At 43.6% G+C, this 72,089-nt stretch overlaps 1 protein-coding gene and 1 pseudogene across 2 annotated transcripts; one reads left to right on the forward strand and one right to left on the reverse strand.

Annotated features, from left to right (window-relative positions):
• Positions 1–20,829: 20,829 nt before the first annotated feature.
• LOC136513872 (bidirectional sugar transporter SWEET3a-like) lies at positions 20,830–23,718 on the reverse strand. 2 transcript variants are annotated; one of them, XR_010773463.1, is made up of 7 exons: positions 23,639–23,718; positions 23,514–23,550; positions 23,198–23,420; positions 22,645–22,806; positions 22,215–22,334; positions 21,796–22,107; positions 20,830–21,687 (listed from the first exon to the last, which is right to left on the reverse strand). XR_010773463.1 is itself a non-coding variant. In XM_066507849.1 (6 exons), the coding sequence occupies exons 1-6, from the start codon at positions 23,673–23,675 to the stop codon at positions 21,943–21,945; spliced, it is 744 nt and encodes a 247-aa protein (XP_066363946.1). In that variant the 5' UTR covers positions 23,676–23,718; the 3' UTR covers positions 21,735–21,942. The 2 variants fall into 2 exon arrangements, 1 of the variants encoding a protein (XP_066363946.1); XM_066507849.1 differs by lacking the exon at positions 20,830–21,687 and having other exon boundaries at positions 21,735–22,107.
• Positions 23,719–29,848: 6,130 nt separating this feature from the next.
• Positions 29,849–37,136, forward strand: LOC136510629 (uncharacterized; annotated as a pseudogene).
• The last annotated feature ends 34,953 nt before the right edge of the window (positions 37,137–72,089 follow it).

Consider the following 72,089-nt stretch of genomic DNA (forward strand, 5'->3'; position numbering starts at 1 on the left):
AAAGTATTAATACATATATATATATTCATTTAAAAATAAATAAAAAATTGATATATACGTACTCTGAGGACATCTTTAGGAGTTCTTCTTATGTGTGCAGTAATAAATTCACAAACATAGTATCCACACAATTTATTACCTGGTTGCTGCCGCAAACACCACTGTACGAGAAGAAGATTATTCTCATCATCTCACACATAAATTGAAGTATGATATAGTAATTAAACACGTGGGGAAGTATATATAGTACAACTTACTGATATTTCAACTACATTAAGTGGTGCCTGGCAATCCTTGTGGTGTTGCCGAATAAACTCTTTCCAAACCCTGTGCGACCAATAATGTACGATCGTTAATAAATTATGGCAAAGTCTATTCAATAATAGTTGTGCACGAGAGATCGAAATTACCCCTGGATAATGTCTATCATATCTTGGTATAATGCCCGCTCTTTTCTCAATGAGTCCAAGATTACTAACCGACTTGAGTTTAACTCAATGACAATAAGTATCCAGTGAAACCTGTATTGGTTTATACACACACGTACATGCATATAAGTTGTATTGATATTACATAAAATATGTAGACTACATTATTATTAACACTTACTCAAAGTTGTACGGGAAAAGTATTGTTGTCTTATCGTGCTGCTTCACGAAGAACCTCATGATATTCGTCTGTGCTTCAGATACCCAGTGCTCATTGACAATAATATCGGTTTTGAATACGATATAAGGATCAATGAAGCCAACACTGGTGTCTTGTATTCTTTGGAGCTCTGACATCTGGAATCTATATATAAATATAAGTTACATGTGAGGATAATTATATACACGTACGCATGAAAGTGAGTTTATTAAATAAAAGTAAGAATCACTTACAAACAAAAAGAGCTAATGATTGATTTGTCCAGAGCATCCAAGTGGTATAGTTGATGCAATTCTACGAAACTAATATGTAAGATGTCATCGTCACGGAAGTAATGATGGTCTCTAAATCTGACAAAGATCCACTCCTCACCCCTGCCACACGCCTGCATGTATCACTTGTGGAGCAAGTACATTTGCGTACCCAATTCATTCAAAGCCGCAGGGTTGTACAAACTTTTGCCAAATTTATAAGTCTTCCAGGTATCAACTTCTAGGTTCTAGATTGGAGCTTTGCCCATCAATTGATCCAAGGTTAAACTAGTTAGTTCAAAAAAAGCATTAAGGTCTTGAACCGACACTTCTCCTGAGTTATCTAGTCTATAGACTTCTATGTTGGAACCATATTCATTAGCAACAACAAGATTTGGCATTGGTTGCTTCTGTTGTTCGAGCTATGGAACATCCTTCCCTGATGCTCTTTTCCTTTTCTTATGTGCATCATGTGACTTCACGATGGAGCGGTCATAGTCTGATAGTGGCGGAGGCTTATGAACTTCAAGCATCTTTTCTTGTGAGCTTCGATCTTCTGCCTCAGCAGATCTCGTGGTATGTAAAAGTACGGCTTCTCCTTAAGCTTCGCTTGTCCCTGCTTTTGGATATCTATAAAAAATCTTTCACTTTTTTGTCTTCTTTAATTTCTATTTGCTCATCAGTCTTTTCAGGAAGTATTTCTTGAGAAATAACTCTTTTTTTTGGGGTCTTCTTTGCCACCGGGACCTTAGACGTCTCTATAGTATGTCGCTGTGGAGGGGGTGGGGGCGGTGTTGGAGACCGGCGTGGAGGCGATGAGGCCGGTGTTGGAGTCCATCGTGGAGGCATTAGAGATCGTTGTGGAGGCGGTGGGGCCGGTGTAGGAGTTGGAGATCGTTGTGGAGGTGATGGGGCTAGTGTAGGAGTTGGAGATCGCCATGGGGATGAAGTCGTCTCGCCCCCTGCGACGCTGTGATGAGATGGGGAATGAATGATTGGGCTAGGCTGGGGGGAGACCCTGCTACAAAAACAAGTTGTGGGTCAATTATTTTTGAAGCCAATATAAAATTAATGGAAAATAATATTTCATTCACTTTCATTCGTACCTAGGGTGAGGTAGGGGAAGCGGTGGCGCCCCAGGAATGAAGATGAAGCGTTTGCGTCATTGAATAAATGTCTCCTATGCTTCTCCTAGTGTCTTCTCCCCATCACCGCCTTCAATGTCAAGAGGAACATTGTTGTAACCTTTGAGCACTCTATCGACCGAGACGCTAGCATATCTAGGTTGAATAACTGACCCATGGATTCTTGGTGTCTTCATTCGGTCTATTGGAGATACAACCCCGACAGCCACCATGATTGATGCATTATTACCATCTAGAATGTGCAGCTCACATGTTGTTAGAGGCTTGGTAATGTCATCAACGGGGAAGCTCAACCCAGTGTCACCTTGAATAACTGGTAGCTCCGTGGAAGCACAACTACTTTTCATCTAACCAACGGGGCTAATGGTGACTCCCGGCGTTGATTGTGATTGCATTTGACTCATTGCTAGCTGCACTTGCCTCTTGATCTCCTCCTGCATTCTTGCCTCAAGAGATTTTTCTCGTTCACGTGATTCAAGCAATGCTTGTCGTGACTCATTAACAAATTACTCCAATACACGGATTTGGTCTGCCTCCTCATCCTTCTTTCTCTGGCGGCTTCTGTAGGTATCCTTGTCTGCTGGGAATGCTTGTAGCCACAGAACCGCCCCATAGCCTCTTGTTCGACCACCGTGTTTGGGATTCTCTAGGGCATATATCAATTCATCCTTCTCTCTGTTGGGATTGAAAACACCACTATCAGCTTCTTCTCTAGCACGAGCTAGTCTTTGTGTTGCTCTCTCAATTTTTTGGCCAAAAATTAGCTTGCCAGTGTCTGGGTCTAGGCTTCCCCCATGAGCATAGAACCAATTCTTCACGCGTTGAGGCCAGTTCTTCTCTATTGTTTCAGGTATGATTCCCTTGACAGTAATCTCTGTTTCTAGGTTCTGCCACTTGGGAATAGCACTCCTATAACCACCTGATCCCATGCGATGATGGTATTGCTTCTATCGGGCATTCTGCTGATTCCTCATCACACGTTTCTCACTCTCTTGAGATGTCTTGTATTGTACGAAGTCATCCCAATGGGACTCCAACTTGACAAACGCCTTACCATTGAAATCCGGTGTTTCATTCTTCAAGATAAACTTTTTATACAATGTCTTCTTCCAACTCTAGAACAATGTTGCCATCTTCTTCATTGTCCAATCCCTCACTAGCTCCTTCAAAGCATCATCTGCTTGTAATGTGAAATGCTGAGTGATATCTCTCTAAGCTAGGTTCTTGTCACGATCAGATACAAAACTAACATTAGGAGCGGATATCTTCTGCTTCCATTCACGAGCACTAACTGGGATCCTATCCCTTATAATGAACCCACATTGATTGACATATGTCTGAGCATGTGGTCCCAATGGTTTGCCGGTGTCGGTGTCGAATTCTGATATTATGAAACGGCCCTCTAATGACTTTTTTGGCCCTCGGACTTTCCTACTCTTGTCGGTGGTTGATGTAGATCTAGAGACCGGCTACATGAGTAGAAACACAACGATTAACAACAAATATACATACGCATGCATCTATAAGAGATGATAGATAATTGAATATACCTCGCCAGTATTTTCTTGCGTGACAATTTGTTGATCTTCAACCACCGGGATATTCAGGATATCCTCATAATCAGCAAAGTACTGACTTGTGCCATCTACATCCATATTGGTGCCGACGTTGATAATATCCACCATTATGTCATCATTCAAGTTATCATCCGGAGCAGCCATTTGTATCTTCAAGACATAGATAGAATTACTATGGCACATAACATAAGTACATGTGATAACACATATAGAATTACTAAATCCAATTAAATATAATAGCACATAATATTTCATAAGGATAAACAATAATAAGATATAGGCTTTGGAATCGAATCAAAAAACACTTTTGATCCAAAAACATGGAAATAAGTACATGTATATATACACATAGAATGATACAATTTTCTCTCTCTCTTTCAACACATAGAAATAAGTGCATATGTATATATCTCTAGATATGCATGTGATAACACATAGAATGTCTCTCTACATACAATTCTCTCTCTCTCAACACATGAAAATAATTAAGTACATGTATATATATACATAGAAATAATTAAGTACATATATATGTATACATATAGAATCTCTCTCTAGATACATGTGATATAGATAGAATTACTAATAAAATATGCATGTGTCAATTACTAAAACAAAATTAAATCTAACATATATATAGAGAGATAGAATATAATTACTAAATCCAATTAAATAAAATAACACACATATATCTAGATAGAATTAATTACTAAATCTAATTAAACCTAACATATATACATAGATAGAATTACTAAATCAAAATTAAATCTAACACATATATAGAGAGAGATAGAATAATAATTACTAAATATATAAAAAAACTATAATAAAAAACTATCTAAATAAAGTACTAATTAAATTTTAATACATTTAAATCTAATTAACATATATCAAAAACTATCTAAAAAACTAACTAAAAAACTATGAATAAACTACTAATTAAATTTTAATATATTTTAATCTAACATATATATCAAAAACTATCTAAAAACTATCTAAAAAACTATCTAAAAAATATGGCCGAGCTATAGCTAGCAGGCTAGGGGCGGATGGCGGGCGTGCTAGCCGGCCACGGGGCCGAGCTGAGCTGCGCGAGGACGACGTACGGCGGAGACGAGCTCGACGGCCGCTGGGCGGGGCTCGACGATGAGGCCGGGCGGGGGTAGACGACGACGGTGGCGCGGCAGAGCTCGACGCGGCCGGGCGCGACAAAGACGAGATCGACGTTGTAGATCGAAAAGTAGAAGATGAACAGAGGAACCATTCGATATATATAGGCCAGGACCCTTTAGTCCCGGCTGGTAAGCTGAACCAGGACTAAAGGTCCAACCCTTTAGTCCCGGCTCGGCTTACCAGCCAGGACTAAAGGATCTTTAGTCCCGATTGGTATTACCAGCCGGGACTAAAGGTATTTTTGGGCGGGCAATTTCGCCCACCCTTTAGTCCCGGTTCCTGGCCTGGGCCGGGACTGAAGGCCTGAAAATTTTGGTAGCCCGCCAGAGTAATTGAAAAGGCCTAGGATTTTGATTTTGTTCTCCTTGTTTAATACTAATTAATTCTATAGCAACTTCAATACTTTGCAATATTTATTTTAAAAAATACTATTGATTAACTAATTATTTATTGTAAATAGGAAAATTTTGTAACCTAAAGTTTTTAATTTCTTTTATGAATATAGAATATAAATGTTACTAATACTAAGTATTTTGTTAATGCAAAAATATATTTGTAAGTTAAAGTTAATAAAACTAATATTATTCGATAGGAAATTTATTATCACATTATTGTAACGTCAATGTTTCAATTTTTTCTCAATTTTTTGACCAAAATGACAGAAAATTTTTGTTGAACCTATAAAAATAAAGAAAATATAGTATTTTTGTTCTACAACTTTTTCAAATGAAAAAATGGCCTATATAAGGATTATAGATCTTGATGAGTTGAACAAACTTAATATTCAAAACTTTTCAATTTGACACAATCTAGGGTTTCAAAAACTAGTTTATAGGCGTTGAAATTTAAAAATCACAAATTTGAACCGTCTAAACTTTTTCAAATGGAAAGTTGACCAAAACAACAATTGTATATCTTGATGAGCTGAACAAACTTGGTATTCAAAACTTTTCAATTTGAGACAATCTATGGTTCTGAAAAATAGTTTGTAGGCGCAGAAATTTAAAAATCATAAATTTGAACCATCCAAACTATCTCAAATGGAAAGTTGACCACAACAACAATTGTAGATCTTGATGAGTTTAACAAACTTCGTATTCAAAACTTTTCAATTTGAAGTCATTTAGAGTCCATAATACTAGAGTCAAAATGTTGTTTTTTCATTTGATCAAATTTGACTTGGTCAAACTTGCTCAAATGAGACACTAAATGACCTCAGATGAAATATCTCTGAATACCAAGTTTGATCATCTTAGCAAGATCTACAATTGTTACATAGCTCATTTTCTCATTTGAGAAAGTTTTATCAAACACTAGTCATAAATTCTTGAATCTCACATAGACTTTCTAAAACTATGTCACACACTTATGAAATTTAAACTACATTTTGTTCAAACTTTCTCAAATGAAAAATTGACTATATAAAAATTGTATATCTTGATGAGTTGAATAAACTTGATATTCAAAACTTTTCAATTTGAAACAATCTAGGGTTCCGAAAACTAGTTTGTAGGCGTCAAAATTTAAAAATCACAAATTTGAACCATCGAAACTATCTCAAATGGAAAGTTGACCAAAACAACAATTGTAGATCTTGAAGAGTTTAACAAACTTGGTATTCAAAACTTTTCAATTTGAAGTCATTTAGAGTCCATAATACTAGAGTCAAAGTGTTGTTTTTTTCATTTGACCAAATTTGACTTGGTCAAACTTGCTCAAATGAGACACTAAATGACCTCAGATGAAAAATCTCTGAATACCAAGTTTGATCATCTTAGCAATATCTACAATTGTTACATAGCTCATTTTCCCATTTGAGAAAGTTTTATCAAACACTAGTCATAAATTCTTGAATCTCATATAGATTTTCTAAAACTATGTCACACACTTGTGAAAATTTGAACTACATTTTATTCAAACTTTCTCAAATGAAAAAATGGCCTATATAATGATTGTAGATCTTGATGAGCTGAACAAACTTGGTATTCAAAACTTTTCAATTTGAGACAATCTAGGGTTCCAAAAACTAGTTTGTAGGCGTTAAAATTTAAAAATCATAAATTTGAATCATCCAAACTATCTCAAATGGAAAGTTGACCAAAACAACAATTGTAGATCTTGATGATTTTAACAAACTTGGTATTCAAAATGTTTCAATTTGAAGTCATTTAGAGTTCATAATACTAGAGTCAAAGTGTTGTTTTTCATTTGACCAAATTTGACTTGGTCAAACTTGCTCAAATGAGACACTAAATGACCTCAGATGAAAAAACTCTGAATACCAAGTTTGATCATCTCAGCAAGATCTACAATTGTTACATAGCTCATTTTCCCATTTGAGAAAGGTTTATCAAACACTAGTCATAAATTCTTGAATCTCATATAGACTTTCTAAAACTATGTCACGCACTTGTGAAATTTGAAACATATATTAAACATATTACAATGTAAAGTCATAACATATTATATAATATCCATCTCTAAAACATAATATATTAAACATGCATCGTTGTATCATACGGGCACAACAGTGAATTTCTTCTTGACGTATGACCCTTGGTTATGATCTTGTCGTAACCATGGAGTGTCTTCATCATTTAACATGATGCTTGGATCTTTCTTCACTATGAAGGGTGGAATTCGGATATTTCTTTCATAATCTTCTGACATGTCTGACTTGTCTTCAATTCCCACTATATTTATTTTCCTGGAAAGAACTATGTAGCGTTTTGACTCATTGATCATTGAGTTGATGTCTTCGTTTTTTCCTCTCTTTGATTTTGTAGACATGTCTTTCACATAAAACATCTGACTCACATCGGTAGCAAGGACGAATGGTTCGTCTTTGTACCCAATATTGTTGAGGTCCACTGTTGTCATTCCATACTCTTTGTCGACTGTTACCCTCCTCCGATCAGCTTCACCCATTGGCACCGGAACAAAGGGACTTTAAAATTAGGTGCGTAGTCTAGTTCTCATATATCTTCTATGCGGCCATAATATGTTTGTATATTCCCATTTGGATCTGTGCCATCTATGCAAACACCACTATTTTGATTGGTGCTCCTTTTATCTTGGGCAACTGTGTAAAATGTATTCCCATTTATCTCGTACCCTTGGTACGTGAGGATATGCCACGATGGTTGCCTAGCCAATAAATACAGTTGCTCATTAATATTGTCATCGCCTTAACATTCTTTTCGCAACCAACCACTAAAACTTTCCATGTGCTGACGCCTAATCCAAGCTTCAGTCTTCCCTGGAAACTTGGATCGTAAGAACTCCTTATGTATCTCGATGTACGGATGCACCAATAATGAGTTATGAAGAACTGTGTAGTGTGCTTTATTAAAATAATCGTCTTCCATGCCAATATATGTTTTCTTTCCTAAAGTTCCTTTACCACTGAGTCTCCCCTCGTGTCATGATTCGGAAATGCCAATCGGGGCAAGGTCAGGAATAAAGTCAACATAGAACTCAATGACCTCCTCTGTTCCATAGCCCTGGGCGATGCTTCCTTCAGGCTTAGAACAGACTTTCACATATTTCTTCAAGACTTCCATAAACCTCTCAAAGGGGAACATGTTATGTAAGAACATAGGTTCAAGAATACTAATCTCCTTCACCAAATGAACTAGGAGGTGTGTCATGATATTAAAGAAGGATGGAGGGAACACCAACTCAAAGTTGACAAGACATTGAACCACATCATTCTATAGAGTAGCTAGTTCCACTGGATTGATTGCCTTCTGAGAAATTGCATTGAGGAATGCACATAGCTTCACGGTGGCTAGACATACATGTGGAGGTAGAATTCTTCTTAAAGCAACTGGAAGCAATTGCGTCATAAGCACGTGGCAGTCGTGGGACTTTAAGTTTAGGAATTTCTTCTCTGGCACATTTATTATACCCTTTATATTGGAGGAGAATCCCGATGGGACCTTGATGCTGCTTAGACATTCAAACATGATGTCCCTCTCTTCTTTGCTAAGCGTGTAGCTAGCAGGACTTAAGTAATGACGTCCATCATCTATCTTCTCTAGATGAAGGTTGTCTCGTTCTTTCATGCCCTGCAAGTCCTAGCGTGCTTCAAGTGAATCCTTTGGCTTCTCGTACACACCCATGAATCCTAACAGGTTCACACAAAGATTCTTTGTCAGGTGCATCACGTCGATTACGTTGCGGACCTCTAGGACTTGCCAATAGGGTAGCTCCCAAAAGATGGACTTCTTCTTCTACATGCGTGCGTGTCCCTTAGCATCTTTGGGAATAGATTCGCTGCCTTGTCCCTTTCCAAATACTACTTTCACATCCTTGACCATTGCGAGTACATCTTCCCCGGTTCGGTTATGAGGCTTCTTCCGGTGGTCTGGCTTACCTTTAAAATGCTTACCTTTCTTTCTTACTTGGTGATTCAAAGGAAGGAATCGACGATGGCCAAGGTACATGACCTTTCGACATCTTTTCAAATATATACTGTCAAGGTCATCAAAACAATGTGTGCATGCATTATATCCTTTGTTTGTCTGACCTGAAAGATTACTTAAAGCAGGTCAATCATTGATTGTTACAAACAACATTGCTCGTAGGTCAAAGTGTTCTTGTCTGTACTCATCCTAGACACATACACCTAGTTTGTTCCATAAAACTAGAAGTTCTTCAACTAATGGCTTCAGATAGACATCAATGTCGTTGCCAGGTTGCCTCGGACCTTGGATGAGGATCGGCATCATAATGAACTTCCGCTTCATGCATAACCATGGAGAAAGGTTGTAGATACATAGAGTAACTGGCCAAGTGCTATGACTAGTGCTCTGCTCCCCAAAAGGATTCATACCATCTGTACTTAAGGTGAACCTTAAGTTTCTAGCCTCATTTGCAAACTCTAGAAATTCCCTGTCTATCGCTCTCCACTAGGACCCATCAGCTAGGTATCTCAGCATATTGTCTATCTTACGGTCTTCTTTATGCCACCGTAACAACTTTGCATGGTCTTTATTTTTGAACAAACGTTTTAAGCGTGGTATTATAGGAGCATACCACATAACCTTAGCAGGGATTTTCTTTCTAGGACGTTGTTCACCCTCAATGTCACTAGGATCATCACGCATGATCTTATACCGTGCTGCTTTACATACTAGGCATTCATCCAAATTCTCGTATTCATTGCCATGGTAGAGGATGCAATCATTAGGACATGCATGTATCTTCTGGATTTTTAATCCCAAAGGGCAGACAACCTTTTTTGCTTCGTACGTAGTGGTGGGCAATTCATTTGGCTTCGGAAGCATCTTCTTTATGAGGTTCAATAAATTCCCAAATGCCTTGTCGGATACACCATTCTTTGCCTTCCACTGTAGCAATTCCAGTGTTGTACACAACTTTTTTTGCCCCTCTTTGGCCGTTGGGTATAGCAACTTCCTATGATCCTCAAGCATGCGCTCGAACTTAACTTTCTCTTTTTCACTTTCACATTCTTGTTGTGCATCACGAATGGCATCGCCAAGAGCATCACCGAGATCATCTTCTGCTGCTACCTCTTCTTCATCTCCCCCCATTGTAGTATCATCAAAGGCACCATACTGAGCAATAATGTCATCAATGTCTAAATCTTCTCCTTCACCTTCTTTCATCATGACCCCACTTTCTCCATGTTTAGTCCAACATATATAGTTTGACATGAAATCTAACTTAAGCAAATGTGAATGAAGACTCATTGAGCTTGAATATTCCTTTAAATTCTTACATATGGCACATGGACAGCACATGAAACCATCCCGCTTATTTGCCTCGGCCACACCTAAGAAATAGTGCACGCCCTCAATAAAATCTTGGGAGCAGTGATCAGTATTGTACATTCAATGGCGTGACATAATCTGCATTACACGACAAATTATGAAAACCTTGAACATAATTAAGTATTTTATTACACAACATAGATGACACACACACGGTTGATTAATTAACTAAGCCTGGCTATAACGTAAGCAATCCCAACTATCACTAAACAAACTAAAACTACAATGCACTTCAGTAACATAATTATTTCGTGACCGTACGTAACTAAAACAGATAAATCATTCGTCTGTTGAATATCAATAAGCTTCTCCTGCTGGCTCACTGCCTCATCATCAGCAGCCGCTACCTCAAGCGCACCCGAATTCTGCACGTATGTAGCATAATCTTCCTCCCAGTACCAACCATCGCATCCATTGCCCTCCCACTGAAATTAAAGCCAAAAAATATTTAGTCAAAAATATTCAAGAAAAGCAGGTCAATTAGCCATAATAATCAAATGCGTAAGAAACTCACATCGCGATCCGGGCACTTCTAGAAAACACGACCCTTGTTGGGTCCCTGTCTCTTGACTCGGTACTCCATCACAATCTTCTGCTTACACTTGCCACAGATAATGAGAGGGAGTTCTGGCCTCAGTCATTTCGCAACCAAACGAGAGGCCGAGGATCCGGTACCAGTTGTCATCTACTTTCTATACTTATTTTTGCAAACTAGTGTAAATTTCACATTTTCTAAAATAATATATTTAAACAAAACTAAAATTATTTATTTATCTAACTAAACCATGAAATATGTACTATGTATAATAGTAAAATACCAAACTATCAAGTGATTTTACTATTGTAAATCATCATGTGATTTTGAGCTAAAAATGACATAGAAATCACATAGCTCAAAAACATGTTTCAATAAATAACCATCCATACTAGTTGACCTTGCTTACGTGATCATCTTGGTGAGCATTTCTCCATCGGACGACACCGTACTTGGCTAAGGAAGAGCTCCGATTCTACGAGGAAGGGAACACGGTCTTCCACGACCGTTGTCGCTCTCCCTCGTAGAATCAAAGCTCCTCCTTGACGTCCGTTACCGCTCGGTAGAGAACATACTCGCCGAGATGAACACGGTCCACAAGTTCAACTAGTATGGATTTTCTATAATTTTCTAACTATTTTTTAAGTTTTTCATTTCATGCAAAATTTAATTCTAAAAAATAAAAGGCATAATTTCTAAGTATTTCATTTCATGGAAAAAATAATTCTAAGTGACCTGCTCGATATCGGCGAGCTCGCGGGCGTTTAAGTTGCCGAGGATAGTAACATTTGTAGATGACATTTGTAGGTCTAAAGTTATCAAATATCCATCAAATTATAGCTCAAAAACATATTTCAATAAATAACCATCCGTACTAGTTGACCTTGCTTACGTGATCATCTCGGCGAGCATTTCTCCACCGGACGGCACCATACTTGGCCAAGGAAGAGCTCCGATTCTACGAGGAAGGGAACACGGTCTTCCACGACCGTTGCCGCTCTCCCTTGTAAAATCAAAGCTCCTCCTTGACGTCTGTTACCGCTCGACAGAGAACATGCTCGCCGAGCTGAACACGGTGATATGCACCCGCTAGGGTTGAATCCCGATCTTTTGATGAGAGAAGGTGGATAACTCGATTTGGGGATGGAGATGACATTCACAGCCCGACTACAACCATCCAAGGATGCTGCGCCTTAGCAACCGATACACCACCTCCAACGGCCGTCGCGATCTTGTGGAGCACGATCAACCAAACCACTAGGGTAATTCCTGCAAGCAATCGAGGAACAAGCAAGAACAAGTAGAACAAGCAACTCAATTGCAAGTATGGAGGTGAAAAAACCAATCTGAAATCACAAAGTTGGAGTTCTGAATCGAGTAGAACGGATGGTCTAGTCGACACACGCGTCTACAAGGAAGTAGCAATGGCTAAACTTGATCTAAACAAAACCCAATCTGTTTGTGGTGGCTCTAATCCTTATTAATACCTAGGGGAACGACCAGGGGGGTGTTGGGGTCGTTCTCCAACCCTAGGATGCATCCCTAATGGACCCAACTTGATACATGGACCATCGGCCCAAAATAGGGTGATGCAGCACCAAAGGCAGAAAAGGTCCCGGTGTTGAAATGATGACTGTAGAAGCATCAGATAAGATATAGCCATGAGTCCAGATCCATTGGAAAATAGACTTGATAAGCTTTCCAAAAAGTGCTAGAACGTCCCAATCGGAGTCCATATGAAGTTGTGGTGACTGTCGCAATTTGGGACTATTTTGCAGTCCGAATTCAACTTCCAAAACATGTTGGACTTGGACTCTTTCTGTCCTTGGAACCAAAGTGACGTGGTGGCCTAGCGGAGGACGTTAGGAATACTTGGATTTGGTCCCCAATTAACTTCATTAACCTTCCATGCTTTCCATATGCAATCAAACCTTCCCTTAATCCATGTAAGTAATTCTAAAAATGAGAATGAACACACATCATGGTGCAGCATCAATTCATCAAATGCATCAATGATAAGCCTCATATAGAATGGTTGCACTTTTGGTATAGAAGTGGTTGGCATGGTCATATTTGAGCCAATGATGTCCTCATCATTCTCCCCTTCTTGACAGCAAACCGTCCTCGGTTTGACCTTTGTTGGAGTATGTGTTGTACGTAAAAGTGAACCGTGCTCCCCTTGATATTTATCCTGTTGCATATGGGAAAAACTAGGAAAACTTTGCAAGACATCATTAGTGTTAGTGTAGCCCTCAATTTGATCATGGTATTGTGGCCCAAAAGGATATTTCAGATTAGAGCAAATATAAACTTTATGCACCAAATATTCTCCTTTGCTGTCATATTTGCCAATTGCATGAAGCGAACAATGATTAAAACTCAGCAAACCAGAATCAAATTTAAGTTTCTCTTTTAGACAATTTAGATTACATAGAATATCAAATTCAATATAACCCAAAGTATTTAAAGAGGACAGCAAATTCAGTTCATCTTGTGCACATGTAATAGGATGAAAAAGCTTATCTTCAGCACATTTGTATGGTTCCAAACCAAAAGTATCACACTTATTCGCTACTTGTGGCATAGAAGTAAAAGAATCATCAGCACACAAGTCCTCTTTGTCACAAGGAACCGCGAGTAATTCATTTTATGACAAAGGAAAATCAGTAGTGGGTTCCACTATTTGTTGCTCTTCATTAGCATGTAGAGTGGACAAATTTTGGACATTATGGGTCACATCATTCTGGCAAGTATTCACAGATAATAGAATCTCTTTTTTAGCATTGAGAGCCAAACAAAACAATTGACCAATATGGCAATATGATTTGCTAATTAACAAGGTTCGAATTTTAGAATTGAGCCCTCTCATGAATCTACTCATAACATCTTCCATGCATTCATCCAATCCACCAAACATGATACAAATCTTAAAATTATGGTAGTATTGTTTCACAGTCTTACTACCCTGCTTCAAGTTGTCTAATTTTGCAAGCAAATAATCAACATAATATGCAGGAACGAATGCATCTCTAAAAAGAAATTTGAAGTCTTTCCAAGATTCTGGAACTTTGTTGTGCCTACAAATGTGTTTCCATTCTAGCAAAGCATATTCAATCAAAATATTAGAGGCAATACGAATCTTTTGTTTCTCGGACAGGTCATGCTCATCAAATTCATTGTCTACTTTTAACTCCCAATCAATGTAAGCTTGAGGATCAAACTTACCATCATATAACGGCAAGTGTTGAATGACATCCTGAATATGAGGGTCTAGTTTCAACAGCTCAAAAATCTCCATATCACCTGCCATGATTAGTAGAAAACAAGAAACACAAAAATAATATGTATCCTCCTATCAACTACTAGGATGTGTCGGTTGTAATTCTCTCAAACTCAACTTGTTAAAACAAGCCCTTACAAGTTCTTACCAAGCCAAACAGGAGGTGACGGCAACCAACAAGTCTGCAACCGTGGAGCGAAGTGTATCGGTGCCGCAGCAACAAAACAAACTATCAAGCTGTAGTCAAAATATGTGGAGCTATAGGTGGGCTAAAGCAAGGAAGTACTAGCACCACGTTAGTCACAAAAGCAAGCTGAATAATCATTCAATGGCGGTACTGTGCTAGTTCTAGGCTAAACCATGCTAGAGACGTGAGCCTAGGCACAAAGGTAGTCACTGAAAAAGAGCAACTAGCACAGCATGAAGAAAACAACAGACTCAGCCCCTTCTTTCTTCTCCTTCTCTTGTCTTTTTTTTTCTTTTTTTCTTCTTTTTTTTTTTTTTTGCAGAGGCCTAAATGCTTTATTTGGTACTATGACAACCCAAACAATAAGGCTATTATACACAGCCCCTTCGAATTCAGATTTAACAACTCTTGTTAATACCGCAGATGCTAAAATCTCTAAGATGATTGTGGAGTGCTCAGATTGAATTTTGCTGCAAGGTCAGATCTATTGGAAAGAAGACAACTTCAAGTTTCCAGATTGTATTTAAACTCCCAAATCCGGCATCATATGGATCCGTGGTGGCAGAAACATAGCAACAATGTATATGGTGATGGTGAGTGCTCATCTGCTAGTGATTTTGATGAAGATACACTTGCATTGCTTGCGGCTGACTATGCAGGTAGTGAGGAACACATAGAAGAACACATTAATGCAGGTGACGCAGAGCACTATGAGAGCTTGATTGTACAGCGAGTGCTTAGTGCACAAATGGAGAAGGCGGAGCAAAATCAGCGACACACTTTATTCCAAACAAAGTGTGTCATCAAGGAGCGTTCGTGCCGCATGATCATTGATGGAGGTAGCTGCAACAACTTGGCAAGTAGCGACATGGTACAGAAGCTCGCCCTCACCACCAAACCACACCCCTATCCCTACTACATCCAATGGCTGAACAACAGTGGTAAGGCAAAGGTAACGAGACTTGCGCGAATCAATTTTGCCATCGGATCATACAAAGATATTGTTGAATGTGATGTTGTGCCTATGCAAGCTTGCAATATTCTGCTAGGTAGACCATGGCAATTTGATAGAGATTCGATGCATCATGGTAGATCAAATCAATATTCGTTTCTATACCATGATCGAAAAATTGTGTTGCTTCCTATGTCTCCTGAAGCTATTATGCAATCTGATGTTACTAAGGCTGCAAAAGCAAAGAGCGAGAGCAATAAAAATGACAAATCTGTTGTTGATGACAAAGATGAGATAAAATTGAAAGGACGTTGTATGCTTGCTACAAAATCTGATATTAATGAGTTCAATGCATCCACCTCTGTTGCTTATGCTTTGGTATGCAAGGATGCTTTGATTTCATTTGAGGATATGCAACGTTCTTTGCCCCCTGCTGTTGCTAACATTTTGCAGGAGTATTCTGATGTGTTCCCCATTGAGATACCAGCGGGGCTGCCACCAATACGCGGGATTGAGCACCAAATTGATCTTATCCCTGGAGCATCTTTGCCAAACCGTGCGCCATACAGGACCAATCCGGAAGAAACGAAGGAAATTCAGCGACAAGTGCAAGAACTACTAGACAAAGGTTATGTGCGTGAGTCTCTTAGTCCTTGTGCTGTTCCAGTGATTTTAGTGCCTAAGAAAGATGGAACATGGCGCATGTGTGTTGATTGTAGGGCTATTAATAATATCACCATTCGATATCGACACCCTATTCCACGATTAGATGATATGCTTGATGAATTGAGTGGTGCTGTTGTGTTTTCAAAGGTTGATTTGCGTAGTGGGTACCACCAGATTCATATGAAATTGGGAGATGAATGGAAAACTGCTTTCAAAACTAAGTTCGGTCTATATGAGTGGTTAGTCATGCCTTTTGGGTTAACTAATGCACCTAGTACTTTCATGAGATTAATGAACGAGGTTTTGCGAGCTTTCATTGGGAAATTTGTTGTCGTCTACTTTGATGATATACTGATTTATAGCAAATCCATAGATGAACACCTTGATCACTTATGTGTTGTTTTCAATGCTCTACGTGATGCACGTTTGTTTGGTAACCTTGAGAAGTGCACTTTCTGCACCGATCGAGTATCGTTTCTTGGCTATGTTGTCACTCCACAAGGAATTGAGGTTGATAAGGCCAAGGTGGAAGCTATACAAGGATGGCCTATACCCACGACGGTCACACAAGTGCGGAGTTTCCTAGGACTTGCTTATTTCTATCGCCGTTTTGTGAAATACTTCAGCACCATTGCTGCACCATTCAATGAGCTTACAAAGAAGGGAGTGCCCTTTTCTTGGGGAAAAGCACAAGAGCATGCCTTCCATGTGCTGAAAGATAAGTTAACACATGCACCTCTACTCCAACTCCCTGATTTTAATAAGACTTTCGAGCTTGAATGTGATGCGAGTGGAATTGGATTGGGTGGTGTTTTGTTACAAGAAGGCAAACCTGTTGCATACTTTAGTGAGAAATTGAGCGGGCCTATTCTTAATTATTCTACATATGATAAGGAATTATATGCTCTAGTGCGGACATTAGAAACATGGCAGCATTATTTGTGGCCCAAGGAATTTGTTATACATTCTGATCATGAATCTTTGAAGCATATTTGTAGTCAAGGAAAACTGAATCGTAGACATGCAAAATGGGTTAAATTTATTAAATCTTTTCCTTATGTTATCAAACACAAGAAAGGGAAGGATAATATCATTGCAGATGCATTGTCTAGGAGATATACTTTGCTGAATCAACTTGATTACAAGATCTTTGGGTTAGAAACAATTAAAGACCGATATGCTCATGATGCTGATTTTAAAGAAGTGCTGCTGCATTGTAAAGATGGGAAAACGTGGAACAAATTCATCGTCAATGATGGGTTTGTCTTTAGAGCTAACAAGCTATGCATTCCAGCTAGCTCCGTTCGCTTGTTGTTGCTGCAGGAAGCGCATGGAGGTGGCTTGATGGGGCATTTTGGAGCGAAGAAGATGGAGGACATTCTTGCTGGTCATTTCTTTTGGCCAAAGATGCGACGAGATGTGGAGAGATTTATTGCTCGCTGCACAACATGTCAAAAGGCTAAGTCCCGGTTGAATCCACACGGTTTGTATATGCCTCTTCCTGTTCCTAGTGCTCCTTGGGAGGATATTTCTATGGATTTTGTGTTGGGATTGCCACGGACTAGGAAAGGGCGAGATAGTGTTTTTGTGGTTGTGGATCGATTCTCTAAAATGTCACATTTCATACCATGTCATAAAACTGATGATGCTACAAATATTGCTGATTTGTTCTTTTGAGAAGTTGTTCGCTTGCATGGTGTGCCAAATACAATTGTTTCTGATCGTGATGCTAAATTTCTTAGCCATTTTTGGAGAACTTTATGGGCCAAATTGGGGACTAAGCTTTTATTTTCCACCACTTGTCACCCCCAAACTGATGGTCAAACTGAAGTTGTGAATAGAACTTTGTCTACTATGTTAAGGACTGTTTTAAAGAAGAATATTAAGATATGGGAAGAATGTTTGCCTCATATTGAGTTTTCTTATAATCGTTCGCTGCATTCTACTACGAAGATGTGTCCCTTTGAGATTGTTTATGGCTTGTTACCACGTGCTCCTATTGATTTAATGCCATTGCCAAGTTCTGAAAAGTTGAATTTTGATGCTAAGCAACGTGCTGAATTGATGCTAAAACTACATGAAACCACTAAAGAAAACATAGAGCGCATGAATGCTAAGTACAAATTTGCTGGAGATAAAGGTAGAAGGGAATTGATTCTTGAACCTAGAGATTTGGTTTGGTTGCATTTGCGAAAGGATAGGTTTTCTGAATTAAGAAAATCTAAATTGATGCCTAGAGCGGATGGTCCTTTAAAAGTGATGCAACGAATAAATGAGAATGAACACACATCATGGTGCAGCATCAATTCATCAAATGCATCAATGATAAGCCTCATATAGAATGGTTGCACCTTTGGTAGTCTCTCACCGATAAACCTTACTCTGATTACCAACTGATATGCACCCGCTAGGGTTGAATCCCGATCTTTCGATGAGAGAAGGTGGATCTCATGGTGGCCTAGCGGAGGACGTTAGGAATACTTGAATTTGGTCCCCAATCAACTTCATTAACCTTCCATGCTTTCCATATGCAATCAAACCTTCCCTTGATCCATGTAAGTAATTCTAAAAATGAGAATGAACACACATTATGGTGCAGCATCAATTCATCAAATGCATCAATGATAAGCCTCATATAGAATGGTTGCACCTTTGGTATAGAAGTGGTTGGCATGGTAATATTTGAGCCAATGATGTCCTCATCACACGGTCCGCAAGTTTAACTAGTATGGGTTTTCTACAATTTTCTAACTATTTTCTAAGTTTTTCATTTCATGGAAAAATTAATTCTAAGATCACGTAAGCCGCCGGGGACGAGGATGGCGCGTGCTCCAGCGAGGACGAGCAAGGTGTGATTTTGATGAACTAATTTAACTTTTGTTTATCCAAACATATATGCAAATCATCATGTGATTTTGAGCTAAAAATGACATATAAAATCATAATAAAGTCCAACATATAAAGTTACACATGCATCTACATCGTAAAATGAGATAAGCTACTGATAAAACATAAGAGGATTAAGTTTGTTACCTCCAAAATCGAAGAGCAACACCAATGAAGGGGGAGAGAGCAAGAACAACAGCAAGCTGAAAAACAGAGGCAGTGAGTTTGAATGAAATGGCTCGGGCTCGGGGAGGAAGAAATGAGCTGGTCTATAGGCTGTGATAATTAGTCCCGGTTAGGGGGCCAAACCAGGACTAAAAATTAATCTTTATTCTCGGGGCATCACCCAAACCGGGACTAAAAGCTTTAGTCCCGGCTGGTATTACCCACCAGGACTAATTTAGTCCCGGTGGGTAATACCAGTCGGGACTAAAGATCCCTGCCCCGCAGACGACCGTTGGGCAGGAACCTTTAGTCCCGGGGGCAAAAAATGCCGAGGCTAATGCTAAATTGGAACATCGTTCTAAAGTCTGTTCTCTAGTAGTGACTCCACTTCAGGGCTTCATCCAAACAACCCATAAATGTTTTGTTACATATTGTATATCTGTCTAAGTTTGTAGCTAGAATGATTCAAAATATTTTTGAAAATTATGAAACACTGGTGCAATTTGTGACTCGGCCGAGAGTGATGCTACGCACCAACAATAATTGGTTTAAACTACAGAAAATAGGAAATCATTTGAAGTCTAGAAAAATAGTACAAAAACTACAAACATATTACATCATTTTACCAACTAGAGTGCTGTTACAATCGAAGTCTATAAACACATTACAATATAACCACCTCACAAACATTCTTCTAGCACTCGAGTGGGGTCTTATAGAGGTGCAAGAGCATGCTGGAGGATGTGGAGAGAGCCAGCCGAGGTGCATAAGGGTTTGGATCCCGTGATGAGCAAGTAGCTGCTGCTGTCTTAACGCAGACCAACAACCGTTGGAGGCGTGATGAGCAACTTCGAGCCACTGGCTTAACGCAGTCCGACAACCAACCGGTGCCCCGACAAGCATGTTTGTAAAACCAACCGATGCGCTAAAGGTTGGGCTCTCCATCTTCACAAAACATTCTTCTAGTACCTCTTGTGTCTATCATTGTGACTATACATAATGAAATATACATGTGTAGGACTCTCTCCCATAAAAGAGCCCATATGTATGGATACTTTAAGTGGCAAAAATATTATGATGATGAGGAATCTTGCATACTAAATCGGCCGGCAGGTTGGACCTCATCTTTGGCCATGGAGGCATCGGGACACCGCTTTTATAACCAGAAGCAACGGTGGTAGGTGGGATCAACAGTGGAGAAGCAATGTTGTGATAGTTAGGTGGATCCAACGGCCAAAAGGACTAATACTGAAAGGCCAGAACAAAAACTAGGAGTTGGCAGCGGTAGTGATATATCACTGCTAGGTGGTGGTCTCAGTCGGCAGTGATAGGCGCCATCACTGCCGGGTGATTAGCTTACCATCAATTTTCAGAATCCTCGCCTTACCCGTAACCACTGCCGGCTCAAGCACACCTGACAGTGATGCTCCAGCAGTGATTACGTGTTTTGGCATAGCGTATTTTTCTTCTATATCAATAGAAACAGACATTGTCAATGTCGGTTCATTAAAAAAAAGAGTAGCCCTGAAACATAAGAAGACTAGGAAGTCCATAGGAGCATACACATGGATGGTAATGTTCTCGCCGTCCACACCAAAGAATTCAGAGAGGTAGGTAGGAGACAACGTGGCGCACCACGAGACGCCGCCACAAGAGCAACTAGGGCCGACGACAAGGCGGCCTCTGCTGTCTCTACCTCCACATGTTGGATGACACAGATTTCACCCCAGGAAGGCGCTCCTCCCGCTCTAGTGGCGGTGACTGTGGCGTAGGCACAGGTGTCGGGGAGCGAGCCAACAATGCCGGACAGTCTGTAAGGCAGAGCGACCAATGGAGGGAGAGGGCCCCAAGACGATGTCATTGGAGCCTAACGAGAGCTGGCAGTGGCTTGGAGGTGCGGGAGGAGTATGCGTAGCAATCCTGTAACGCTGGCGGCCCCACGCCAAGCCACGACCAGCGCCCGCACCAGGCCAACAATAGCGCACTCATCATTCCAGCGAAGGCATCTAGAAGGGTTGCAACACACCGCAGCCAAGCAAGGACCCCCACAGTCACTGGGCCACTGGGGGCAACCACGACTGAGGCTATGGCTGGGCAGCTCGACCGGAGCAGCTCGACGTCGAGAGTCGGCAATGAAGGAGACACGACGACGACGCGGGGCGCGCCAAGGCGCCGGGCGAGCGTCTGCGGCCATTGCCTTTTCTTTCCCCCGCCGCCGCGTCGAAGGAGGGAGAGAGATAGCCCTCGTCGAACTCGCACATGCCTTCGTCCGAGGAGTCGATTGCATAGATCGAGCACGCGTCGAACAGAACATGTCCGAGTGCATGCGACGACGACGCGCGACCGGAGCCCGCCACAAACGACGCGGAGAAGGGGTTCAGTGCGGATCCGGGCGACGGAGAGATGCCCGGGGCCGACAGTCAGCTGATGAATAAAACATCCTTTCCGTTTAGAATGGAGCACAATGAGGGTACTGATTACAGGTGCTATGTATGCCCCTTTATTTCTTCGAGGAATTGAAACTAGTTTTACCTTTTACAAACACAGCACTTGTTCTGCGAAGATTCGCAAAAAGAAATGACACTGAAGAAGTTCAGAAATAGATAACTGCATGTCCAAATAGCAGGACTGTATCTGCTGGCATTGGAGACAGTTTCTTAAGAAAAGCAGGCCTTGAAGCTAAGGCTTACAGCCATTTGTATCTTGACGGCTAGTTGCTATGTCCAGGTCATTTACCAGCTCAATATCATTGACTGTCTTCGGTGGTTTATTATTGCATCTGCTGTAAATGCAGTACACAACTAACTGAAGAATTCCAGTTAAACACCCGGCGCCATTTGGTGCCTTCAGAACAAAACAAGTTGATCAGTAATTCAGCTTGATGACAGTGGTGCAAATCAAAGGCAGAAGAACCTAGCTAACATGACAATATATGCAGATTGCATACTAACCGTAAGATAGGGATCCCTTCCTAGGATTCCATACAGCGTCCAAGTAAAACTGGTTAATAAGGAAAACAATGACAGGTAGAAAGGCATGAACTCCACACTCTTTGTCCTGATAACTTGTTTCTGCAATTATGGGAGGACAAAAGAAAACCAGGGTGAGCTAAGAAAATACCTCCATCAGTGCACCATTAGAAGACTTTATCTTTCAGAGTTTTAGCCTTCATATCTAAACTCATTTCATTTCTGTAGTATTTTGGTTTGTCAGTAGTATACGTTGTATTACATTAGAAAGTAACCTAGTTTTCTAATAATTTGAACATAGTATTAAATACAGTGGTTGGTCTATATTAGGTCACTGTTGTAAGTTTTTGTCATGCATGATTCCAGTTAAATATCTGTAATCCATAATCCTGTGGTAACTGATAGTACTCACCACGGCTACAAGCGGACCGCAGTACATCGACATGGAAGTCACTATACCAATGCTACCAACAAATATCTTGCGCTTATGGTGTGTGTGGAATATGAAGCTTGACAAAGATACAATCACGCAGAGCATTGCCACAACCAGAGATACCATTAGCACGACAAACTTCTGCAAGGTAATGTTAGTATCACCGATGAGCTTGTGAACATATATATAAATTCTAAACTTTTAAACTTGAGTGATCACATTCACATGTACGAAGAACTGATACTATTCATATGACTATCTAGGTTAAACTGAAGCATTAGCATCATGCATTCCATATGAAACATCTAGAATAAGGGGGTGTTTGGATCAGGGAGCTAATAATTAGCCCATGTTTTTGGATACCAATTAAAAAGCCTAAACGTGGGCTAATTTTGGGCTAATAAGAGTCCCTGAGAGCTAATTGGTGGTTAGAGTCCATTAGCCCTTCCATAAGTAGCTCATGTTTAATCTATTTTCACAGGGTGGGCTAATTTTTAGCCATGGGATCCAAATAGGCTCTAAGTATATGTACCTTTTTGTCTCTTGGTGCAAACCATATGTATACGATGACGAATGAAGTTTCAAAGAGTACTCCAACAGCGCAGGTACCAAAGAGTGATAGGTTCTCCCACCCATCACTCACAATTGGAAAGCCGTACCAGCCCCAAGTGAAGGCACTGAAAAGAGCTAGGATATATGGGACGCATGAGAATTCTCCAACACTGGCCTCTTTTACCACTCTCTTAAACGTCAGCCTGGAAAAAGTTTACAGAAATTAGTTAGCCACACATACGCTTCATGCTGTGTTTGGGATCATATTAGCTCAGGATATGCATGTAGTCATTTACACTGGAACCGCATAGAGGAGCACACAGACTACAGATCCTGCAAGAAAGAGACGATAAGCGAGGTGGTATAGGCGAAGTTGTTGAACAATGAATCAGCAGGGTCATAGTTTGCAGACAGAAAATACCTATAATTCCAACTATGAAGCGAATGCTAGTAACCATTGTTGCTCTGATGGCTTTACGAGTCTCTCTTGACGCAGGAGGATAGGACCTAAATTGTGGCTGGTTCATTCGCCTATTTATAGCACACAGCAACAAATGTTAAGCTGGAGAGACAACGGTATGCTCAAGCCACTATGTATGCTAGAAAGAATATTAGTACATGCGGAGTGCCTTTACCATTACTAGCTACGAAAAGCTGTGTTTTGTGCAAAAGTAGAGTAATGCAGACAAGGTCTTTCATCTGTTGTCTGGTATCTATCTAATCTAATATAATATAAGTTCCGTGTATGAGCCTTCGAGAATAATCATGAAAGAACGAGATCCTTACAGACAGATAATGGACACTTGGATAGCATACGTAGCTGTGCGGGGTAGGTTGCATACAGGGATATAAATAATACAGATAGTTTCTGACGTCTGATCGATCGAATAGAGTCATATTAATTTAGATATATTTTTGGATATCCAAACATTTTCATAAATATCAAATCAAGATTCTGATAGTTTTTAATTTTCACATCATCAGATAATAATAATATAATATAATTAAGAAGGCTAGTGTTCGTCGGATATTGGATATCTAGTCGGATAATCACTACTATAGAATGTTAGTTCATAACCCTCTTTTACTGTCGGTTTTCGTCAGCATTTGTGAAAGTGGGCAATGGTAACCAAGGTTATCACCGTAGTTTGGTATATGATCCGGCGGTGATGAAGTGGACATCACTGTCGATTTGGCATACAGTCTAGCGGTGATGAAGAAATCATCACCATTGGTGTGTTGTTTGAGCCGGCAGTGATGAAGTGATCATTACCGCCAATGAGGCGTGCAATCTGGAGGTAATGAAGAAGAGCTCATCATTGCCGGTGTGTCATTTGATCCGGCGGCAATGTTGTCTCTATCACCGCCGGTTTGGCATATGATCTGGCAGCGATGAAGTAGACATCACCGTCGGTTTGTGTTAGATCCGGCGGTGATGAAAGAAATCGTCAACATTGGTGTGTTGTTTGATCCAGTGATGATGAAGTGGTCATTACCGCCGATGCGGTGTGAGACCTGGCAGTGATGAAGAAGAGCTCATCTTCGCCGGTGTGTCATTTGATTCAGTGGTGATGAAGAGCTAATCGTTTTATAGCCGGTGTGGCATTTGATCCGGCGGTGATGTCTTCATCCATCGCCAGTTTTACCATATCAACAAAAAGTTTTGTCTAGAGCAGGAGGTCATAATGAATTTTCAGAATACTAATTTAATTATAGTATAATAATTAGTAGCATTAGTATTATGATCACATCATGCCCACAACCTACACAATGCATTTAAATATACATTCGGTTCTAGTCAAGAGTCCATACATCAAATCCGACCACATTGTTCTCTCAAGAACATGAGATATATAAGTTTGAGAATACAAGAGTTCAAGCTAACACACACCTCCATGAGGACCTTAGTGAAAAAAGACGCAAGAATGGGGAAGAAATAAAGGGTGGAAGGCACGTGTGCAAAGAAGTGGAGGGAGTAATTAAGACGAGGATTGAAAAGTGTTTTTTGTTCTCGGTGCTTTTCACCACCGGATCATTGTAGCAGGTGGAGGACAGTGGCCGAACAAACCAGCGGTGAAAATAGCTATCATTGCGGTGGTAACAGTGGTGGTTTTCATCGTTGCATCGTTCACAAGCTGGCAGTCCCATTAGCTCAAAGGCCAGTTGGCCACTGCGCGTGTCCACGACTTTCAAATTAATGGTGAAACTTGTTTCCTCCGTTGGTTTGTAAGTGTTGTGTAGTGGGCGAAAAGCCAGGGGTAAAAATTGTTTTTGCCTCCTGCCGGCCTTTGAACCAGCGGTGAAACATTATCACCGCAGCTCCGTAGACTCAAAACAAAAGATAAATTTCAGCCCATAAACAGTAAGTGACTAATAATTGGCCATATTTTATAAAATTCATATAGAACTATGAATTATGAACAAAGTTCAAATTCAACTACTATTTTTAAAAATTTAAAGTAAACTAAATAAATACAAATGGTTAGTGAATGCAAATATTCTTTAATTTAGAAAAAATAAATTTGAGAATAGTTTGAGCAATTTGATCAGAAATAAATTTATGCTTTAAATATGAGGTAATTTGTGCTTTTTTGTATTTTATACATGTAGATATTATATTGTCTTTATTCAGTTTCCAAGAAATATTCTTGAGCAACGTTATCTAGACGTAACTTGTCCCGTATTCGAAGCACATTAATCCTTATTTATAACAAAAACAAATCTGCATTTGTATCTGTATCTAGCTTTGATGAATCTTAAAAAATATGAAAATAAATATGATATCAGCAATATTTATCCGTACATGTGAATTGCGATCTTCATTGCCTCCTTAGGTGCATATGTAAATCCTATCACATTTTTGTCAACGTCATTCTTCCTGTTGCGTGAATAATTAATTTGCTACTGCATGGCACTATACATAGCGCGGCACACACAGTAGCATGAGCTACTCTCCCTCTTAATCTGCATCAAGACAGAGATCTGCTTGTGCAAAAGGTTTCATGTTTGACCGTGCATGGCCCGTTGTTGTGGTACCCCCACTGACCCTGCATATATGTCGTTTTCGTTTCCTGAGAAACAATTTTGACTAAATATATATTAAAATATATTCATATTTATGGTACATAATTAGTATTATTGGAAAGATATTTAAATTTAGTTTTTTAATAAATTTATTTGGAGATATAAATATTGCACATATTTTTTACAAATTAAGTTAAACTTAGGGCACGTACACCAACAACGACAGTTATTTAGGGACAGATAGAGTATATCAGAACATATACTGTAGTTCATAATCTATCCATAATAATAAAAAAGCAAAATTTCGTCCAGCCCATTCAATTTAGCCCAACCGTCCCAGTCCACTCACTCCCAGCGCACTCACGGGATTTTCCTCAAGTCGCAGATTAAAAAAAGGTTCATCTCGTCGCCTCACGCCACCGCCGTATCATTTTACTCCCGCATCACCGTGCTTCCATTCAGCGCCGCTGCTGCTCCCTGCAGCTAACCAGGATGGCTCCGTCCGCGAACTGTGTCTCACAGTTCACCCCTCGGCTTCACGGCTCGCCTATCGCCGCCCCCCCCCCCCCCCGCCGCCTTTCACCACCGCTGGTCCCCCTCCCTTTTCCTCCGACGAGGCATCTCGTCGGAGGCTGGAGGGTGTGCGAATCCATCGTTTTTAATATGTTTTTTAAGTAGATCGAGCCCTTAGGGTTACGGTCTCTCCATGCCAAGTTTGTTGGTATTGGAGATTTATCTCCTCCTCATCTTCGGCAACGGCGTGGGGGTAGGGTGGAATCGTTTTCTCCATGGCGGCGCTTTTGAAGATGAGGGCGACAACTATGGCGTCAACTACATCGGCACGACGACATGGAGACTTTTCTTTCCAGATGGCATCATCAAGGCGGAGATGATGTCGCCGCCATGGAATAATTTTCTTCAGTCTCTTCTCCATTTTGTTGTGGTTAGATCTGGTCATAATGAAGGACTAGGGAGAATAAATTTTAGATCAGGCTTCCTCACTCTTCGGTGGCAGAAAGAAGGAGAAGGAAGACACAAGAAAGAAGAAGTTTCTAAACTCTGCTCGCAGGAATGTTGTTCGTCATTCGTTGGGCATTTGTTCTCAGGCTATTTGCTGAATGTTTGCCTATGCGGTCATCTATACGAAGCGTCATACAGATTTGGGTGAGATCTGGAGCAATTCATAGCGTGGGTATAATTTAGATAAAAATCAATTTTCTGAGTGCTTGTAATGTGTTGATGTACCCGGATTTTATATAATACAATTCTTCTTTCATTTATAAAAACCCAAGGACGGCTCCGCCAGCAAGATATCTTGGTTTCGTGCAGGAATTTAATGATTTCGTGCACGTTGTCATGTACGATGCTTACAAACCCATGTGGAGATGTCTTGGTTTGTAAGCATCGTACGTGACAACGTGCACGAAATCTTCTGAAATTTTTATCATAGCCTCCACAAGTTTCATAATTTTCGGACTTCGTTTTCTTTTTATAGGATTTAAAAACACTTCGCACGCAAGTTCGCGGTCATGTTTCGTGAACAAGATGTCCGAAATTTCGGGTCCGTTCCAGGATACGGCCTCACACTACACTCAGTAACATGACTATCATTTTTTGAATCATTAAATTCCATTATTTGTACCACGTGCAGTTTAAATTTATATTTTTCGAAAAAATTCAAGTAAACGAAATAAAGTAACTAAATATATCAAAAAGCCACAAAAAATCCTCAAATTCTAATGAGGAGTTCCTAGTACTTAAAAAGGTCTGCACAAAAAATTTGGAGGCCAAAAAAATTGCTGAGCGCCGGGGCATGGCACTCGGCAAAAGGGGTCTTTGCCGAGTGCCAACAATAAGGCGCTCGGCAAAGAGGTTTTTGATATTTTTTAGAAATTTCCTCTTTGCCGAGTGCCTTCACAGGGGCACTCGGCAAAGGTATTTCAAAAAAAAGTAATTTTTTAATTCCTATCTTTGCCGAGTGCCGAATCAGTGGGCACTCGACATAGAAATTTCAAAAAAAAAATATTGAAAACTTTGCCGAGCGCCGTGTCAGGGGCACTCGGCAAAGTATTTTTTGAAAAAAAAAATCTTTACCTTGTGCCAGATCAAGGACACTCGGCAAAGATTTTTTAAAAAAAACCTTCTTTGCCGAGTGCCAGGCCAGGTGACACTCGGCAAAGAGGCGGTTAAAAAAATTAAAAAACCCTTTGCCGAGTGCCAGATCTAGGGCACTAGGCAAAGGGGGGATTTAACCCCACCGGCTGGGCCGGCCCACACACCCCACCCACACGCACGTGCCACCGCCCGTGCCCACGCCACCCGGCCGCGCCTCTCGCGCACCCGCGCTACCTGCGCCCGCCAGCCACCGGGCCGCTGTCGACGCCGCGCGCCGCCGCCCTTCCCCACGTCGTGCGCCGACCGCCGTAGCCCCTCCCCGCGTCGTGCGCCGGCGCCTGCCCCCACCCCCGCCCCCGCCAGCCCCGCCCCCATGCCCACGTGTGGTCGAGCGTGGCCAGCTCACCCACGCCGGCCCGCCAACACTGGCGGGTGGAGGAGGGGAGGAGGAGGAGGAGGGGGAGGAGGCGAGGAGGAGGAGTAGGAGCCGGACCTGCCCCCGGCCGCGCCTCGTGGACCGCCCGCCCCGACGCCGCCCATGCCCAACCCTGTTCCCGACTCCGGCGACCCTAGCCCGACCCCGACGCTGCCCGACCCTGACCCCCAGCGCCCGTTAGGTATGGCCTCTCTCTTGTTGTTGTCGTGGTAGTGATAGTTGTAGTAGTATTAGTTGTAGTAGTAGTGCTAGTGCTAGTAGTAGTATTAGAAGTAGTGGTAGTAGTAGTAGCAATAGTGGAAGTAGTAGTAGAAGTAGTGGTACTACTTGGATATATTCTTCTGTATGGATTGATAACCAAACTACATGGCTTTTGTCGAGACATATGTGCTTGTCGGCCATCGTGTCATTGTTTTTGCAGGTTTTGGAAACCTCACCGTACAAGGGAGGTTCTGTCGATTTTTTTAAATGACAGTATTTTGTTCCATTTTTGTAGAGAAGAGCCCGTCGGAGCCGAGTCGGAGTTCCCGTCGCCGTGCCAGTCTACCTGCACCGCGTCACCTCGCCACTGCACCGACCCGCCATGGCCCCACTAGCCTGACTCTACCGCCACCCTAGGTATAACCCCTCTTTCCATATCATGGTCGTAGATCGCGTAACCCAGTTAGGCGTCTCCTATTTAAAAGAGATACGGTTGGAGGTATGTAGATCTTTGTATATCTATGACCGTATCTGTTTCAGATTGTCCACATTTTTGGACAGCCTGCGGATGCGTAGATGGGTTAGTTTCTATGGTCTACTCCGGTCCGAGACAAAGTTTCGGCATCACCTCCCTGTTGTTCTTCGGATACACACTCTTCTTTGATAGGACGTGTATCTAGAAAACAGTGGGGAGGTGCTACCAAAATTCTGTCTTGGATAGGAGTAGAGCATGAAAACTAACCTCATCTATGCATCCGTGGGTGGGATTAGGGCCTATCCTCACCTATTAGACAGTAGGAACACCATGTAGATGCAATTGATGGTTACATTACTCGCTGATACATATGTTAGAGGATGGATGACCGTCAGTGGATGTACATGGGCCGGAGAAGTCAGAGTGATTACACCACGGAATGGATGAACAAGACCGATGCTTTCTTGAACAATGCATTTGGCAAGGCTACTAAAGGACATTGCCTAGTTTTATGTCCCTGCAACAATTGTGGAAACAGGAGAAGGGTAAACAAGGTGGAAATGGGTAAACATCTTGTGAAGAATGGATTTATGCCAGACTACAACCGGTGGGTCCACCATGGTGAAGCCCATCGTATGAGAGAGGAGGTGGTGAGACCACGGGTGGAGGCTTTTGATGCTGATGCCGGGGTAGCAGACATGTTAGATGACTTTCACTAAGGACAGTTCGATGAGGGACGTGAGAAGGAGGAGATGGAGGCAGCCACACAGGTGTTCTACAACATGATGGACTCGGCACAGAAACCCCTTCATGATCGGTCAACGGTGTCTCAACTGGATGCCATTGGATGCTTAATGGGGTTGAAGTCCGAGTTAAACTTGAGTCGAGAAGGCTTCGATAAGATGTTGGCCATGATTGGCACCCTGCTTCCGAAGGGCCACATTCTGCCAAAGAGCATGTACGAGTCACAGAAACTCCTTCGTGCATTAAAGATGTCGTATGAGCAGATACATGCTTATCTAAAGGGGTGCGTCCTATTTAGGAAAGAACACAGGCATGCAAAGTTCTGTCCAAAGTGTAAATCCTCCAGGTACCTAGAGGTAAACTCTGATGATGGCCAAAAGAGGCAACTTACGATCCCCGTGAAAATCATATGGTACCTTCCATTCCTACCGAGGATCGAACGGCTATATATGATCGAGGAATCCACGAAACAAATGACATGGCACAAAAATGGCAAACGGTATAATTCTGACAAGATGGTACATCCATCCGATGGTGAAACTTGGATCTACTTTAATGACAAACATCATGACAAAGCAGATGAGGCTCGTAATGTACTTGTCGTGCTGGCAACAGATGGGTTCAATCCTTATGGAATGATGGCTGCCCCATACACATGTTGGCCCGTCTTCGTTATCCCCCTTAATCTCCCCCCCCCGGTGTCTCCTTTCAACGACATAACGTATTCTTGTTGTTCATAATTCCTGGACACCCAAGGAGTAATATGGGTGTGTTCATGGAGCCCATGTTTCATGAATTGGTCCATGCTTGGGATGAAGGGGTATGAACATACGATCGAGCTACAAAGACAACCTTCAAAATGCATGTTTGGTACCACTACTCCCTGCATGACTTCCTGGCGTATGGGATATTCTACGCCTGGTGTGTTCACGGGAAGTTCCCATGCCCAATATGCAAGGAAGGTGTGAGGTTCATTTGGTTGCAGAAGGGTGACAAGTATTCGTCATTCGACAGACATTGTTGTGGGGGATATACCCCCATGTACCACAAGATGGTACATGGGCCGCACCATCTGAGGTGGCCCGACCCGTGAGATCTAGGCATACATGGCAAGATTACAAGTTGTGCTAGATATTGTAATAGTACCAAATAGGATACTTTACTTGTAACCCTCCTCCTCCAGAGTATATAAGGAGAGGCAGGGGCCCCCCTCAGGGACAGATCATACGGTATACATCTCAATACAATACACCAAAGACACAGGACGTAGGGTATTACGTTGACCAGACGGCCCGAACCTGTCTAAATCGCTGTCTCTGCGCCTTGTGTCACCATCTGGTTCCTGATTACACGCATCCTACCGATAATCTACCACCACGGGCACCCCCCTCGGTGGACTGCCGACCATAATCAGACGCAGGACGTAGGTATTACGCCTTCTTGGCGGCCGAACCTGGATAAAACCTCATGTCTGTCTTGCGTCACCGTCTTGTTTGGGGCTTGCGCATCTGTCTGCCGATAATCTACTACCTTGGGCATACCCCTAGGTAGACTGCCGACCATATTTCGTCGATAGTGGCGCGCCAGGTAGGGGACCCCTTTAGGGGATCGTGCGCACTGATCTACGGTGAACCAGATGGGATCTGAAGATCAATGCCATCCGTGGCAATTTAGCTTCTGGCGGCGGCGTCCTTCACCTACGATGGAGTCGTCGTCTTGAGGCTCTTGCAGTGGCTTGACGTCGCTGCACGAACTCGTCGTTAAGTCGGCTATCTACGGCGTCGTCTCCGGCGTCGTATACCTGGGAAGCAAGCCGAGATTTCAACAAGATCGGGTCTGCTTCCCAGCTTCAGCAGCGTCATTGAAAGGGGCGTTCAGAATCTACTACCGCAGATTTGGCATCGGCCACTACTTCTACGAACCATGACGTCAGTTCATCGTAACCCTACAGGACTAGATTGGACTTGCATGTTGGTTGTTGCTGGCTACCAGTCCACCGCATGCATGAACGTTCGGGTGCAAGCTGTCAGGTAAGCAAGAAATCGAAGGCTGTGTGATCTACAGTGCCATGCAAGCTGAAGATAGTTCAGATCTCCTTCGGGCTCACATGTGCTCATCGCCTGGTCCATGAGCAACCGCCTTGTCTCAATCGTAAACCACTTCATCAGCGGCATCATCAAGCACCGTACTGGGATCGACTCACCTGGTACCGATTCCGACTCTGCCCGCTGAGCTCGACTTCAACTAAGTCTCGATCAACAACTCCGACTTTCCCGGAAGTTCCGACAACATGTAGCAGCATGCAAGCCGGTCCAAACTCGGTTTCTTGCGTGTACATGTATATGTATCTGCATGCGTGCATCGCTCAGATACAGGAAGATGCGTGCGTGTATTACGACAAGATCCAACACTGTGCCGACGTTTGGGAAGGAGTACAAATCCGCGGCGGCAACAATTCTCGAAGATCAAGACCTCAACGTCATCATGGCTCCGACGCAAGCGCGACTACAACTACAACCCCACGCGCCCGTCCGACTGCATCGAGCCACAAGCAAGCCATCCGGATCACGTCGACCATGGACCACGTCGACCACGTCCTGAGCAGCTCCGCCAAGCTCCGACCACGTCGACTGCGACCACGTCGACCACGTCCTAAGCAGCTCCGCCGAGCTTTGACCACCTCGACCACAAGACTACGTCCCAATGATGATCGCCGCGAAGAACGGCGCTACAACAATCGCGACCACAGTCATGACGACAGGTCAAAAAGCTCGAGGACTGGACAACTTCATCGCCAACAACACGTCAAGCCATCTCTTGGACATTGCGGCACGCCGACTACCCCACCGGTCATCAATAAAGCTAAGTATTATTTTTAATTGAAAATCTCTTTGATCATCGTACACCTCCGCCGACCACCCTTAGGGTGCGCTCTGCGTCGAATTTTCTCCATACATACAATCCAAAACATGTATAAGTTTTTACAATGGTTTGCCAATACGTTTTCCTTCCTGCTTGAGAATCCCAGAGCCGGCACTGTCTCCGGCTCCACCCCACGCGTGCATGAGAGTCCGCCCTCTGCGCTACGGGTAGTCGGCAGTCGCTCCCTGGTAACACTGGCACTCTACGTGTGGCAGCGTTCCGTACCTCGCGCTACGAGATGTTGGTCAGCCCAGAGCTGGCGCATTCTTCAGGACAGGTTAATACATCGCGCTACGCCTCTACATAACAAAAGGGCTAAAAACAACTAATGTTATTTTTCGAATATTACACCAAGTATAATTCATCGCCAACCGAACACCAAGTGTTTACTTCACCTCCTATAGAGAGGTCAATATATTTCGTACACCATCATGTACTACCGCTCTCTGTGTTTATTTTTCAGGAACACAGTTCGGTCAGCGAGCTCATGCTTCAGGGTTCGCCAAAACCCCTACGGTGCTCGAGGACTCTGGCCAGGCCACGCTCGTCTCGAGGACTCTGGCCAGACCACGCTCGTGCTCGGAGACTCGCCAGACCACTCCGTGCTCTGGGACTTCTCGCCAGACCACTCCGAGCTCCGACCATGTCGATCACATCTCGAGCAGCTCCGCTGAGCTCCGACCACGTCTCGGGGACTTCGTCGGTCGCTCCTCGACCTGTGCTCGGGGACTGCCTCGATCACTCTTCGACCACGGCTCGGGGACTTCGTCGCTCGCTCCTCGACCTATGCTCGGGGACTGCCTCGATCACTCTCCGACCATGGCTCGGGGACTTCGTCGCTCGCTCCTCGACCTATGCTCGGAGACTGCCTCGATCACTCTCCGACCATGGCTCGGGGACTTCGTCACTCGCTCCTCGACCTGTGCTCGGGGACTGTCTCGATCACTCTCCGACCACGGCTCGGGGACTTCATCGCTCGCTCCTCGACCGTAGCTCGGGGACTGCCTCAACCACTCTCCGACCACGGCTCGGGGACTTCGTCGCTCGCTCCTCGACCTGTGCTCGGGGACTACCCCGACCACTCTCTGACCACGGCTCGGGGACTTTGCGTCTCGCTCCTTGACCGTAGCTCGGGGACTGCCTCGACCACTCTCCGACCACGGCTCGGAGACTTTGCGTCTCGACTACATGTGACTGGCAACTCGCATACAGTTGGGATATTTTTTCTCACTTAGACCTTGCTACAAGGCTCATACCTCGCCTTCCAGCAAGCTCGGGGACTACATCGGTACGATGCACCTGTCGGTGCATCTCGTATCACCTGTACGACGATTGGGTTCTCAATTTAACTGGGAATTCTTTTTAGACCCTGGCACCACGTGCCTAAGTCACCTACTACCAGGCTCGGGGACTAAGTGGGCACACTTCACCTTGCGGTGAATGTGCTTGTTTTTCGACCACTACGCCTCTGATGATCAAAGATGCTACGCTTCAAGACGCACTTACATTTCTTTTCAGAAATACAAGTGGGCACACTTCCTGGGACGGAAATCTTTTTCTTTCTTCTTAAGAGCACCATACATTCTTCGGACAACCTACTTCTCCGGCGACAATGGTGGTCGGTGATGTCAAGAACTCAAGCCTCACTATTCGAAGAAGGTTGAAACGGCGTGTCGCATCAGAATACATGGCGCTCGGGGACTAGCTGTGGGGGATATACCCCCAGGTACCGCAAGATGGTACATGGGCCGCACCATCCAAGGTGGCCCGACCCGTGAGATCTAGGCATACATGGCAAGATTACAAGTTGTGCTAGATATTGTAATAGTACCAAATAGGATGCTTTACTTGTAACCCTCCTCCTCCAGAGTATATAAGGAGAGGCAGGGGTCCCCCTCAGGGACAGATCATACGGTATACATCTCAATACAATACACCAAAGACACAGGACGTAGGGTATTACGTTGACCAGACGGCCCGAACCTGTCTAAATCACTGTCTCTGCGCCTTGTGTCACCATCTGGTTCCTGATTACACGCATCCTACCGATAATCTACCACCACGGGCACCCCCCTCGGTGGACTGCCGACCATATTTCGTCAACAATTGTCAATTCCTACCTTTTGACCATCCATTCAGACAAGACATCAAGAACTTTACGAAAGGTGTCAAAGTGACAAACCCTGCACCGCGGATGATGACTGGTGCCGAGGTTCATGCTCAGATAGATGCTCTCATGCCCAATGAAGAAGGTGGTTTTGTGGGATATGGTGAGCAACATATGTGGACTCATATCTCGGGCATGATGAGGCTCCCCTATTTCGATGACCTTCTTTTACCACATAACATTGATGTAATGCACACTAAAAAGAATGTCGCCGAGGCACTTTGGGCAACACTCATGGACACTAAAAAGTCTAAGGACAATCCTAAGGCTAGAGTGGACCTGGCAACGTTGTGCGATCACTGTTCGCCTAAATGGTCGTTTAGCCCGTTTAAATACCATGTAAACGCTACATAGTGGTGCGCTGTTTCCATTTAATCACCCGTTTACCCTGTTTAATTGGCCGTTTAGCCTGTTTAATGGGACGTTTTGCCCGAATAATGGCTAAACAGTAGGTGACCGATGTTTACCGTTTAGCATTTAGGAAAACACTGTGTGTGATAGACCAAATCAAGAGATGCAGCCTCCTAGTCGTGGCAAGACCTAGAGAAGGCCTAAGGCCGATTTCGTCTTGAAAAAGGACCAAAGGAGGGAAGTACTTGAATGGATCCAGACGCTAATGTTCCCTGATGGGTATGTAGCGAATCTAAAGAGGGGAGTGAACTTAGGCACTCTATGAGTCAACGGGATGAAGAGTCATGACTACCATATATGGATTGAGTGGCTTCTTCCAGTGATGGTTCGAGGCTATGTCCCGGAGCATGTCTGGCAAGTGCTGGCAGAGTTGAGCTACTTATTCTACCAGCTTTGAGCCAAGGAGCTCTCTCGGACCATCACAGGGTGTGGGACTAGAGAGCACCAATTTAATTTGTTGGTTCAAACAGAAAGCCCAAACTGATGCGCCTATAAGTGATGAGTTGAGACAGGTTGCAAACGGCTATGCCGTTAGGGTCAAGTCATTTACCGGTTTTGACGTGAATGGATATCATTTTCACACAGCAAGCTATGAGCAGAGTTGGCCCAATCGAAAAACCACAAACAGCGGAGTAGTTACGCCCGGCACTGATGGACTCGACTATTATGGAAGAATTGAAGAAATCTACGAACTATCATTCTATGGTTCTAAACCTCTTACTCCTGTCATATTCAAATGCCACTAGTTTCATCCTGGAGTAACAAGATGGACCCCTAAGCTTGGGCTAGTCGAGATTCGATAGGATTCTATCTATCTAGGAAAAGATGTCTACATTGTGGCTCAATAGGCCGTCTAGGTTTATTATACGTCATATGCGTGCAAAGACGCTGAGCATCTTAAGGGTTTGTCTATTGTGCACAAGGTATCGCCACATAGTAAACTACCTATCCCAAACGATGAAGATTACAACTTCAACCCAAACACATATGATGGAGAGTTCTATCAAGAAGAGGGGCTACAAGGGAGGTTTGACATAGACTTAACCGAAGAGATAGGAATGGAAGTAGACAATGAAAGGGATGATGATGAGGACGCTAGAGACGAGGTGCGAAATCTGAAGGACATACAAATGCTTGAGCTATTATGTTTAGACAATGACAATGAAGACAACATTCCTCCTTTGGATAGTGTTGATGAGTTGGACAATGTTGATAGTGATGACGAGACCTATGATCTAGTTAATCTCAATCATGAAGATTATTTCTAATACATGTAATACTATATTTTTTGTAATTATGTTTTGTTCATTTTTGCATATATTTCTAATACATGTATTACTATGTTTTTTTGTAATTATGTTTTATTCATTTTTGCACCTTTTTCTAATTATGTCTTGTTTTTCTTTTTTATTGCAGGTGATTGAACAAAGATGGCGGGCGAGCATCATAGGTTCGTGAAATCGATTTACCAAAGACCACGCCGGCTGCAGGAGGAGGCGGAGGGGGCGGCGGAGGGATCAGACAGGAGGAGGAGGAGGACCGCTAGCCGTAGGAGGGGGCCATCTCCTCCCACACCGCATGAGGAGGAGGTGGCGCCCGTGGACAAGTCGAACGAGGAGCTGGTTCGGCAGACAGATGAGGAGGGGCCGCATGAGGACGACGAGTGCGAGGCGGCAGGCATAGGTTTTGTTTCCTCTGACTCCTCTTCGAGTGTCTACTTGCGAGGTCCCGCGAGCCTCCCACAGGTTTCGCTTCCTCACCAACGCCCAGTGATTCGCCCCGAAGGGCAAAAGTAAGTAACTTTATATGTTATCACCACTACTTCATATGATATGATGAAAAAAACTAATAATTTTTGTTAATCACTTGTGCAGGAACTGGGTGGTTGTGTTGGGTGGTAGCGCATGGCTAGTCAACGTCATCCTAGGTCTTCTGTGCAGGCAACACTTTCTCGACATTGTCACGTACACATCGAAGATGGAGCCGGCCTACTCGTTTGACCACTACGCCATCGCCATCGATGCGGAGTACCCCAACAAGGTGGCTCAGGTGAAGGTAGAGTTTTGGGTAAGTCTCCCTCGCACAACATTGCTCAATATGTCGCATTCATTGGACTTTTCTTGAAATAATGAATGGATACATCGCTTTTGTATGCAGACTTATTACAGATGCGAGGAGGGATTTGAGGCCAGGGCAGAGCAGGTGACTACCAAAGTCTGTAAAAAACTCATCACTGACATGCATCATGAGGAGCGCATCTAAGCCATCGTAACCTACTACGTGTAACAACCCGGGTTTTTGGAGAAGTAAAAAATATGAACTTTTTAAAAATTTTCCTACAATATGTGAAGCATGTAGATGCTAGGACAAACAAAGAACAATTTATAAATAAATTGTTGCATACATATAGTGATGCTTGTAGGAGCTTGCCAGAGTTCCTTATTTGGTTTAGGGTTTTGTGTTGAAGAGCACAAGTCCGTAGCGAATCCTTTTGACTCCTTCTAGAATCTCTCATGAACCCTTGACCTAATTTCTATAATCAACCAACTATCTTTATCAACTCAATGCCCGTGAGTTGCCAACCCTTGACATGGACCCCACTACCCCTAGTTGACCTCTAGTGGACCCACTAGGAGGTGTACAAGTTGGCAACACCTGTATACAATACACGAGCCTTGGTTTATTTAGAAAATAGGAAATGGTAGGGGAAAAAGAAATGGCCAAAATAGCCCAAGGCGCCAGCAGGCCTAGCCAGCCTCTCCCACTCGAAGCCGTGGCCCAGCCTGCCCCGCTAGCCTGCTCACCCTTGGCCCAGCTCGCCACTCCTCCCTTCTGGCCTGCTCGCGCGTATGTAGCCTGCTTGGCCCAACCGGCGCAGCAGCCCAGCCTGCACCTCTCTCCTCCCTTCGGCCCGCCCTGCTAGTGCCTTGGCCCAACTAGGCCGCTGCCACTGCACAGCCTAGCCTGGCCAGCAGCTGAAGCCCCCACTCCAACCCTAGGGCGCACGTGACCTCGCTCCCACGCTGCTGCGCGCAATGCCAGCCCCGTGCCCTCAGCTCACTCTACGCCCCCTCACTCGATGCGCGCCCCATGGCCGAGGAGCGCGGTCCCCAAGAATCACCACCGTCCGCGACCCCTGGCTGCCCTAGCCGTGAGCATAAATAGCCGAGCCGCCCCTCTTCTTCTTCCTCCTCCAAGCTGCCGCCGTTCCTTTCTTCCTCCTCCAGTGCGGGGCCGCTCTCCACAACCGTCGCCATGGCCACAACCTCGCTCTCCACCGGAGCCATGCACCGCTGCCTCGAGCTCACCATGGAGGCACTCAACGCGACGCACCACGCTGCCGACACCAGGCTCCATCGTCCTCGCTGCCGGTGGCCCCTCGCCGGTCCACTCCGCTACCGGAACTGCTCCACCATGCGTCCGTCTCTTCGTCCGCAGCACCTCACCACGCTGGAGCCACTGCTCACCACCACGGCACTCAGCCTTGTCATCACCGAAGTCCATGGCAGAGGGCCACGCCACCAGTGACCCCGCCTAGCCAAGCCATGCCACCGTCGCTGCCGTCCGCACCCTTACCCTCCACGCTGGCCACCGCGTCCACGCCACCTCACCACGACGTCACCCATCACGCTGCCGGAATGACCACTGGAGCCGCTGCCGAAGCCGTGGCACTGCCCGCGACGCCGTGCTCCCTGGCCGCCCGACGAGCGTCGTCCCAGGACCTGAGGCCGAGCCCGAGGACCTCACCACATTCACCTAGAGCCCCTGCTCCACGCCTCTCCTCGGCCGCGGCCACACCAAGCCCGTCGGTGAGCACCCAAAGCCTAGGACCCCATCTTTTCCCCTCCCTACCGTCACTCGTGCTGAGCCCAGCCTTCGTGCCACTGTTCTTACTATCGCAGGGAGGAAGCGACCCCACAACGCACCATATCAGACGGAATATAGCACCACCTGGCCATGTCCATCCTTGTGTCTGGCATTTGAGCCGTGCAACTCTATGTGCAGGGAAGAAACCGGCCCCTTGTGGCGTCTTTCATGAACCATGGCCGAGCTCCGTCCAACAGCCACCACCGATCCCCTCTTTCCAACCCCGACTTTGCTTACCGGCCATGGCATTCCAACCATGGGACGCGTAGACCGAGGCCACCTCTGGCCTTTGGACACAAGCACACACACACACGTGACTAACCTAAGCCAAATCAAACCGTTGGAGTTCGATGAACTCTAGTGTGGTTGCCGACTACCATTGAAGCATTCTCTAAAGCCATGCCTCATCCACCATAAACCATGCCCGAATGAGTCAAGCCTTGATCGCCGTCTTTGACGTTGTGATAGAGCTCTACCACTCCTAGACATGCCCGCACTCACTAGCACGAGACTAGACTTAGCCAAATGGATCCACGACGTAGGAGACGCCGGAAAGGACTTGTCGCCTGTAAAACCCGTCGTGGCCAAGCCATGCCACGGCGAAGAGTTACCATGACCTCATCGTGAGCTCCGAAGCCGTAATTGGACCATGTGGTATTGATCAGTGCATCATGGACTGTAGGATTCCCTTTTTGGTTGCCCTGACGGTTCCATGGAACCCTATGCCCGTGTTTCACCACTGTTCCGGCTACCTCGAGTTATGAAAACATGCCATCGAGATCTACCGGGATCCGCACTAAAGGCCTTTTGGAGTAGTCACATTGCACAACCCATGGATAAAGCCCTGGTATGCACCGCATGACCTAGCACTGTGCTGTCGTGGTATTGAGTCCGTTACCGACATTCCGGTTGCCTCGTTAAACAAGGGCGAACCATTGAGAAACCGTGTAATCCCTAGCATCGTACCGATGACAAGTGGAGTCTTCCGATGTCCCGGCCGCCTTGCCTTGCAAGTGCATGCTGTTGAGGAGATATCATGACCCCGTCTACTGCGAGCCGTACCCTCTGGACCATGAACCCTAGTTGTATGTCTTATCAAGACCATGGAAAGCCCCATCTCGCATCTTTCCGTTTACGCATATCTACCTTGTTGGGCCCTATTCTTACGACCTATCCATCCATGACTGTCTTACAGGAATTCATCTATCACCCAGCTATGGAATGTGCTACTCCGTAGTCATGTCGAGTTGTTGCGTCTTTCGGTCATGTTTGGTTTTTATCGCTGGTTGTTGGTGTTGTTGCCGATGTGCCGAGCCTTCGAGCCAGCTGAGGGATCGTACCTTGTTCGGACGTTATGATCGCAGGATCTGTCTCGCCATGACCATGATGCCGAGTGTAACTCGACCCCTCACTTTTTAGCTGACTTCGTAGTACCACGAGTGTTAACTCCTGTCATTGGCCCTAGAACATAGTCGTAATGGATTCGATGTCGATACTAACATCGATGCGGATATCACCCGCACGCCTTGAGCCCTCCATGACCAAGTCCTATGGGAGATGACCTGGGAGATAACGATCATGGAACGATGGATGCCAACTCATTGGTGTAGCTGGTGGCCGCGAGTTCGCCTCGCCATGACCATGGAGCTACGCCACTCTTTTGCTTTTACTTGCCTCTTCGTGCTCATACCTCGTATGCTTGAACCTTGTATGACCATCGCATTTCTTTGATTCCCGCGGTGACAACCGCACCGCTATGAATTAGAGAGATATCTTAGTGCCAGTGCACCTAAATCGGGTACCCAATGAGTGGTTTGCGCACTTGATGTTTGTCGCTTCCTTCCAATGCCCCGTCTTTCGTCATGGTGCGAGTGTTGGAAGAAGTAAACCTTGTCCCTTGTTGTTCTTGCTCTTGTTGCACCGTTAGCCCGCTCTGTTCGATTCTGTCTTGCCCATGATGATTGGATCAAAGACCAGACTATTCCCTTTGGGTTAGCGAAGCTATGGTCTATGTCGTACCCCGGACCCGTGCGTGTCGACCTGATCGACCGTCTAAAACCATCTTTCCCAAAGATGTGTCTGAGAACATGACATGGATGTGCCTAGCTAACTCCCGCATCTTTTGTCATGCTGAGCGACCCTCTTCTTGGCTCTCGACGTTATTGTGTCGTGTGGATTGAGGGGAACCGTTGATATCCAATCTCTTTGCGCTACCGCTTTCTACCAAAGCAGGCAAGCCGAAGTACGTTGGAGCCAAGTCACAATAGTGTTAATCGTGCTTGTATGCTACTCGTGTCCAATTGTGACTTGCAGGATAAGGCTATAAGAGCCGAACCCCATCGTTCTTCTTACTTGGGGCCCAACTTCCAATCCCCGTCAATTCAATGACACCGGATCGAAAGATCGTGAGCCGTGGTGTTTGCTCTGGATAAGCTCTGGCTTAAATCGTTTATCGTAAAGCCATACTGGCTTGGCCATGACTTAAGCTGGTGCTCAGCATACCACCACTCGTGTTTCTTGGGCTCGAGGAAAATCAGACAACCGTCGAGAGGGCTAAGCCGTGTATCTCTTATTGTCTCGCTAGCATTAATGGATTTCCTGCGTCTCATCGTCTTTTCGAGTGTTGAGTGCTCTCTTGCCTTGCGTGTCGCTTCACGGAGTAGCTGACGATCAGACCAAGAGAACATGAACGACGACAAGGACTACGGAATGGAGTCAACGCAGGAGGAGGTGACCCCGCTAATGGAACACCAACGAATGGAGAATTGTACCACTACTACCTCTACATCGCAGGTGTCATGGCAGCACCCTCTTTTAGAGAATCCTATTAGACATTGCATAATATCTAGAACTGCTAGCGCTTTATAATTATTCCTTTGATAGTACTTTGATGCATGCTACTACCTGAGCCATTATTACCCTGATGCAACCCACTCTACTACGTCACCCTGCTTTGCGCATTCGCTCGCTTATATATGCTTACTTGCCTGCTTGCTTGCATATTACACCACTATACTTATTATTAACTCCACTTCGCATTATATCGGGGATGTGATGCTGGTGGTGAACCCCTGGGAATGGTTTGGCCTAGGGAAGCCGGACTCGATGGTGTATGAGCGTGCTGCGTGTGTGCCTTGGGTGTGTGGAGAGTGAGGGTTGTGTCGACCGAGCTGGAATAACGACGAGCCTAGGGCGAGTCTTGCTATGTGGTGCTACCTAGGCACTTGGATGTGGAATACCTATGGAGGGTAAATGGTAATTGGAGGTGTCCTTGGGTGTGAACCTCGGAGAGGTGGAGCCCGAGGTAGAGGTGCTGTGGTGGCACATAAAACGGAAACCCTGATGAAGACATTCTGGCTTGGTCAATCCCTAAGGACTTACTAGTACTCAGACTCACCGGGAATCCTTAAATCCCATCGCCCTATATGGTGCGGGATGGTCGGACTACTTGGTAGAACAATGCCACTACTGCTAGGTGAACGTGTGCAAGGAGGTACGGGGTGCGCGGTTTCCCCCACACCCTTCCGAGACTTTAGGAGGCCTTGTGGACCCAGCTCTTGACATCCGGTGGGCCCCGGCTCTGTCTACGACTCAGAGTATCAGCCATCCCAGACTAGACTTGGGGATGTTCCAGGGCTGAGAGGTAGGGTGGCATTGTTCTAGGCTAGCAAGTGGCCGGAATCTGCCTAGACGGGGCACCGTCGAGGATGGCTATCTTGTGGGTATGTAAAACCTCTGTAGAGTGTTTGGTTGATCAATCGATACATATGCCGACTTGTCGGCTATGGACCTTTCCTGGGTTTTCCTTAAAATAGATAGGAGATGAGTCCTTCTTTCCTCCCTCCAAGGTTGGGGTATTTTCTGGTCATGAGCCTTGGGGGCTGCGGACCGTTGAGACAAGGCCGAGAGGGAGTTGGCCTGTCAACCTAAGTGTGTGAGATGAGATATGGTGTGGTGGTGTGGAGATGGTTTGGGATGGGTGGTTGGTGGATGGATATGGATGGTGTGGTGGTGAATGTGTTAAAAATTGGATATTATTATTATATTACTAATGTTATGTACCTCTCATGCGCTAAGGATGCAAATCACAGCCAAATATTAGGATCGCCAGATCCCTTGTTTATCTTTTCCACTAAAGCTTATCGTTGCTGACCATGGCCTGCACACATCTGGCGGTGTGCAGATTTCCTGCTTCTCAGAGATGCTGACTTTAGAAGGATTAGAAGGTCTCGTGCCTACGCTCAAGTTTGGTTCGGAGATGGAATCTACGCTACACTACGCCAACTCTGATGATGCCCGTGAAGGAGGAGCCTTCACTCGATAGTCTTCTGCAAGATTAACTCTGTAATAGGTGTGTTCCCCAGTGATGTAATATCTTGTATTATTGTAATCTTACGATGTATGACTGTAACATCGACTGAAATATGATAATATGATGGAATCAGTTCTTAGTTTTATCATATTAAAATTCATTATGTGGATTTTCCCTTCAAGGAAAATTGAGGATGTTTCACTACGGGTCGAAGCTTGGAGAGAGAAAAACCAAGAAAGACACAAGAGAGATGCAGCTGACCAGGGAGTAGTACCTTGAGGTAAATGAAGAACATCAATATTGATTCGTTTTGATATTAAGTTGGTTTAATTTGATCTTCTTATATGTCCAATACTTGATGACGTGTAGATGATTCCCTGGTGGTGCCAAGCATATCCCGAGTGCTGGGCGATGATGGTGGAGAGATGGTTCATGGAGGAGTACCTCAAGATGCATAGGGATGCCCGGGACCGTCGTTTGCAGATGCAAGGTCCAGCACACCATCAAGGCAGCCGCAGCCGCGTCGAATACAAACAAGCATGGGTACATGAATTCATTTATCTATTGTGACGCTCAGTTCTGCCTAATTTGTAATCATCGTGCTGTCTTTCTTGCAGTCGGCGTCACATAGTGGCCAGGCTTGCTCGGACTTCCAGGCATGATGTATGGCCCATAAGGGCAAGGCGACGTCCGACGTCTCCTTCAACCTGGAGGACCCACCCGAGGCATACACGAACCCGAGCATCCACTCCCGCATTAGTGAGTACACTGAGGTGGGAAGGTCGCTCCATGGGCCAGACCACGATCCGAGCACCTAGGACTTCGATGGAGAGGCCATCATGAGGGCGGGGCAAGGCAAGAAGCATGGGCGGTTCTAGCTTGGCGACGGCGTCATTGACACAGTCTCTACTTCCTCTCTCTCCTAGATCCGAGCACGGAGCATGAGCGAGAGCCTGGCCATTCGCACATGGGCGACCGCTGCACAGCACCGGGTCGACGCACTCGAGGTTATTCCTGTTTTACTCGTCATACATTGATCATTACACACCTTAATTAGCTTTGCATTACTGAAACATTGGAGTGAAATATTGCAGGCCTGGCTGGAACAAGAAATGAGGCAACGTCTGGAGCTGGAGGCCGGGCACCAGAGGATGGTGGCCTAGCTGGAGGCCGAGCGGGCCGAGCGGGAGGCCAAGTGGGCCGAACGGCAGGCCCAGGCGCAGAGGCTAACGGACATTATGGAGTTCCTACAATGGCTTGGGCAATGTGTGGACTTCTCTCTGCCAGCTGGGCTGTTGGTTCCACCTCCGCCTCCGCGTCTTGCAGCTCCAGCTACTCCTGTGAGTATGAAAGTTATGTATTTTCACTTGTGCTTTGCTTGTATGGCCTCTACCTTCCTAGATTAGCTATCCAAATAATCTTGTCTCACATGCAATCTTTTCTCCTTTGTGCAGTCTCTATCTGACGGTGGTTCGAATAATCCACCTCATGCACCTCTGAATGATGGAGCTGGGCCTTCACCACAGTCGCAGTGGCCGAGATGAGTGCACGTTGTATTTTTTTTATTTGTTGTTCACTTGGTGATGGACTTGTGATATACTTGTGATGCACTTGTGGACTTTGATGGACTTGTGGATTGATTTAGATGGACTTGAGCACTTATTATTATATATGTGATATATATTGTGATGGATGTGATATGTGCGGATGGATGTGTGGATGGATGAGATATATATGTGATGGATGAGATATATATGTGATGAATGAGATATATATGTGATATATGTTTGTATGAATTTATTTGTCATGATGGAATGTAAAAAAAATTTAAAAATTGTCGTTTTGGGTCACTTTGCCGAGTGTTGCATTAGGCAAAGGACCCCTTTGCCGAGTGCCATGGTCACAGCACTCGGCAAAGCTAGAAAAATGGGCGCTCGGAAAACCATTTTCCAGCTTTGCCGAGTGCCATGACCATGGCACTCGGCAAAGAAATTTTTTTAAAAAAAATTCAAACTTTGCCGAGTGCCGGCCAGAGGGCACTCGGCAAAGAATTTTTTTAAAAAAAAATCAAACTTTGCCGAGCGCCGAATAGAGGGCACTTGGCAAAAAAAAATTTTAAAATAAAAAATCTTTGCTGAGTGCGTGCAGGGTTGGCACTCGGTAAAGCGACCGTCAACGGGGCCGGCGTCGTGATGGTCGCTTTTCTTTACCGTGTGCCCCCGGGGCTCTCGGCAAAACCTTTACCGAGTGCCCGATAAAAGACACTCGGCAAAGAGGGCTTTGCCGATCAATTTTTTGCCGTGTGTTCTTTGCTAAGTGCAATTTGGCCTTTGCCGAGTGCCTCAGGCACTCGGCAAAGAACCTGAATCCAGTAGTGTATTCCACATTTGGTAACTGCACCGTTGCTGGATCCATCATCCATGGGTCAATATTTGCTGGTGGTTTGGACTGCAAACATCCTGGCCATGATAGCTCAGGTCACCCATAAGTGTCTGCTCTGTCTGTTAATTAGAACCAACTCCACGTTATGTACTGCAATTGTGTGGAGTAGTGTCTGATGACAAATAGTGCTTTGATAGGAGACTGTTTTTTTTTCAAAAAAAAAATATAGTAGAGACTTGTTGGTTTCCAATTTCATGTCTAGCCAATACCAACTTCCCTAGGATTAAAATGTTTTGCTGTTGTATGAGTATTGTCAAGCTTTTGATTGATACTTGTTTCATAATCATACATCCGGGCATATCTAACTTATTGTTCTATCCTTACTAATTTCCTTTTATTTTGCAAAATTGTAGCTTGATGTATATGTCTCTAAAAGAGTTCCAGAAATCTTGTTGGGTGATTCTGGAAGATCTTGACAGAAAATTACAAATTTAGTGGGCAACTCAACTAAGGTAAGCCTCAATGACCTTTCCTTCCAAGCATGTCTGCAAACAATGAGGGCCATTTTATCTAGACTAGGGATAGATCCACATAGTTTTAGCAAAATGTACTGCAGTGTTTTATTAGTACTCTGAAGTTTGTTGCTAGCTTAAGTTTATTATTTATATTTGCTTGCACTAACATTTCACAGAACAGGGACATATTTTTGAACAAGTTCATATTGAAAATCTCTCAAATATTGCAACAAAAGCCAAAGTTGAGACAGTGGCAAAATGGGATGACTACATACAAAGATGAGAAAACTGCTGTAGCAACCAGTGTTTCTCTCAACACACTTAAGTGGTTTTGAAGCTGCTGAGAGCTGAAATAGTTGGGAAAGCTTCAAGCTTTTGCTTATGAGAAAACTGAAATGCCCTATGATGTCCACACCATTGGATGCCCAAGGCACGATGTGTACACTTTTCACGCAGGCCAGTGGTACTGAAATTGGATTGACCATCAGCAAATGTTTTGTTGAACTAATGGATGGTCAGATAAACTTTGTCAGCCAACCACATTTACTACATTTTCCCAAAGATGTGACAGAAGCGCTATTATGTTGCACCCTCTTCCGTCCAGTTTCAAAGGTCTATCTATACTTAGTTCATGGAAGACCAAAAAGAGCTACTGAACTAAGTATCACTTGCAAAGGCTGGTAGTTGCCTATGATGTTGTTGCTACCGTTGAACTCTATCTTGTGTATTATCTATGGTCGGACATTATTTTATTCCCGTCGTAATGCACGGGTATTTTTGTTAGTAAAAGTCTAAAAGATGAACTATGATTGTGACAAATTTTTTTATATAAGAGATGGCAACAATTGACATATTCTCGACCACACATCATATCGGTTCAGACACATGATGTTATTCCAGAAGAAGAAAAATGAAAGCGATCCGACATACATGCATGGCCTACCGAGCTTTGATAGTGGTGGACAGAGAATTCTCAACCAATGCATGGATATAGAGGTTTAAATAACAGGAAAAAAAAATAAGGCTATACGGTGTGTATATGCATGGTAAGTGCAATCGACTGGAATACGTTTTCTAAAATATATATACCTTGGATGCTCTAATTGAGCGATTGTTATTCATTTTTAATAGATTTGCATCCATGACCATTAGGATATTCTAAGTAGTCTAGTTTTAAACCGCTTTGTTGTGATAAAATAGCTTGTTATGCTGCTTTGCAGTGTAGCTAGCAAAATTTTAATTTCACTTCAGTTAAATATGTGTTTTTTATTAGAACCTATATGACCCTATTAATCTATTCTAATAAGCTTTCTATATATGTCAAGTAGATGGACAAAAGTATATTTGAACATAAGCAAAAACTTAACCTCACGCCTCATATATAATTTTGACAGTGAAAGTGGGAGGTAGGAATGAAGTACCTCATCCCTCTTATTCACATTTTAATCTGACTGCATAAAATTGGCTTAATCTGGCCGAAGAGAGAGGAGGCAACTCCCACCTCTCACTTTGGCCATGGAAATTAAATCTGAGGCAACTTTGAGTTTTTGATCATAGGTATACATGTTTATCAATTTACTAGTTTATATTACTCTTGTTCATTTAGGTTTTCTCCCATAGAAATAGAACCAAGTTGTTTTTATTACGTTTTCGTCAGTTCAGAATATGTTCAGTTGTCACCACAAGATCGAACATACTGCAGATTGTCATGTACCAGCAGGGCTTTATTGTTATCTCATACAGCGAATCCTATGCCAAATACCCAGCACATCAAGCAGCAACCCGGGGCTCTCGTTGGCTGTGACGACCCGTCTCTAGTTATCTCTCGTCATGTGGCCAAGTACAGAACCACTGAACATCCACTGATGGCATATATCAACAATACGGAATTAAGCTCGTTCTGTGCTAGGCTACGCATAAAACCTTTTGTTGAGTTGCTTACGATCCCCTATTTTCATATATTCCGAAAAGATTTTTTCAATCTTTGATATGACGACAAGGCGCTTTAAGCTAATTAAGTGCGGATAATCACTACTACATAAACCTTTTGTAGGGGCGGCTCCAGATGATTTGTAGGGGCGGTTTGGCCAGCCGCCCCTACCAAAACGTGGCTACAAATCATGCATTTGTAGGGGTGGTTCCCAGACCGCCTCTACAAATCAATTTGTAGAGGCGGTTAGTGTTATCAGCCGCCCCCTACAAATCGATTTTATAGAGGTGGTTGGTAACACACCAGCCGCCTTTACAAAATCAATTTGAAGGGGCGGTTGTAGTACCAGCCGTCCCTATAATACCTGTTTGTAGGGGCGGTTCAGTCTAGAATCGCCCCTACAGTATATTTTTCCGCAAAAAAAAATTTTAAATTTACAATTCAAATTCGACCAGAACATATATATACATACATACATATATATATATATATATATATATATATATATATATATATATATATATATATAATTCAAATCTGATCAGAAGCACAAGAGTATTATATAAACTACAATTATAAGTCCAATTCATAATAATATATACAATCCATTGTTAAATAGACACCATGATTCCTAGAATTTTCTAACGTTGTACCACGTACTCGGAGAAGTGCAGATCATTCATTTCATATGCCAAAAATGTCACTGATGTAGCGCAATGTATTTACTAGTGCACTCTCCCTTGCTTCACAAGATCGTTCATAAGGTCTACTGACGACGATCAGCATTGGTTGAGAACCTTCAATCCTAGTCACAAGAATTTTTATCTGGATTTCCTCCGAAGTGAGAACACGGCCACAATATTCCCATTTATAACGACACAAGTGATACATGGCCTGGTTTAAAATGGCTTCAAAGCTACAACTTGCGTATGTTACGTCGTTCTCCTGAATCTGTAAGTGTTGGAAAAAATGTGGTTATCAAAACGATGCATATATATAGACATAACAATTAATCTGAATATAAGTTATGAGACTGACCACATCATTCATGTTGTCCTCAGCAAGCTTTGCACAAAACAGTCCAATATCGTGGTGGAGGCTCACATTCAAAGCAGCAATCCTCATGGAGGAGTATGTAGGAATATTGTACCCAATATTTTGAAGCGCCCTTAAACATGATTGCACAACATATTTTTGCATAGTAATATCATGAGGTTGACCGCTGCTCGTCCTATCGATGTATAAAACCATACCTTGTTGGTTACCCGCCCTAGCGTGAATAGAAAAGCCAATTCGACATTGCTTGATTCGACCATCTATAGGGAATATATCAACATTGAGGAAATCAACCCTGAAATTTGAGAGTGTCTCTCTGAACTATGTGAAAAGATCAAGATACCCAAGAGAGGGGGTGAATTGGGCTAATTCTAAATTTTGTTGCAATAATTAAATCATATGGTTAGCCCAATTAACCCCTTGTGCCTAGAAAGTGTTTCTAATTGTTCTACCGCACAAAAGACTTGCAACCTAAGTTCCAATCCTACTCTAGCATGGTAATTCTATGAATATAAAGACAAGAATTGAATTGCTCAAAGTAAATGCTCAAAGTAAATAGAGAAGGAGGAACACGGTGATGTTTTGCCGAGGTATCAGAGAGTCGCCACTCCCCACTAGTCCTCGTTGGAGCACCCACGCAAGGGTGTAGCTCCCCCTTGATCTGCATAAGGATCAAGTGCTCTCTACGGGTTGATTCTTCGACACTCCGTCGTGGTGAATCACCCACAACCGCTTACAATTTGAGTTGGGTCATCCATAAGCTCTCCGGATGATCACCAAGCTCCCAATCACCACCAAGCCGTCTAGGTGATGGTGATCACCAAGAGTAACAAGCACAAACTCTCACTTGACCACGACAAGCCTAATGAGAAGGGTGGATGCATACTTTGCTACTCTTGATCTCACTAATGAGGGCTCTCCTTGGGATTCTCAAATCTCAACTACCTCACTAGGACCTTGCTCTTCTTGGCACTCTCTAAGGTGTTTCTCAGTTGTTGGAATGAGCAAAAGTACCACCACACATGAGTGGAGGTTGAATTTATAACACCGGCTCAAAAATGAACCGTTATGTGCCTCTGCGGGGTGATCGGACGCTCCGGTCATGTTGATCGGACGCTCCGATCAATACACCCCGAACTCTAGAGATTAAGTGTTGACCGGATGTGTTCGGTCATGTTTTCCCCTCACTGGAACCTTACTGATGTCGACCGGACGTTGGACCCCCAGCGTCCGGTCACTTGCTGAGTAGTGTCTGGTCAGTAGCCGAAACCTGATCAGCGTCCAGTTAGCATTGACCGGACGCGTCTGATCAGGATTCTCCCTCTCTAGGACCTTACTGGAGTCGACCGGACGCTGGCCCTCAGCGTCTAGTCACTTGACCTCTCAGCGTCCGGTCACTTCTAGATGCTTTCACCTTGGTCAAATGAACTGACTAGACTCTGAGCCAGCGTCCGGTCACACCGAAGCCAGCGTCCGGTCAGTATTTGACCCTCCATTCACTTCCAACTCTCGATCATATGTGAATGAAGTTTGCTCCATTGTATCAAATGGCTGTTATGGAGCTACCTAGTACTAGTTTTAACAAGTGTGCACCACACCTAACTCACTAGACTCACCTAGGTCAAGCTACCTGTTCATACCCCCTTAATAGTATGACCAAAGGAAAAACAAAGTCCTAAACTACTCTAAGTGTCTCTCTAACTCCAATCGACACTTAGAACTAGTCCATCCTTTAAAGACCGAAACGATTTCCATCGTAGGGGCATGACAACCATAATTGCCCAATCGATCTCCATTACCGTGACCTAACTTAATTGCCTCTGCAAAACACACGTTAGTCACAGTAATCACGTATTGTCATTAATCACCAAAACCCAACTAGGGGCCTAGATGCTTTCAATCTCCCCCTTTTTGGTGATTGATGACAATACTACCTCGAGTATGTGAAAGAGATGAGGTTTTTAACATGCTTGGTTCATATAAGCTTTTGGCAATAAGAATAAGAGTGTTAGGCAAGCTTATATGACCCAAGCCAACATGATGTACTCAAAAGATATGAAATAAGCATGAGTACAAGTAATGAAGCTCATTTGCATTAGAGTAAAATGTGGAAGCAAAGGCAAATGAGCATAGCACAAGTGATATGACATATAAGTAATTCAAAGTAGAGAGCACACATGTCATATATCACGATCACGTAGATATCACTATCACATAAATATAGTAGTAAACATGAATGCATAATGTATCACACACATAAAAACTCCAAATGTAATCCTTAGCTCCCCCTAGATATGTCGCTCCCCCTAAGGCTAACATACTCGAACCCTCTCCCCCTTTGGCGTCAAACACCAAAACCTAAGGGTCAGTCGGCGGGGCTGCAATAGATGAGCCAGGCGCTGAGGTACAAGGAGCGAGGTGGAACTGGGTGCCATCATCATTTGATCCTGAGCTCTGAGCTGTCTGACCCTCTATAGCTGGAAGTAATGCTAAAGCAGTCTGGGTCGGATCAGGGACTGAAGCTGCTGTAGGCTGTGCTGGTATAACTGAAGCAGCCGACTCTGATGATGCCACTAAGGAAGGGAGCGTCTCTATAGTCGCTGTGATAGGTGCAGCTGTAGAAGGACCTAGAACATGTAGGTATGGTGGAGTAGGCTGCCCTGCCAACTCGCTGAAGGTCACTCCAAGACTCCTGGAGACTAAAGTGTCTAGCACTAGCAGCGATGACGTCTGTGCCGATGTGAAGCCCGTCTGAAGAGGTGTGAACTGCGGGGCTACCACTGGCGAAGCAAACCACTGGAACACCTGCTCTGTAGGTGAAGCATACTGTGCTGGTGGCTGTCCCTGACTCTGAAGTCCACTAGGCTGTAACACTGGAGTCATCGAAGTGGTGGCAGGCTGACCAATCTAGGGCGAAGGCTATGGCGGTGGGGCCCCAATTGCTGTCACTACATGCTGCATGAATCCGAGAAGCTGCTGCTACATGAGGATCTGCTGCTGATGCATGGCCTGCTGCTGCTACTGTAGAGCCTGCGTCTGCTGCTAAATAGCTAGCTGCTGTCACTAAAACTCGTCCTGCCAAGTCTGGAACTGAGCAAATGTAGCAGCTGTCTCCTAAGCCTGTCGTGCCTGATCCTACCTCATCTTCTCAAGTATAGCAAGAAGAGCAGGGTCTGTCTACGGGGCAGGTGGCGCTGAACTAGAGCTACCGTCCTCAACATCATGTCGTCATGGAGGCATCTGAGGAATGGGCTCGTAGTCATCACCAGAACTATCACTGGGCTCACTCGTGACCATCCCCTCCTGCTGAGCAAGCTACTCCTCCTCTGTAGCTGCAATACCCCTAATAATATCATCCTGCTAGGCTGCAGTCTCTGGCACCTCTGGGCGATGGTGCGGCTGGCTAGGTGCCTGTGGTGTACTGTGGCGAATCATCTGAGACAGGTTATAAGCAGGGAACTCTATAGTGGCACCACTATACTCAGCAAGCATCTCAGGTGGCCTAACTGTAATTGCTCTATGGATAAGGAATGTGATCCAATGAGCATAGGGTAGCTGCCTGTGACCTCTGAAGCCCTCAGCTATAGTGTCCTCCATCTCTGACAGAAGAAGATCCCAAATATCAAAAACTGCCTGATGCATCAGAGAGTTAAGAAGCCATAGCTATATACAAGTCAATCCCTCTCTATATCCCATCCTCGAAAGTAATGTCCTCCTCATGATAGCCTCAATCACGCGAGCAGTGGGAGTGAGATCGCTAGGGTTCCTCCTCGACCCCTCGCCAAAGGGCTCTATGAAACAGTGACGAACCAAGTCCATAGGGGGCACCATACCACCATGAGGGCGTCTAGGGGGTGCGGTCTATCCATAGCAAACCTCATAAAGCCTGACTGGCTGCTCCTAAAGCCTGAGTATCTCCCTGACCCTAGTGCTCGTCAGCCGATAGTCTCTGCCTCCGAATGCAAAGTGTATAAACCTGTGCTATGGGTCAATCCAGAGTGAGGCATAGAACTGTCGAACCCAAGATGGAACATACATGCCTGTCCGTCCAATTAGATCTGTCAGCCCTGGTAAATAGGATAGATACGGACGAATGTGCTCTCCAGCTACTACTACTATAGACTCTATGTTGCACACCCTCTATGATCTAAAAATTGCTCCACTGTTGAGATAGGCATTATAGAAATCCTCCTGCAAGGGTGTATAGAATCCCTCTGATGCTCTCTCATCCCTCTTGGGTGGAAACCACACCTCAAAGCCCACGAACCTCAGCTGTTGTACCTGCTTGGCCGTGGCAGCCCTTAGGTCAAGATGGGTCACTAGAGGCGGACCCTGTGGTCTAGGCGGTGGATGAGAACCCCTCCACTGAGTGTTTGGCCTCAGTGTGACTGGGGCACGAGTACGACTAGAGCGGCATAACTGTGGCTGAGGTGCCGACTCTGTCTCCTCGGCCTGCTGGACCTACTCACCCTCCTGAGTCTGCTGTGCTGGTTATGGCTCCTGAGTCTGCTCTGCTGCCTGTGGCTGCTGTTGTGGCTCCCCCTAAGGCTGAACCTCATCAATGGCAACATGCCGTCCTCCAATCATGCAAGTCCCAACTGGACCACCATGAAGGCGCTCAACTCGCTCAAGTGAAGCCCTCGCTTCTGGTGAAAGCTGATCAACAATCCGGACTCTGCTTTGAGCACCTCCTCTCTTGGCACACTCTGCGGCCTCTGCAACTGCGGTGGCTCTCGCTATCTCTGGATCTAGATACTTGCGCTTTCTTACTGCTAACTTCTTTGTCGCCTTGCCTTTTGGATCTGCAGGCTGGTGAGGCAGGGGCCTCGGATCCTCGTCACCGGGACCACCTTCGACATTCTTTGTATGAGCCATCTGATGGATCTGAGAAGAATCAACTACCACTGACAAAGATCAACTATCACTTTCGAGGCTTGGCCTCGTTCCGTACTCGCGAGCTTGGCCTCGAGTTGACTGACAACTGCCACTTACACCTCAACGGAACCAACTCGCTGCATGATGGAATAGATAGGATATACAAATAATTTAGATTATGCATCTAGAGATACAAAACCCTAATAGAGCAAGCAATTAGGTACGAAATTGAAACGCAGGCTTGCTACCTGATGAACCGGCGAATCGGCGAGAAGAGGTACGAACAGGGAACCACTGTATTAGCGAGGCTAGGGTTAGGGTTCTGGTTCGACAAAGATCGGCGATCGAGCAAAGCGATGAGAGCACTCGAGCTTGGCTGCAGCGAGGGTGGAGCTAGGGTTATGGCTCAGTGGCGAAATTGGTGGCACTGCTAGGGCATGGCGGCGTGGGCTTGCTGCTGACACGAGCGAGGATGGCTCGGTGGCGCGCGGGCGGTACTGGTGAGCTCGATGGCGCGGGAGGCAAGAGCGCGTGCGGTGGTAGCTAGGGTAGAGGTGGTGGCATAGCGGTCAGCACGACGGCGCAGGGGCGCAGCTGTGGTGGCATGAGGAGCGGCGGCGCTGGCGCATGGGACCACGGGGAGGTGCTGCGGCGGAGTGGGAAGGCGGCGGGCGTGGTGAAGTCGGTGGCTAGGTCTCGGCTGTGGCACGTGGACGCAGGGCAAGGGTCACGGCGACGCTTATAAAGGGGTCCCCCGTGGGATAGAATAGGAAATAGAAAAGAGATCTAAAACCGCACAATTTCTATTGATCGGACGCTCCGGTGGCAGCGACCGGACGCTGCCACCCAGCGTCTGGTCGATTCTAGAGAGATCCAATTCCTCTGGAATCACGACCGGACACGTCTAGTGGACACCAACCAGACACAGCCAGAGTCCGGTCAATACAGCCTCCGTCTTCTCCACACGACCGGACGCTGAAAGCCTTCTGACCAAATGCTGAAATGCAGAGTCCGGTCACTCCTTCGTAGCAAGTTCACCTCCTGTGAACTAACCGGACGCTGGACTCTAGAGTCCGGTGCAGCGTCCGGTCACTTTTTCTTCAGCAAATCTTCAAAGTCCTTCGTGCTGCCTGTTCCCAATCAAGTCCCAACTTGAATAAGATCCAGATAAACATCAATTGGGACTGATGTGAGTGACCTCTCTCAAACCCTCAAGTTTTTCAAAATATTTTGCCTTAGGCTATAATTCTTTTTAAGAAAATAGGCAATAAGAGGGCAATTTGAAGACAAACGACAAAACAACATTCATGCATATGCAATGCAATACTTGTAAGTAAATCTAGTTGCTTGTCAAGTTTGATCCAAGGTTAAGCTTCTTCACACGCTTTTTGGCGGTTATCTTAACCATGTTAGACAAGCCCTATATGCATTACAAAACATTAAACATGTTGTATATTACAATGCAATGCAAGGGACAACACAAGCTCATTTTTTAGTGAAGTTACTAAAATCAAGTACATTGATCTCATTCCGCAATCTACAAAATGTTGCCTCATCTAGCGGTTTAGTGAAGATATTCGCCAATTGATCCTCGGTCCTTACACCTTCTAGTGATATATCATGTTTGGCAACATGATCTCTAAGAAAATGATGGCGGATATCTATGTGCTTGGTGCGAGAGTGTTGAACCAGATTATTTGCAAGTTTTACCGCACTTTCATTGTCACACAAAAAAGGTACTTTTTCTAGAACTACACCATAGTCTAGCAAAGTTTGTTTCATGTAAAGTATTTGTGCACAACAAGCACCCGCGGCAATGTATTCCGCTTCAGCGGTGGACAAAGCCACACTATTTTGTTTCTTGGAGGACCAAGACACAAGTGATCTACCAAGCAAATGGCACCCTCCGGATGTGCTCTTTCTATCAACTTTGCAACCGGCATAATCTGAATTGGAATAGCCAACTAATTCAAATATAGCTCCTTTGGGATACCAAAGGCCAATGCTTGGTGTGTGCTTAAGATACCTAAGGATTCTTTTTACAGCAATTAAATGAGTTTCCTTAGGATTAGCTTGAAATCTAGCACACATACACACACTAAACATGATGTCGGGCCTAGATGCAGTCAAATATAACAAGCTACCAATCATAGAGCGGTAGAGAGTTTGATCAACCGGGTTACCTCCCTCATCTAGGTTGAGATGTCCATTAGTTGACATTGGTGTCTTGATTGGCTTACATTCATCCATCTTGAATCTCTTGAGAAGATCATTAGTATATTTCTCTTGAGAGATGAAAATCCCTTCTCTCATTTGCTTGACTTAAAAACCAAGAAAGAATGTAAGCTCTCCAATCATTGACATCTCGAAATCCTTCGACATCAATTCACCAAACTCTTTGCAAGAATCTTCATTCGATGATCCAAAGATGATATCATCAACATACACTTGACAAATGAAGATATGCCCATCAAGCTTCTTGGTGAATAGTGTGGTGTCGACCTTCCCAATGGTGAAGCCCTTCTCAATGAGAAAGTCCTAAAGGCGCTCATAACAAGCTCTTGGGCTTGCTTAAGCCCATATAAAGCCTTGGACAACCTATAAACATGATTAGGATATCTAGGGTCTTCAAACCCAGGAGGTTGATCAACATAGACTAGTTCATTAATAAAACCATTTAAAAATCCACTTTTCACATCCATTTGATAAAGTTTCATTTCATGATGTGATGCATATGCAAGGAGGATACGGATGGCTTCTAGTCTTGCAACCGGTGCAAATGTCTCTCCAAAATCCAAACCTTCAACTTGAGAGAACCCCTTTGCAACTAGTCTTGCCTTGTTCCTCACAACAACGCCTTGATCATCTTGCTTGTTGCGGAACACCCACTTTGTTCTAATGACCCTTGCACCTTGTGGTCACTCTTCAAGAGTCCAAACTTCATTGCGGGTGAAGTTGTTCACCTCTTCATGCATTGCATTTATCCAATCCGGATGTTGAAGAGCTTCTTCTACCTTAGTAGGCTCAAAGCAAGAGACAAAAGAGTGATGAGCAATAAATGAAGCAAGTTTTTGTGATCGAGTCATTACACCCTTTGATGGACTCCCTATGATGAGATCTTGTGGATGATCTTGAAGTAGAGGTGTATTTCTTCTATTGACCACTTGAGGGGGAGGTTGTGGAGCATCAACATCTTGTGCTTGTACCACCATTTGATCATGGGAGACAAGAGTTTCTTCATTTTCTACTCTCCCATCTTTTTCACCATATTGTGGCACACTTGATGAAGAAGGTGGATCAATCACTTGTACATCATCTTCATCATCTTTATGCTTGATGTCTCCAACCAGAATGTTCTTCATAGCCTCCCTCAATGGTTCATCACCTACATCATCAAGATTCTCATGTGCTCCTTGGGAGCTGTTAGATTCATCAAATTCCACATCATATGTTTCTTCAACCAAGCCGGTGGCATGATTAAGTACTCTATATGCTTTGGACTTTGATGAGTAACCAACAAAAAAACCAATATCACAACGTATTTGAAACTTCCCTAGGTGTTGGTGCTTTTTGTAGATGTAGCATTTGCAACCAAACACCTTAAAGAAGGAGATGTCTGGCTTCTTCCCATTGAGCAACTCATAAGGTGTCTTGCCAAGGAACTTTTGAAGGAGTAGGTGGTTTGATGCATAGCATGCGGTGTTGATAGCTTCCACCCATAGAGCTTTGGGGGTGTTGTACTCATCAAGCATTGTTCTTGCAAGAGTGATCAATGTCCGGTTCTTCCTCTCAACTACACCATTTTGTTGAGGAGTATATGTTGTAGAGACCTCATGCTTGATCCCAACTTCATCACAATAGGCTTCTATGTTTGTGTTGTCAAATTCCTTGTCACTTCTTATCTTCTTAAGCTTCACTTCAAATTCATTTTGTGCTCTCTTGGCAAACTTCTTGAAGCAAGATGCAACTTTGGATTTATCATGAAGGAAGAATAACCATGTATACCTTGAATAGTCATCAACAATCACAAGACAATAAAGATTTCCTCCCAAGCTCTTGTATGTTGTTGGTCCAAATAAATCCATATGAAGGAGTTCTAGCACTCTTGTGGTTGACATGAAAGCTTGTGTTGGATGGGTATTTGCAACTTGCTTGCCGGCTTGACATGCACTACAAAGCTTGTCCTTCTCAAACTTCACATCCTTCAACCCTCTCACCAAATCATTCTTCATTAGCTTCTTGAGTGAGCTCATCCCAACATGAGCAAGTCTTCTATGCCATAGCCACCCAAGTGTTGTTTTGGTGAATAGGCATGTCTTCAAGTTTGCATCTTTGGAGGTGAAGTCCACTAGATATAGGTTGTTGTATCTAAATCCTTTGAATATCACATGATCATCATTCTTCTTGGATACAACAACCTCCTTCTCGGTAAACAAGCATTGGAAGCCAAGATCACACAATTGTCCAATGGATAGCAAGTTGAAACTCAATGAAGCAACATATAGCACATTGGAGATGGAATGATCATTTGATATAGCCACTTTGCCCAATCCTTTGACCTTGCCCTTTGAGTTATCTCCATATGTGATTTTTTCTTGTCCATCTACTTCTTCATCTAGTGAGGTGAACATACGAGGATCACCGGTCATATGTTGTGTGCAACCACTATCAATAACCCAATGACTTCCACCGGTCTTGTAGTTCACCTACACACAAGAGATCAAGCTTTAGGAACCCAAACTTGTTGAGGGCCCTTCACCTTCTGAACAAGTGACTTTGCAACCCAAATTTTCTTAGGCCTATTCTTATTAGGAGGACCTAAGAACATGACTTTCATCTTTCCACTAGAATCCTTTCTAAGCATGTAGTGAGCATTGAAGGCAAAAGGTCTAGCATGCTTAGGCAAGGGTTGTGGTGGTGGAGTTTGGCACTCATGAGCAAAGTGGCCTTCTTGTCCACACTCAAAACATCTCTTTGGCTTTGGCTTGGACTTATGTTGTTGTTGAGCTTGAGCCTTCTTTTCTTGATTTGCCAAGTACCCAATGCCACTTCTATCTATCTTCATGATGGTGTTCATTAGTAACTCACTTTGAAGATGCTTGCCTCTAGTGAACTTGCTCAATCCAATCTTTAGATGCTCTTTCTCTAACTTGAGCTTCTTGTTTTCTTCCTTGAGAGCATCATTGTTTTTCTCTTCCTTGAGCTTCTTGTTCTCATCTTTGAGCTTCTCATTCTCAAGGATCAAGCCATCATCATGAACAATAGTTTCTAGCACAATAGACTTGGTGGTTTTGAGTTCTTCAAGATCTTTCTTGAGCATTTCATTGTCATTCTTGAGCTTGACAAACTCATCATAATCATCGGCTTCAACCACTTGCTTGCCCTTGCTACTAGAACTTTGCTCAATGCTCTCAATAATCAAGTCATCACATGATGTAGCTATATCAATTTTAACAACATCGTTAGTAGCATCATGTGGCTCATTGAATAAGAATTCTTGAGCAATAACAAGATTATCATGATTAACCTTAAGAGTAGTATATTCTTCTCTTAGCTTGTTCTGACTAGTGATGAGCTCATTATGTGTCGTCTCAAGTTTGTCATGTTTTTCTTTAAGCTCTTTCTTAGAAGATTTAAGCTCCTTGAGTTTCGATGATATAGCATCATTTGCTTCTCTAAGCTCAACACTAGCCTTTTCCACTATATCCATTTGGCCAAGAGAGAATCATTTTTAGCTTCTAGTTTTTCATTTTTAGCTCTAGTTTTTATAATGATATTAGTGTATTATTTTAGCAACCTAGCAAGATCATCATAAGAAGGTGATTCATATTCATCATCATCACTATCGCTATCATCATCACTAGCATGCTCATCATCACTACTATCATCATTGTTAGATACCTTGAGGTCACCCTTGGCGGTGAAGATGATGAAGAGTCAATAACAATTGCGGCCACCTTCTCGTTGTCACTATCATCATCGGATGAGGCACTAGATGAATCAATATCCGTGAGCCAATCACCAACATTGTATGCCTTTCCACTCTTCTTCTTCTTGTGGAAGTCCTTCTTCTTGCCATCTCTCTTCTTGTATGGCTTGTTCTTCTTCTTCTTCTCTTCTTCTTCTTCATTACTTGAGTCATCTTTCTTGCCCTTGTATTTGTTCTTGAACTTGTCTTTCTTGGGCTTAGTGCATTGGTGTGCTTGATGACCAAGTTCTCCATAATTGAAGCAATCCATCTCGAAGATTGGCTTCCTTCTAGAGCTAGTGAAGAACTTCTTCTTCTTACCATCAAACTTGATGCCACTCTTGTTGAGCTTCTTTAGCATCTTGGCAGTCTTCTTCACTATGAGAGCAAGACTTTCATCATTAACTTCATCACCACTTGAGCTTTCATACTCAAGTCTTGCTTTACCCTTCTCTTGGCTAGCTTTGAATACTAAGTCCTTATCTTTCTTCTTGGTAGAGGATGAGCCATCTTGTGGCGTGATGTGCATGTACATCTTGTGAGCATTGATATTTCCCAAGATTTGTGTTGGTGTAGCGGTGGAAAGATCACCTTGATGAAGCACAATCACAATATGCCCATATTTATCAATGGGGAGGACAATCAAAATCTTTCTTACGACATCGGATGGTTGCATTTGAGTGAGTCCAAGCCCATTGACTTCCTCTACAAGAATATTCAAACGTGAATACATCTCATTAGCACATTCTTTAGGAAGCATTTCAAAAGAGTTGAGCTTTTTCATGACAAGATGATAGTGTTCCTCACGCTCACTCTTAGTTCCCTCATGGAGCACACAAACATCCGACCATAGTGCATGGGCGTCTTTGTGGTTCCTCACCCGATTGAACACATCTTTGCAAAGGCCTCTAAAGATGGTGTTTCGAGCCTTTGCATTCCACTTCTCGTAGTTCACCTCCTCGCCTTGTAGGTGAGTAGCATCCCAAGGTTTTGGGAAGCCATGTGAGGCGGCTCTAAGAATACCAACATCTAGAGCTTCTAGATAAGCCTCCATGCGAATTTTCCAATAAGGAAAATTATCTCCCTCAAAGATAGGAGGAGGTCCATCCCCGTGAGACATCTTGCTCTAGGCGGTTAAGCCTAAATATGTGAGCATAAGGCTCTGATACCAATTGAAAGAATCAAGATGCCCAAGAGGGTGGGTGAATTGGGCTAATTCTAAATTTCGTTGCAATAATTAAATCCTATAGTTAGCCCAATTAACCCCTTGTGCCTATAAAGTGTTTCTAATTGTTCTACCACATAAAAGACTTGCAACCTAAGTTCCAATCCTACTCTAGCATGGCAATTCTATGAATGTAAAGACAAGAATTGAATTGCTCAAAGTAAATGCTCAAAGTAAATAGAGAAGGAGGAACGCGGCGATGTTTTGCCGAGGTATCGGAGAGTCGCCACTCCCCACTAGTCCTTGTTGGAGCACCCGCGCAAGGGTGTAGCTCCCCCTTGATCCACGCAAGGATCAAGTGCTCTCTACGGGTTAATTTTTCAACACTCCGTCGCAGTGAATCACCCACAACCGCTCACAACTTTAGTTGGGTCATCCACAAGCTCTCTAGATGATCACCAAGCTCCCAATCACCACCAAGCCATCTAGGTGATGGCGATCACCAAGAGTAACAAGCACAAACTCTCACTTGACCACGACAAGCCTAATGAGAAGGGTGGATGCACACTATGCTACTCTTGATCTCACTAATGAGGGCTCTCTTTGGGATTCTCAAATCTCAATCACCTCACTAGGACTTCGCTCTTCTTGGCACTCTCTAAGGTGTTTCTCAGCTATTGGAATGAGCAAAAGTACCTCCACACACGAGTGGAGGTTGAATTTATAACACCGACTGAAAAATGAACCGTTATGTATCTCTGCGGGGTGACCGGACGCTCCGGTCATGTTGACTGGACGCTCCAGTTAGTACACCCTGAACTCTAGAGATTAAGTGTTGACTGGATGCTGGCTAGCGTTCAGTCAGCACTAACTGGACGTGTCTAGTCATGTTTTCTCCTCACTGGAACCTTACTGATGTCGACCGAACGCTGGACCCCTAGCGTTCGGTCACTTGCTGAGCAGTGTCCGGTCAGTAGCCGAAACCTGATCAGCATCCGGTCAGCATTGACCGGACGCATCTGATCAGGATTCTCCCTCTCTGGGACTTTACTGGAGTCCACCGGACGCTGGCCCTTAGCGTTCGGTCACTTGACCTCTCAGCGTCTGGTCACTTCTAGATGCTTTCACCTTGGTCAAATGAATTGACCGAACTCTGAGCCAGCGTTCGGTCACACCAGAGCCAGCATCCGGTCAGTATTTGACCCTCCATTCACTTCCAACTCTCGATCATATGTGAATGAAGTTTGCTCCATTGGATCCAAGGGCTGTTATGGAGCTACCTAGTGCTAGTTTTAACAAGTGTGCACCACACCTTACTCACTAGACTCACCTAGGTCAAGCTACCTGTTCATACCCCCCTTAATAGTATGGCCAAAGGAAAAACAAAGTCCTAAACTACTCTAAGTGTCTCTCCAACTCCAATCGACATTTAGAACTAGTCCATCATTTGAAGACCGAAATGATTTCCATCGTAGGGGCATGACAACCATAATTGCCCAATCGATCTGCATTACCGTGACCTAACTTAATTGCCTCTGCAAAACATACGTTAGTCACAGTAATCATGTATTGTCATTAATCATCAAAACCCAACTAGGGGCCTAGATGCTTTCACCATGGTATAGGATGAATTATCTACATTTAAGAATTATATATATCAGAACAAAATATCTATAGAGATGTCTTTAAATATGTTACTTACTATGCTTGGATATGGGTGGTTTGCCCTCCCCAATGCTGGTTGGAAGCCCAGATCATACACATAATTATTTGGCCGATCCGGCGAAGGGAGTTCGGCCATATCTTCTCCTAAATTTATGTCAAGGAAAACAATTATAATAGAGGAACAGGAGAGATTAGGAGTAGAAGAAGTAGAAGCAGAGGACAGGAGAGGAGAAGAGTAGAAGTAGTAGGACTAGGAGAGGAGGGTCTACAAAGCAGCATCAGCATTGGCAGCTCATGGAGAAGAGTAGAAGTAGATGCAAGAAAGTGTGCTTTAGGTACACAAGAAGGTATAAGAAATAAAAAAGGTCTATAAACCAATGTAGTCCTATAAAACAACAATATATAAAAAAACGAGTAGTAGCAGTAGTAGAGGCCTCAAAAACATGTCAATCATCATTTGATCATGAACTTAGAGCATCAAGGCATCATAACAGAGAAGAGAGGAGAAGGTAATGTAGGGGCGGCTGCTAATGATGCCAAGTTCCTCACAAGTTCTTGATCATCAGCTCATATTCCATATAATGTATGGACTTAGACAATTTTATCATCGGCAAAACAAAGGAGAGGGGAGATTTTTCAAGAAAAGCAACAGCTGCTTAACAAACATAGAGAAGAAAAGGTGTAAAAAACAGCTGCTACTTCCTAAACATAGAGGATAGGAAAGGTGGCAAAAAAAAAACAACAACTGCTTATAAGTAGGGGGCCATTCGATCATCATATAAGCTACCTCATATGCCTGAGTTGAGTCTAAGTTGTGGCATGGATTGCCATACTGACTTTGCTCGATCACACATGAACATCATATGTTTAATATCTTCTGAACCTGATAGGCAGATCGAACAATCAGAATTTTCTCCAGTATGACGATGGAATATGACCCCCTTATAGGGAATGAACCCATTAAGAAGTCACCAACCATAGATTTTAATAATAATGTTTGTTGAATTATGTATAGAATCATTGGCAAACACTAAGGTATTGACGCAACTGGCCCATTCGGCTATCACTATTGGATCTACTGGATATAAAAAGTAAGCATGAAAGCCCAATTCTATGCCCAAAAAATCAAAAACTATTGAAACTTAGTTGAGCATTAATCAAAAGAGTAGCTGAAGCAAGCTGACATGACATATAAACCATGAGACAGTTTTCCAATGACATGCTCAGGTAATTTGATAATGACGATCACAACTGATCATAGTGACTTGAGGACTACATATTTTTATGTAAAATGCTCAAAGAAAACAATACAGGGGAAGGTTATGATTCACATAGGCTGCCAAGACGCGCCCAAATCGAGAGCATAGATAGTACTGCAACACGACTGTAATTAGGGGATAAACAAATGAGAAACCAAAATGGATCAACAATTAACTAGGCAGACAATCGTGGCATATATAAAGATACTACAACAGCTGTCCTGTCCGTGCAACTGCTGCTAGTCATCTTATCCACCACAGCACAGAAGCCCTCTTGTATCCACAGCGGCAGTCACATGGCCATGTTAGGCCGCCGGATGCAAGCAAGAAACCAAGAAGAAACTAGCACAATAGGCAATCCCCAAGGTGTGGAATGGATCCAAAACCAAGAATGGTGCGACCTTTAGTAGGGAGGACCCAACCCAAGAAAGAAGCTCATGTCGGTGCTAGGAAAAGGGGAAGAGAGAGGGAGGGAGGGGTTGGCTCATGTTTTTGCCTTTCCAGACTTGGTACACCCGGCACTGCTTGTGCTTGGCCGTGGCCATGGCCGGCGGCTCTGCTCCAGGTCTGTCCAACAAGCAGCAGCAGCGGCGAGTGCTCTTGTTCTAGTTCCGGTGGTTTGTGAGTCTTGGTATTTGGAATTGGATCAAGGCATAAGATTTCGTCGTCTCTCTGCTGTCTATCTATGGGTAGAAGGAGAATAGAAGGACATCACAACACATCCGCTGGGATTGGATTGCAATAGGAAGAGGATGGTGCGTCCTGAATCAAAACAGAAACATGGCTGCTGCGTTGCTCTTGCCCTTGCTTCTTCCGTCTCTGTCCCCTTCCCTCGAGAGGGTAGAGTAGACGATAGAGGACAGACTATCCCAGAAAGGAAGTATGTAGAGTGGTGGAGATGGAATTAGTGAGAAGTCGTGGGTGACCTAGCTGAGCGAGTTTAGGCTATCACGCACGCACGGTGATGACCAATATGGCATGGCAATCGTCGGCACTACAGAAGACGAAATGAGGAAAGGAGAGGGATAATAAAGAGAAGGTATCATATTCCACCATTCCTCTATGGAGTAGTATACTAACTCTGTTTCTTGAGGCACGGCAGGGCAACTGGATGAGCGCAGCACAAGTCATACAAGTATAGGCCAAGTATGCAGTTTATGAGTTCGGATTCAAAAGATATATCAATATATGTATGCAACTATGGGAACATATGTTGCACTGAACCAACATGTAGTTTATGAGTAGAGTTGATTGCATTAGCATCACCATAGATAAACACCAAGGCATCAAGTATAAAGCTAACTTGTCTATAGCAAAACAAACCTAGGAAAGGGGCTACCACCCTTGTTAGCAATCTTGGAGCCACGCACAACAACCATTATCACTTTATCAGTAAGGATGCACCAACACGGATAAAGCAAGCATCCAAGTTTTCTTATAGCAACATACCCATGGAAAACTCCAATAACATCTAGAGCTTTTACTTTCTTATAGCAACACACCCATGGAAAACTCCAATAACCAACAAGAGCTTTTATTGAAAGAATCAAAGAAACAATACAGATAGCTACATATGGCAGTATGGCACCAAGATCTTCTTAACAACCAGTAATACAAAAGGTAGAAAGTAATTTGTCTATAGCAAAACCAACCTAAGAAAAGGCCAAAAATCCTAGTCATTCACACGCCAGCCACATATATAAGCATCAACAAAAGAGGTTGCAACTAATTTGTCTATAGCAAAACTACCCTAAGGAAAAGTCCAACATCCTAGTTGCTATAATTAGGCATTCATGAATGCGAACTGAGCAAAGGTAATCAGGCATTCATGAATCTTGGAACAAGGTAATCAGGCATTCATGAACATGAATTAGTTAAATAAATCTTACCTTTCACAAGTTCCTTGGACCAATAACTTCTTAGTTATGAACGGTAGCTGCTATGATTGTTTTAGATGTCTAGAAAACTTCAAATGCTTGTAGGCACCTCCTTTACCCTAAGAACAGGTGGCTAGTGAAAATGAAACAATTTACATTATGAATCAAAGTGGAGGGCAGAAGTAAACGATCAGCTTGATGCTTACTTGTTGGATGTTTCACTTAATGACGTTTGCTCATACGGGATGATTTGAACAAGGTTTGCAGGTGGGTAATCTGTAATAGCATATATTTTTACATGAGATCCACATGTATTTTCCTGCTATCCATGTCAAATAGAAGCTAATACTTGAGCTAATATATCCTATGCCATTAAAAATCATTACAAGACAAGCCAAACTTAAAGCTTACTCCAGTGAAAGGAGTTAACAATACAGCTATTACTATGTTCAATAGAGTGTCCATGTTAACTGAAAAAATTTAGGCTAGTCTTATGATATCAATTTAGTAACAAGCCCATGCTTATGTCCAACCTAATTTGGTAATCCCAGGCTCCATCGTGAACAGAAGCTTACTCCAGTGAAGGATGATTTAGAATGTCTAAGAGGTTGTGTCATCTGCAACTGCTGCTTGATCCTAGCCGGCACAATTAACCTTTTTATCTTAATAGCATAAGCAGTGATACTTCCATTTTATAACAAAAAAGGGCCAGCCTATAAGGTTGCAAGGGCTTACAAGGCTCAACTAATGTGTAACCTCTTGTACTAACTTCAAGAGTTAGCTTGTTTCACATATGTGCACAGCAAACTAGATGAGATACACCTACAAGATAAAACCTAGGAGGCTAGGACTATGCTTTATTATTTCCCAATTTTAACAGGATCCTACCAAAAAAGGAACAATAACTCTATGTAGATTCATTAGATGAAAAAAAAGAAGAGTAAAAAAGGTAGGATCCAGCAACAGCAAAATATACCACCACAACCACACAAATTCCTTGGTGGAACACTACATATAAAATATAATAAATTTTAATTGCATATATGAATATTCAATAACATTCGCAAAAGAAGTGTTCAGATAAAGTATTTACCTTCAGAAGATTTGGGTGACGAGCTGCGGAGGGACCCTGCCAGCGTGGGGCGCCCAGTGGGAGCGAGTAGGCAATTTAGGGTGCTCGTGGGACCTTCGCCAAGCAACTAGGCAGATGTTCGGGCACGGGCAGGGGTGGGCGGCCGTCGGGTGGGCTCGGCCGAGGCGGCGGCGTGCAGCAGCGTGCGGAGGGGCACAGCGTGGGAGCAGAGAGGCAGCATAGGGAGGGGCGCAACGGGAGCAGGGAGGCCATGGGGACGCCGCACTCGAATCGGTGAAGCGCATCGCCGTGGAGGAAGTAGTCGAAGCAGGTCCTAGCGGTTAGGGTTCCGCGGAGGAATGACGTCGCCCAGCTAGGGTTCTACAGCGGGTCCCAGCGGCTAGGGATCTACATCGGGTCCTAGTGGTGAACGGAGCTATGGTGAGAGGAAGCGCGTGGCCGGGCGCGCACGGGCCGGCGGAGGTGAGAGGAAGCGCGCACGGTGGCGGCGGCGGCGGGTTCGGCAGCCTGACGGCGTGTGAAAGGAAGAATAGCGCCCCTGAGATAGCCGCCCACTGGCTCTGGCTTATAGAGTGGAGGGCAATTGTAGGGGTAGCTCCTGAGTTAGCAGCCCTTACAAATCGATTTTTAGGGGCGGTTCCTAAGTTAGCCGCCCTTACAAATATTTTTCAACTTATTTTAATTAATAATTCTGTAATTCATTCATATATAAAGAACACGATATAAATTTATATATTAGTTATTTTTATTATTCTATATATATAAATATATGTATATATAAACAATTTTATTATATATATAGATATAATTTTATATTTTCTTCTTTACAAAAATAATATTTTAAAATTTTAAAATTTGAATTTCAAAACAACTAATAGAATTTTAGGATACTAAATGATCTCAAATGAAAATTTTGTATCCATCAAAGTTATAGAACTCATCAAGATGTACAACTTACATTTTGGTCATCTTTTCATTTGACAAAATTTGAAAAGTTTAAATTTTGAATTTCAATAAATGACAACTTCAAACAAGATTTTGAAACCTTAAATGATTTCAAATAAGAAAGTCATGAACATAAAAGTTGTTGAACACATTACTATCTACAACTTTTATTTTGATCATCTTTTCATTTGACTAAATTTGAATAGTTCAAATTTTGAATTTTAATAAATGGCAACTTCAAACAAGATTTTGAAACCTTAAATGATTTCAACTAGAAAAGTCATGAACATAAAAGTTGTTGAACTCATCACTATCTACAACTTTTATTTTGATCATTTCTTCATTTAACAAAGTGTTAGTAAACATTATTCACAAATCCACATGTCACTCATAGTTTCAAAAACTATACGAGAGACATGTTGATTTGTGAACAATGTTTACTATCACTTTGTCAAACGAAGAAATGACCAAAATAAAAGTTTTAGATCTTGATGACTTATACAACTTTGGTATTCGTCACTTTTTCTACTGAAATCATTTGGTATTTCAAAATCTTGTTAGAACTTGTCATTTTTTTAAATTTGAAAAATTGAATTGCTCAAACTTTGTCAAACGAAAAGAATGACCAAATTAACATAGTAACTTGATAGGGCATGATTTTAGAAAATTTTAGAGAAAAAAATCATCACATTTGGAGTTAGTATGAGGGAGAAAGACTAGTTATAAATTTTACGCAGAGATTAAAAAGAAAAATCACAACTGTTCTTGATGATCAATGATGAACAAGTGTGATTTCTCTTTTTAATCTGTGGCTGAAACTTGTGACTAGTTTTTCTCCCTCATACTAACTCCAAATGTGATGGTTTTTTTCCTAAAATTTTTTAAAATCATGCTCTATCATTTTAGTTTGGACATCTATCTTTGTCGCTAATTTTGGACGATTCAAATTTTGAATTTCAAAAAATAACAACTTCAAACCTTATTTGCAACCACTAAATGAATTCAGCTGTAAAGGTGATAAATATAAAAGTTGTATAACTCGTCAAGATCTCCAGCTTTTATTTTGGTTATTTCTTCATTTCATAAAGTTTAAGTGATTTCATAAAGTTTTAGTAGTAATAGGGTGGATGTTGAAATAGATTCATCTGGATGTTGTAAAGGGTAGTCTTACACACAAGCATAAAATAGTCTCACACACATACATAAATATATAGTCTCACACACATACATAAATATATATTCTTACACGCATGCATAAATAAAGTCTTACAAACACACACACTTACACAAACACTCCACGTTCAACAACTAGCTAGCCCGCTGTAACGACTTTTCCCTTGACACCTTTTTGTTCCCATGGCAATATGTCTTTGGGCAGGTTCTTTTTCACAACACTGATCTTCTTAGAAAAGTCTGTGAATGTGTTGTTTCCCAGAGACAACCACGTGCTTTGTCTTCTTCTTCGGGGGGAAGTTACTTTGTGGGTCAGGCATATAGAAAACTTGTGCGACATGTGGAGAGGGCACCCAAGGGTCATCTTGGTAGCCTAGATTCACGAGGTCCAGGACTCTCAATCCAATCTAGTTCAGTTGGTGTTGTTTGATCCAGCGGCATAGAAACAGGGCCACCATTATATCCCTTCCATAGTCAAGTTTCCATATCTCTTCATTGATACCAAAGTATTAGATCTTTCGCCCCACTCCATCAAGAGCTTCTATTCGAATGCCGCTGCATTGGTTCACATATTTACTATCCTTTGTGTGGGTATAGTACGTATACCCATTGATGTCATAAGCTTTCCAAGATGTCACTTGTCTCGATGGCCCCTCCTCCAACCTATTGATGGTAATAGAGTCTATGGTTTCTCCAGGCGGTATGTTTTGGTCCTTTAACCATGTAGTTAGTCGTTGCTTGTGTTATTTTATGACCCAATCATCTGAATGACCATTTCTCTCCGCCATAATGACAGCCAAGTGTTCATCAATGTATGGTTGCATCAGTTGTGTACTCTACAAGACATTGTAATGTGCCCGACTCACCTCTTTGTAATCATGGTCGATGAACACTTTTTCTACCATGGGTGCCCTTCCCAGCCAGCCTACCCTTGTGACGAGAATCGGGTTTACCAATCCTTTTCTGTACTTTTAGGTACTCTTGACAGCACTCGATGACTTCTTTAGTACTATAACCCTCTATCATGGAGCCCTCTGAATATACTCGATTATGCACGTATCAACTTAGAACCGACATAAACCGCTCATGCAAGTAGCAAGGGCCCAGCGCCTGTATCTGATGAACCATATGAATCATGAGATGTGGCATTATATCAAAAAAGCAGGAGGTAAACACATCTCTAGTTGGTTTTGTGTCTCCACCACAAATTCATGTATGTCACTCAACTCTTACTTGCCAATCATCTTCTGTGAGATCTTCGAAAAGAAGTAGCACATGTGGGTGATGGCCATTTTCAAGAACTCTGGCTTTATAGTCCTTATTGCAAAAGGTAGAAACACTGTCAGCATCACATGACAATCATGAGCCTTGCAGTGTGTTATTGGCAAGTCCTTCATCAACACTAGCTTCTTCACATTCGCTGAAAACCCAGTCGGGACTTTGACCCCCCTCAGGAAAGTGCATATAGCTCTCTTCTCTTCTAGTGTTAGGTTGAAGCACGCTACGAGCAGAGTGTATTTTCCATTAGCCTCAGGTACCGGGTGAAGCTGTGGCATCACGTTTAGCTGCACCATGTCTTTCTGTGATTTCAGACCATCCTTTGACTTGCCTGTGTCCATCAAGGTAGCAATGAGACTCTCAAAGACATTCTTCTGCACATGCATAGCATCAATGGCATGGGGGACCTCCAAGTCTGGCCAATAAGGCAGATACTGAAAGAAGATCGATTGTTTCTTAAAAGGTATGCCTTCGACAGGAGGTGTGCTTCTATCTCTGTTTGTCCTATCCGGATTCTTCTTTCCATAGACGACGCGTATGTTTTTCACCATTCTGTACACGTGTTCTCCGTTATGACGTCTCTCCGGAGGGGTTTCAATCTCCAGAGTGTTGTCATAAAATCTAAAGAACAATTTACTGTGGTACTTGTGACTTGTCTTTAAGAAGCGCCGATTCCTTAGGTAAACTATCTTCTTGGATGCATCTAGGAACACCCATGTAGTACCATTCAAGCAAACCAAGCATCCCGTCTTCAATTTGATCTGTCCAGACAAAGCAAACAGCGTAGGGTAATCATTGGTAGTAACAAATATTATTGCTCTACATATGAAGTCCTCCTTTCGGAATGCATCATACATCGGCTCCCTATGCCTCCATAGCCTCTCCATTTCTTACATCAAAGGCTCGAGGAACACGTCTATATCAATGCCTGGTTGTTTAGGGATAGAAATAAGAATAGTGAGGAGAAGGTACTTTCTCTTCTGACACAACCACGTTGGGATGTTGTACATGGTCAAG

Source organism: Miscanthus floridulus, chromosome 16, assembly GCF_019320115.1.
Source record: "Miscanthus floridulus cultivar M001 chromosome 16, ASM1932011v1, whole genome shotgun sequence".
Classification (NCBI taxonomy): domain Eukaryota; kingdom Viridiplantae; phylum Streptophyta; class Magnoliopsida; order Poales; family Poaceae; genus Miscanthus; species Miscanthus floridulus.

Excerpts from the sequence above, each read along its gene's own strand:
- LOC136513872 (XM_066507849.1), bottom strand. The coding sequence starts at position 23,675 with ATGGTTACTAGCATTCGCTTCATAGTTGGAATTATAG. Across the intron at positions 23,551-23,638 it reads CTTCATAGTTGGAATTATAG|GATCTGTAGTCTGTGTGCTC; the intron begins GTATTTTCTGTC and ends TCTTTCTTGCAG. Across the intron at positions 22,108-22,214 it reads GAAGGGATCCCTATCTTACG|GCACCAAATGGCGCCGGGTG; the intron begins GTTAGTATGCAA and ends TTTGTTCTGAAG.